Genomic DNA, 72,089 nt, shown 5'->3' with positions numbered 1-72,089 from the left:
TTCCCTAATGACTAATTATGCTGAACATCTTTTCGTGTTTATATGCTCTCTGTATATCCTCTCCATTGAGATGTCTATTAATAGCTCTTTTCATCTTCATTGAAGTGTATTGGTATACAAAAAATCCAAATGTAATAGTGCACATAATTTGGTGAGTTTAGACAAATGTATACACTCCTATTGCCATCACCACAATGCAGGTAAGAAATATACCTGTCACTTTGAAAAGTTTCCATTGTGCCCCTTTGTTGATGTGATCTTTTTTCTATTTTTTCCTTCCTTCCTTCCTTCCTTCCTTCCCTCTTTTCTTCCTTTCTTTCTCCTCTTTTCTCTTCCATTGTTTTCTCTTTCTTTTGTAGTAAGAACACAACATGAGATCTACCTTCTTAATATATTTTTAAATATGCAGTAATTTATTGTTAACTATAGGTACTTTGTACAGCAGATCTCTGTAACTTCATTGTCTTATATAACTGTAACAGTATGCCCACTGAGCAACAACTGTCCATATTCCCCTTTCCATATCCTCCATTAATCTTAACCATCATTTATTATATACTTCTGTACATTTGACTAGTTAAGATACCTACATTGTAGTGTTCGTCCTATGACTGACTTATCTTACTTAACATAATGTCATCCATGTTCATCCATATTATCATAAACAGCAGGATTACTCTCTTTTTAAGGGCTAAATAATATTCAGTTGTATGTATATACATTTTCTTTATCTGTTCATCTTTTGGATATTTATTTGGTTTCCACATCTTGGATATTGTGACTTTTGGTGCATTGAACATGGAAATGCAGGAATCTCTTTGAAATCCTGATTTCAGTTCTTTGGATGCATAACCAAAATTGAGATTGTTGGATCATATAGTAGTTCCAGTTTTAATTTTTGGGAGAACTTAAATATCGTTGTCCAAAAGAGCTATATCATTTTACATTCCTAGTAACAGTATAGTATAGAAGGATTTCTATTTACCCACAAACTTGTCAAGCTATTTTTAATAATACCTAACCTAATAAGTATGAGATGATGTCTCATTGCAATTTAATTTGCATTTTTCTGATTGGCCATAATAATCTTTCACGTATCTGCTGGCCATTTGTATGTCTTCTTTGGAGAAATTAAAAATCTTTTGTTCACTTTGACCAGTTTGTTTTCTTATTATTGAGTTGTATGAGTTCCGTATACATTTTGGAAATTAATGGCTTGTCAATTATGTGGCTTACAAATGTTTTCTTTCATTCAGTTGGGAGATTGGTTGTCTTCTCACTCTGTTGTTTCTTCTGCTGTGCAGAAGTCTTTTAGTTTGATGCAATCCAACTTGTCCATTTTTGCTTTTGTTGATTTCTTTTTAATGTCATATCCAAAAAATTTGTTGCCCAAACCTGTGTCATATAGCTTTTTTCCTATGTTTTCTTTTAGTAGATTTATGGATTCAGGTCTTATTTTTAAGTTTTTAATTCTTTGAGTTGATTTTTGTGTATGGTGTGAGACAAGGGTGCAATTTCATTCTCTACATGTGGATATCTCTTTTTCTCAGCACCATTTGTGGTAGAGATTATCCTTTCCCATTGTATATTATTGGTACCCTTGTTGAAGATAGTTGACTCTAAATGTGTGAATTTATTTGCCGGGGGGACCTAAAGCTTTTCCTCTAAGATCTGGTAACCACTCTCACTTCTGCTATTTAATATAGTATTGGAAATCTTAACCAGGGCAATTAGATGAGAAGTAGAAATGAAAGACACCAAATTATTAAAAAAAGAAGTAAAATTATCTATTTGCAAATGACATGATAATATATGTAAAAAACCTTGAAGACTCAACTAAAACAAAACGAAAATAAAACAAAACAAAGCAAGACACCATTTCAGAACAAATTCATTAAAATGAACAATGTTGGATAAAGCCGAATATCCTTCTTTAAAAAAAAATCCTTCTGTTTTTCTAGACCATAGAGAGATCTTAGGGAGAAAACATTAAATTTTTAACCACTTAGCAATAGGTTCACTGCACGTGCCATACCTATATGAAGTTAGTAAGATTCCTCTCTATTTAGTTCTTTGAGAATTTTGTTAGTTGGATTTTGTTAAATTTGTTAAATATCAATTTTAGTCAATGATATAATTTTTTTTTCTTTAGCCTTTTGTGGTTGGTTACATTGATTTTCTTTATCTTTTTATTTTTAAGGTTGGGGTTAGGGGAGGGGATGAGGGAGAGGGAGACAGAGAATCTTAGGCAGGCTCCATGCCCAGCATGAAGCTCCAAGCCCAGCATGAAGTCCATCTCACAGCCTTGAGATCACCACCTGAGCCAAAATCAAGAGTTGGACACTTAACCAACTGAGCCACCCAGGCACCCCACATTGATAAATTTTCTAATGTTGAACCTGCTTGCAATCCTGGACTAAATTCCACTTGTCATCACATATAAATTATATTTATACATTATTGGATTTGATTTACTATTTTTAAATGAATTTTTCATAGAAGTTCATTAGTAATATTCATCTGGAGTTTTCTTTTTTTGTATTGGCTTCTCTCTTTTTGGTAATAGGGTAATAACAGCCTTAGAAAATGCAGTGGGCAGTATTTCTTTTTCTTTGTTGGGATGGGGGAAATACTGCATAAATCTTATGTTAATCCTCCTTTAAATGTTTGATAGAATTCTGAAACTGAAATTTCTAGCCTAGAAGTTTCTTTCTGGGGGATCTTCATTTCTATATATTACCCACTTCTGGGTAATATATATATATATATATATTTTTTCTTTAATGATTTTGTGTGTGTGTGTGAGATTGAGCTCCATGCTAGGTGTAAAGCCTACGTAAGATTCTCTATCTCCCTCCCCCCCCCAAAATAATAACAATAACAATAATAATAATAAATGTGTTTCATGTATTTTAAGATCTCCTATCTGAAGAATACAAAGAAACTACTTGAAAAATCATTACAAATAATAAATTAATTTTGTTTAGGATGAATATCATAATCACATATGCATATATTAATGATGTCTATGTAGCCAAGTAATATGATTCCATAAACAACAGTAGGAAGAAAAAGATAGATTACTAGAACAAAAATAATATACCTACATAGAAAAACCTAAAACACTTAGAACTGAAAAAATAATCTGGAAACAAATGGAGGAACATACTACTTTCCAGCATGTAAAATTCATTTTCTATATACTTTTTATAATGGAAGAGCATCCTCTAAAAATAATCTATGAAATTATAATTTGAATAAATTTTCCAGTAATATATTTCAAAACTTTATAAAATATTTTATAAACTTTATTTGAATGAACAAGTACAACTGGAGTCAAAATATTAAAAAAATGAAAAGAAACACACCCTGTCATTAAAATATATGAACAATTATATGCAGAATAGTGTTTAATTTATGCCACAACAGACAAATAAATATGAATAGTAAAATGCCAAAAACTTCAGGTGTTTATATGAATTTAGCACATGATAAAGATTCACCTAAAAACAGCTGGTTTCACATGCTGAAACCTCAATTTTGGATACATTTTTTAATCTTATCTTAAAAACATAGACTTTGTCATGAAGTGTTACTACTTTTCTTTTACCCAGATGTTACCACTTCTTAGATCTTTGTTTTATCATAGTTTTCCTTTGTTTTAGTATCCACTGTATCCAAACATTGCCCATATGAGAATATGATGTATATTTTAAGAATTATCAGTGATACAGTGGAGATAAAGAATGAGGTTAGGGAAGACAGTCAAGGAAGACTGAGACCACTTAAAAGAGAATCACATCTCTTGATGTTTGAATCAAGAAAAATTTAAGATAGCGCTAATCCCATACATACCTAAGGTTTTGTTGCTGAACTCTTTTCTTTTTTGGATTTTAGATAGTAAAACTTAACCTGAAAAATGATGAATGACAAAATATAATTGGTATTAAGAATAATATAAAACATTATTATAAGTATTATCAATTGACAGAAAAGTGGAAACATAGTACAAACCTGTGCAATGGTATCTAGGAGATTTGAAGTTGTACAATAAAAAATAATTGCATTTTTCTAATAAACTCTTCAAGTACTTTCAAAACTAAAAGATTATACATTCTGAATAAGTGAATTCATTGTTTGGAAGAGAAGTATTTAAATGTGAAAGGGCTTTAGATCTAGCTTTCTTTTGCCTCATCTACAAGTTTGCCTTTTCTAGGCAACGCAGTTGGTACTCTATGTCAACATAGGTATGTCAACTGAAATATTTACAGAGTTCTGTGTTTAAGTTATAAAAAGGTGTCTGTGTAAATTCAAATCTGGCTACTAGAATGAAAAAGGAATAATACAAATCTATTCAATAATGATGAAACAGCATAATTTCCTGTCAGGAAAACAAATTATGTTCTATCTTAGCTGGCATTTGTTGTATACTTTACTGATGTTTTCTTATTTAAATCATTTTCTTCTTGACTATTTTGAATCATTTAACGAGTTCCAGAATTTCATTAGTTACTAAAGCTGAACAGAAAAAATTGTCATTAGTAAATATTGCTTTCAAACATCTTTAACATATTTCCCAACCTCCTAAGAATTAAAAAAAAAAAAAAGGAAAAAAAAAAAACTATGGTTTACTTTAAAAATGAAGCTCTTAAGTAATGTGCTGTAAACATGGGGAATAATAATGATTGTGGCTGGAAAACAATAGTGATAGATATGTTTTAAGAGTTAGTGTATCAAATGACTGGGTTTTGTAATTCTGATACCATTCAAAATAGAACCTTTACTGAGGCAAACAAAACAAAACAAAGCAGAAAGACAGAAAGGAGAGAAAAGAAAAGGAGAGAAGTGAGGACAGGGAAGGGGAGGGAAAGAGAAGGGAGGAAAAGGGAGGGAAAGGGAGGGGAGAAGGGGGAGGGGAGGAGGAAGAAGAAAAAGAAAAAAATGCTTAGCTATTGTACACTGAAGATGTTAAGGGAATTGATCCTCCAAATTGCTCAAGGAAATACTTGAGCAAATTGCTTAAGCTCTCTAAATTTACTTTATCCTTTAAAACTCAGTACAATACATATGGCATTTCTTATAAATAAAAATATAGAATTTATATATAAAAATATAAATGCTATTAATTATGCTTTTTGTATTGCTCCTCACCACTTTTTGTGAATGTACTTATTAATCTATGATGTTTACCTAATGAGGCTTTTAACTTCTTTATAAAAATGTATTTTACTTTCACTTTTCTTCAAAATTTAAATTTTTTACTATATTATTATAGTTAACTTTCTTGGGAGCATGTATTAAATAAATTAATTTTTTCTTCTTAAAGGTCACTATTAACCTCTATTATTATCCTTAAATCCATCCCTTTTCTTTCTAGATTTTATCCAACTCTTCTATGGGTACTATTCTAATTAATTAAAAAAAATTTTCTTGTGTGTGTTTCTTCCCTTCCCACCTGGCCTTCCTTCCTTACCTCCATTGCTCGCTTTCTCACCCACTTTCCCAATTTTTCTCTTCTCTCTTTCCATCTCTCTGTTTTTCTCTTTGTTTCTCTCCTTCTTTGCCAAAAGCCTTGAAGTAGTTTTTCACATGCCTGTATTTTCTGATTTTCATAGCTTCATATTTTCTACTTTAATAATTTAACTATATTTTAATATTTAGCTTTCTTGTTTCTTTTACATATCATTTTCTAATATTCTTTGTTTCTTCTAATGTCCTTTTCCAGAAACCTTCTTTTCTCAATATGGAAAGACATATTTTATAATCTCAAATTCTGAATTTTTAGATGAAATTATTTCTAAATCCTAGAATTTATTAGAGATGAATACTCTGCAACCAAAAGACTTTATACCAGAGCCAGAGTAATGTTTCCCGATACTAAATATTTTAATTGAAGCCTTGTAAAATAAAACTTAGCTACTATTTAAATCTAGTATTTATTGCCAGTCCTTCTAACACTCATCACAAAGAATCCAAGTACATAAACTCCATTAGTAAGATAAGTAAAAATTCAGTTTATAATAGTAATAAAACATAAACTGTATAAGGCATTTAATGAATCTACAAATTGTCAGATTCATTTTTTTTTTCCTGAGGGTAAAGATTGATATATGATACATGTTTGGGAAAACTGAAAATAATAAACTTTTCTAAATAAAATGAAAATATTATTTTCTGTCTTTGAAAGAAAAAATTAAGATGGTTTATCTGAAGTCAAATTTGTAAGGACTACAAAGTCCAGACTATATATGTAGTAAAGTAAAAGAAATAACAATGAAAACTTCTCTTAACTCCTTGAGAGATACGTGGATGCACTTTGTGATTGTCTTTATACTCCCAGAAAGAACCCTGGGTTCATTGGGGAAATACATGGTGATGGTTCCAAGTGTCAGAAGGCCTGTAATCTTGCACTGTAAAATAAAAAAGTTACTCTGACTTCATTGTCGGCTACGTTTTAAAGAAGACACACTAAGGTAGAGAAAGGTAATCTCTCCGTCAAAGAAAATATTGTCATTTTATCCTTAAACATGGCGTTATTCTTGCTCTTCACAAATAGGCAATAATGACTCGTTACCAAGTATGTTCTTAAATAGGCAGCCACAACAATGATGTGGAATAAAAGTCACAATTAGCTTTGCCAGGAGTGAACATTTTAAGGAAAGGGATTGGTGGAAAGAGCCAGGGAGGAAGCGCATTGCTATTAGCTGCACGATGATGATGTCTGGCAAAACTTCCAGGGACTCCCAAACAAACATGAATGACATTTTCGGGAGCTGGGAGCTGGGATTCTGTATGAAGTAGAGGCCAAAAAAGGGAGAACTTAGGGTTATACACACATTAATAGTTATTTAGCTACTTAACAATGCTTGAGGTATGCATTTCATTCCATCAACCCATGAAACACAGCACACACCATCTGCAGTGATGTGCGGATGGAGCTAGAATGTATTATGCTAAGTGAAGTCAGTCAGTCAGAGAAAGACAAATACCATACAATTTCACTCATATGTGAAATTTAGGAACAAAACAAATGAACATAAGGGAGGGAGAAAAAAAAGAGAGAGATGCAAACCGTTTGAGCCTATTAACTATAGAGCACAAACTGAGAGTTGCTGGAGCGTAGGTGGATGGAGGGATGAGTTAAATAGGTGATGGGATTATGGAGGATATTTGTTCTTCGTGAGCAGTAGGTATTCTACTCCTGAAACCCATATTACACCATATGTTAACTAACTAGAATTAAAATAAAAACTTAAATAAAAACCACAACACACATAGGCATGCAAGCACATGCACACACACACACACACACACACACACACAAATGAACATGCAGAAATAATCAAGCTCCTTTAGGATAAGAGACATAGAAAGTAGAAACAAATTTGAATTTTGATTTTATGTGGCATGCTCTTTCATATCTTTAAAAATATTTGGTATATCACTATAAAATTACCTTTATTATGAAAAGTATTGATAACAGGGTTTATAGAGTAAACAATAGAACAAAAATCATATTTGAATTCCCTGACTTTTTCTGAATGCTATTGGTAGACTTTTTGAAAAATAAAGTATATTAAAATTATCACCCTTATAGGGAAATATCATGTTTCAGAATTATTTTAAAAAATCAAGAATTAAGTTATAATATTTTGAACCTTTAACTCTATCCATTCATGACTAAGTCAAATGTTAAATTAATTAAAGACAATTAATGAAGTACTAGAAATTTCACTAACTACAATGAAGTATAGAGAAAAATGTAATCAGTGAAAAGGTTGTATACTCTATACATTTTTTAAATTTTAATAATACAATTGAAAAGATATGTTAATTGTAGTTTCTCCAGCTGGCATTTCTTAGGTAACCAATATCTCCAAAAGATAATTAAAATTATATTTCCTTATGACTATTTTAGCACATTTCATATATCATTGCTCCATTACTATTGTAAGAATGATTAAAAGTTTTTTAAAAATATTAACTATATTTAGTTAATAACCAGTTGACTAAAGAAATGATTGACTGTAGGGGCACCTAGGTGGCTCAGTGGATTAAAGCCTCTGCCTTCAGCTCAGGTCATGATCCCAGGGTCCTGGGATCGAGCCCCGCATCGGGCTCTCTGCTCAGTGGGGAGCCTGCTTTCCCCTCTCTCTCTCGGCCTCCCTCCCCACCTACTTGTGATCTCTATCTGTCAAATAAATAAATAAAATCTTAAAAAAAAAGAAATGATTAAATGTAGGCATATATGCATATATATATATATATATACATATATATATATATATATATATATATACACAATTGTATTATTTTAACATCTTATAGTAGAAATTCTGTGCATGGAGATAAATTTTTTACTGTTCTAAAAGAGAATGGGATATGGCAGACAAAGAAAGGAGAATGGAAGTCATCAATAGGAATGAAAGAGACTGATAAGGACTGAAGGAGACTTGAGGAAGGGTTATTTTTGGTACAGTCTCCAATGCTCTCTTTTGCAATTGCCATTAACAAAAAGCCTTAAATTATTTATGGTGATTTTTTTCTGGAATAGTTATGATTTTAACTTGAACATATGTATCTGCTCACATGTGTGATCTCATGTTAGACTGGCATAGTTTTACAAGAAGCACTACAGGTAAAATGGAAGCAGAAACTGCAAAGAAAAAGATATTACAAGGATAAGAGCCTCTCTATCAATTAGATTTCAACTTTTTTCAACATTTGTAGAGATCTTTAGAAGTGCTTTACATTTCTGAAGTTTATAGAACTGTAGAATTCAAACCAAAGATAGGGAGGGCTATCAAAAATGTGTATTACTTTAAAAATTGGCTGAAATAAATGGTAAAGAATACTAATTAAATAAATTATCCCATACATGGGTGCCTGGGTATCTCAGTGGGTTAAGCCTCTGCTTTTGGCTCAGGTCATGATCCCAGGGTCTTGTAATCGAGTCCTGCATCGGGCTCTCTGCTCAGCGGGGAGCCTGCTTTCCCCTCTCTCTCTCTGCCGGCCTCTCTACCTACTTATGATCTCTCTCTCACTCTGTCAAATAAATAAATAAATAAAAATCTTAAAAAAAAATATTATCCCATACAATAAAGTTTACCCACTTTGTATAGAGAGATTTTTTCAAATCTCTCTTCATAATATAGTATGAGGTCAACATAGATGCTGGTTTGTATATGTTTGTCTCCTTTTATGTTGTGAACTATGCATCAACCTTGAGCAAATTATTTGACTTTTAAAAAAATATTTATTTATTTATTTATTTATTTGAGAGAGAGGCAGTGAGAAAGAGCATGAGTGAGGAGAAGGTCAGAGGGAGAAGCAGACTCCCCATAGAGCTAGGCGCCTGATGCGGGACTCGATTCCGGGACTCTGGGATCATGACCTGAGCCGAAGGCAGTCATCCAACTGAGCCACCCAGGCGTCCCTATTTGACATTTCTTAACCCTAGTTTCCTTATCCGTAAAATGTGATTAACAACCACACCTCAGGGAATCCTTTAAGAATTTAACTTTATAATGCATGTAAATACATAGAAAATGACAAGCATACACTAAACATCATCTAACAGATGACCTTGTTGTCATTATTACTATAGAATTGATCAATTTGGTTGTTCTTACTTCCCATTAGAGCATCCAGAATAATCTTACTTCTCTTATACCTTATTTCAGATACTTTAGAAAGGATTGTGTTCATTCTGTTCAAGGGAAAACATGAAAGTGTTGTCAAAGAAAATTACAAAGATAATTATCTGGATGAATAATATATACATAATGAATTTGTATTGAGGACATAATATTGATTATATCAGTGATACAAAATGTTAGGAATCCTGCTAAATATTATGGAAGTTATGAAGGTAAGCATTTTTTTTTTTAAATTTTGATGTTGATGTTTCTCATTAAAGAGGATGTAATAGCTTTCATCACTAAAAATAGTACAATTCGCATTCAGGAAGGAAGAAATTGCTCCTAGCTGAGGGACTGAGTAGAACAATGGAGGATGCAGCATTTGAGTTAGCATTTAGAAGTGTATGATTTTTACAGGTGGAGATATTCTAGGACACATTATTCTGAATAGGGAAAAGGGGCCAGGTGAAAATGTGGTGTTAGGACTATTTATTCATTCTCTTAACTAATATTTATTGCCAGTCTACTAAATACTAGGTACTATGCACGATGATAGGAATAAAATGTGAGTATAATATCAACCAAGATATTAAGTCTAAGACAGGTATTTAAGTGGAGATCTGAAAGATGAGTTAATAGAGGGAAAAAACATGGAAATGGGTGTCACAGTAGAAACATAAGAACAAGGTTACCATTGTGATTGAAGAACTAAAGGAAGCCAGGATATCATGGGTCTGGAAATCAGGAGGGATGTGTTGATGGGTGACTAAAAATCTGGAAGTAGTCAAACTGCACAGCATCTTGAAAGCAAGCAATGCCAGGGGCCTGATCTTGATGACAAGGGTAGTATAAAATCATTGAGGATGTCCAAAGAGGCAGGGCTTCATATGATTGCATCTCTGTCTGAAAATTTTGCTGTGAGTACGATGGAAAATGAACTGGAAAAAAGAATACTCAGGACAGGCAACCAGTTAGTGACCATTATAATATTCTAGTTGTGAACACCTAGTGGAAGGCATACTTGAAAAATACAAATTTATTTTTATTGAAAAATAGTTGACATACAATGTCATATTAACTTCAGGTATACAATGTAATGGTTCAATAGTTCTATATATTATGCTATGCTCACCATAAGTACAGTCACCATCTTGCCTTCATCAAACATTATTATATCATTGACTATATTCCATATGTTGTACTTTTCATCCCCATGATTTATTTATTTTATTTTATAACTTGAAGTTTGTACCTTTTAATCCCTCTCACCTAGTTCACCCATTTCTGCATCCTCTGGGAACCACTAGTTTGTTCTCCATATTTAAGTCTGTTTTGTTTTGGTTTGGTTTGGTTTGGTTGTTTTCTCATTGTTTTTTTTTAAGATTCTATACACAAATGAAATTATATGGTATTTGTCTTTTCCTGTCTAAATTCTTTCACTTAGCAAAATGCTCTTTAGGTACATCCATGTTGCTGGAAATGGCAAGATTTTGTTCCTTTTTTATAGCTGAATAATATTCTGTTAAATATATCACACATCTTCTTTATGCATTTATCTGTTGATGAATATTTCTGTTGCTCCTATAATGTGGCTATTATAAATAATGCTGTATTAAACATAGAGGTGTGTATATCTTTTCAAATTATTGTTTACTTTTTTTTTTTTGTATAAATATCCAGTCGTGAAACTACTGCTACTAGATTGTATAATATTTCCGTTTTTAATTCTTGGAAGAACCTCCCTACTGTTTTCCACAATGGCTGCACCAATTTACATTTCTACAACAGTACACAGGGGTTCTCTTCCCCTCACATCCTCAGTAACACTTATTTCTTGTCTTTTTGATTCTAGCCATTCTGACAGGTTGTATCTTATTGTGGTTTTGATGAAGTCAGTTTTAATAAAACAAATTTTATCTTGAATAAAATATAATACTCAGTTGAGAATACAAATTTAAAGCCAAAATATTGTGGGAACAATAAAAACTAAAATTTTGAATATAATATGATGGTGATAAAGCCAAAAGATACTGAACAAAGTGTAATATAAAAAAGGATTCTGAGAAAAAAAATATTTCTCTAATCTAGCTTCTTTACAAAAAGGATTTGCAAGGAGACCAACTGGAAATCAGTTGGTCAATTCTAGAGCACTAGAATATAGATATAAGTTGATTGGAAGTAAAAGAAAATATAAGTTAAAACAATTTAAAATTCAAAGTAGATGAAAATAGAAAAATTATTCCATAGGATAATATATACCACCTTTAGAATATTTTTAAAATTAAGACAACTTTTTGCCCAGTTTTATTTTATTTTCAGTGTTCCAAAATTCATTGTTTATGCACCACACCCAGTGCTCCATGCAATGTGTGCCCTCCATAATACCCACCACCAAGCTCACTCAACCCCCAACCCCCCTCCCCTCCATAATCCGCAGTTTATTTCTCAGAGTCCACAGTCTCTCATGGTTTGTTTCCCCCTCTCGATTTCCCCCATCTCACTTCTCCTCCATCTCCCAATGTCCTCCGTGTTAATCCTTATGCTCCACAAGTAAGTGAAACCATATAATAATTGACTCTCTCTGCTTGACTTATTTCACTCAGCATAATCTCTTCCAGTCCCGTCATGTTGATATAAATGTTGGGTATTCATCCTTTTAAGATAACTTTTTAAAGCAGAGTTCACAGCAAAATTGAGAAGATACACAGATTTCCCATGCATTCTCTGCCCCCCACACATACATAGTATCTCCTGTTACACAGTATCCCTCCACCACAGCATTCATTTATTATGAGCAATGACCTTACATTGACAGATCATAATGAACTGAAGTCCATACATTATATTACAGTTCACTCTAGGTGTTGTATAGTCTATGGGTTTGGGCAAATGGATAATGATATTTATCAATCACTATGGTATCGTGCAGATTATTTTTACAGACCTAAAAATTGTCTGTGCTCCTCCTTTTACTCTCTCCCTGCCCTGCCAACCCCTGTATACCATTTATCTTTTTACTGTCCCCATAGTTTTGTTTTTTCCAAACTGACATATAATTGGAGTCACAACACAATATAGCCTTTTCACTTAGGGATATGCATTCAATTTCCCTTTGTTTATTTTCATGCCTTAATACTAATTTCTTTTTAGCACAGAATAATATTCCAGTGTCTGGATGTACCACAGTTTACTTATTCATCCACCTACTGAAGGACATCTTGGTTGCCTCCAAGTTTTAACATTTATAAATAAAACTGCTGTAACATCCATGTACAGGTTTTTTTTTGTGTGGAAATAAGTTTTTAACTCTTTGGTAAATATCGGGGACTGTGATTTCTGGACCATATGGTAAGAGTATGTTTAATTTTGTAAGAAACTGACAAATAAATAAAAACACTGAAATAGGGATTTTTTAAAAAACTGTGTTAGTTAAATATACATTTGTGTATTTCCAAGCATGTGCCATATGTCAGACATGTTGCTAAAGAAAAAGACACTCAGTTGCAGAAAGAAGTAAGCATGCAGGCGGTTTATTTGGGTGTGCTTTTGGGATCATCACCTTTGAAAGGGAAAGAAAGGGAACAGGTCTAGATAAAGGGAATAGTTAGGCCATGATGAGGTCCAGCAATATATACATCTGTCATCACGGGAAACTTTGAAGGCAGAATGGCCCTTCATTGTTGTCTCAAATTTGGGTGGAAGGTCAGGTCTTTGTTCCCTTGCATTAACCAGTCATTAGATGCAAGGGTAGCTAGAGAAATCTTTTCAGCTGAGTTCCTAGAGTTCCTAGAGAGGTGTGACAGTAAAGGGTTATTGCCAGCAGCACTTCCAACAATAGGCAGAATAATTCCCTCAGTCTTGAAGGAGGATCTGGGTGACATAACACAATGTAATACACTGCATATCATTCTTAAGAAAACAAATGTAGAGAAAAGTTAATATCCTCTCCCACAGTCATTCTCTACCTTTTTTTTTCCCCCTAATAGAACCTCAATTTAGTGGAAATTACTCTAGCCGTTATTTATGTCAGGGAAGACGTTTGTATCCCCAGATCCCAGACTCAGAGAAAAAATTATGGTTAATACAAACAACTCTTTTCCACTGGGTTTCTGGGAAAGAATTAAATCCTAATACCCTGAGACATTCATTTTGTGTAATAAAGTAGCTTCTCTCCCATGCATCTGAAATGGTGCTGACCATGTACTGTCCTTGAAAAAATTGAGAATATAGTGTTTTATAGAGCTTTATTCTATCCTGTAAACCTAAACCATCCATGTGGTTTCATTAGCCTTTGTATGGTGGGCATTCTGAAATAGTTCTGTGAAAAGTGAGGGGGCATGATTCTTAGGGGACTTCTTGGAAGGCTTTTCTTAGGGTTAAAGGGCAAGTCAAGACAGGGATATTTTCATACTTATATCTGTACACTAGGATATGAAGATAAATTACCTAAATATTGTATCTCCATGAATAAAACTGAGAAAATGCTAAGAATGACAGAGAAAAGATGTAGAACACAGGTCCTTGAGGACTGCACTTTGGAATTAAGCAAAACCCGGATTCTCCCTATCAATACCCATCAGCATATGTTAAATTAAGGAGGAAAAACGTATATTATTTAAACACATTTTAAAACCCACCCAGAGGTTAAAAACATCTTAATTGTCACAATAAGTAAGAACTTACATATTTATGACTAATCCTGAATTCTGTACACTTTCCATTATATGTTTTGTCTCCTAAATGCATCTGATGCCAACATATATCTGATAGTGTTTTACAAAACAAAATATATTTTTATGAAGCAAACAGATGTGCTATTTTTGCAACAGTTTCTACTTTCATGTATCCTCGGAAGCCAGATAAGGTTTTTGAGGCCCTTAAACATATTCCTCCCCCATCAATGGGTCTGGGTACATTACTCAGCCATCAGAGGCCTCAGCTTAAAATACTTTTCCTGTTACTCTTAGGACTCTATTCTTTGCTACTTGGGTCCCAGCACCTATCCTCTACCACACACACACACTTCTTTTTTAATTTTAATTTTATTTTTTTTATTTTTAGCAGCAAATGTCATGTGTGCTGTTCTTTTTGAGAGGTATATAGATTATAGAAAGCAAGGATTTAGAAAGAGTGGATGATAGAGAAATGGGTTATTGCTGCTTGTATTCAGATTTAACCATGTGTTAAATTGAGAACTCTGTTCACATACTACTATTACTTCAAATATAAATTAAGAAAACAAACTAGTTTTAGGCTGGAGATAAAGTGTGATAAAATTTAATGAATATTGAAGTGTTAATTCACCATTTTTTCTGAGCTCTTATGTGTCTTTGAGGCACAATGTCCTAATTCACCAAATGAAAGCTGTGGATTTCATGATTTCTAATGCTTTTCTAAATCCAAATTCTGTCAGTTCTCTTCCTATTGCATGAAAATATTAATGACATGACAGTCAATTTTTTCTTATATGTGAAACCTCTTTAAAATTCTATATTTTTGATATTTGAATAGAAAAAGAAACAACAGGTTGATTTGTGAGCCTTTTATGGAGTATGAGCAAGAAGAACATTCTGAAATACTTTTAAGAATCACCGTAGTTAAGAAAATAAAGATCCCTAGAAACTGCATCTTAAAGTGTTTTTATATTTTAATAGAGACACTTTTATAGTTGGAATCATACAGTCATGATTTTAGGAAAAAAATAAATTCAGCTCCCATATATTAGTTATTTCATTTAAATTATATTATAAAATAAAACAAAGAATGAAAATTCTTTAATTGGAATACCAACTAAAAACTTATTTCATTTCTTGAGAAGTGAGTAGTTAAAAAGTGAATGAATTCAGGGAGAAATCTAAGAGCTATTATAAATAAAGGGTCATATGTTATATTTGATAAACTTTGCTGTTTCTTATCATTCTAGGATTAATATTATTGAGCATTGCATTGAGTCAAGAGATCTTCTGTCATATTTTCTATTACTGTTCTAATGCTATATTAAAACTATATAACTCATGATTATTTTCCTTTCTTCTTGGAAATAATGAAATAGACAAATAGAGGCTGTTAAAATAAAACTCTCTAAGAATTTTTTCTAAGATTTCTGAGCCCAAATTTTAAAGGTAGATTTGTATATAAATTGTATATAAAGTTAGATTGTATATAACCTCAAAACAAAAAACAAACATTTCTAGCCACGTTTTTATGTACTATTTCTACTTATAGAATGGAAAGTTGGTACTTCAACCCATGTTAAACATATGATAAACATATGATTGCTTATAACTAGTGCCAATAGACCATCCGCTAAGAACGGAGTCAAAATAGATTACTTATACAGAAGGCATTCCTGCTTCTTTGAAACAAATGCATTTATGGCTAATACCTTAGGTATCTACTTCCCCAAAAAAGGAACAGTTGTCATTAAAACAGTCTCATGCACATATGTCGCGGCCAGCATGATGAATTGGCCAGGGATACCATGAGAGCTAAGAGGATGGTGAAAATAAAGTAAGAGACAAAGAGATGGGGGCAGGAGGGACACTGAAGATGATGTCCAACAGTGCCAAATTTATTCCACATCTTACAGTCATTTATGAGGCAGACCAGAATAGGAGGAGCATTACATCAGTACATTGTCAGATGACCACAAGTTTCTATAACAAGTTTACATTTACTACAAGCAAACCTAGTGATACTAGGTAGTTTCAGCTGAAGCCATTAGCAAGACAATCAACCAGGGAGTGGGTTATGGGAGGTACAGGAACAATAAGGACCAACTAAGAATTCATGACCCTGACCACATATTTCCCTTCTGTAGGAGAAGTGTGTGGGAAGTCAGTAGGCAAGCGCACGACACATAGCACAGACCCTTTCCCAGTGTTACTCAACTTTCCTGTCCTTAACCTTGTCAAGGTGTCCGGACTTTGAAGGAGACACAAGTCAGGGCCTGTTTTGGCCCTAGACTCCAACCGTGCTGTGGCCTCCAATACACACAGTTTTTAGATATCCTTCACCCCAGGGAAAATAAGAATGGACTATGGGCCTGGAATACTTTTCTTAAAGAGGCCACATAGCCTGTGCTGGGTTTATCACCATGTATGAGAACAACTTTCCCTGGTTTGTGATCAATGACGGTTCCTTTATTCTGCTTAAGCATTTGTGTCGATGGTTGTCAGGCAAATCCCCAACTTTTAGCACTTCAGACTCTAAGGGAGAGGAAAGTGTCCTGCTCCTTCAACAGGAAATTCATGTTTAGGATTATTTCACTATGTTGCTGCCAGGCAGGGTCACCCACTAGTCGTAAGATAGCAACAGAAACTATTAGAGCTGACCTTTCTTTGTGTGACCAAAAGTGTTGTCAATCTGGTGCTTGGCTGTGCTGTGTTTTCTTTGGCAACTCTTATACTAAGATGCAGTGGGCAGAAGTCTTCGGGCTTCTGTTCCTAATGGCTGGCATGATGACCTTTGCTATCTTCTATGTAATTGGAAGTCTTTCCTTGTCATTGGTGACCATCCATGGTGCTCTGCTCAGCAGCAGTCATGCTCAGACACAGCCAAAAGAAAAGAAGTAAAAATAAAAATATAATAATATGAGGGCAGAAAACAAGGTGATAATGGGTAGTGCCATCTGTTAAGCACTGAACTCGGTTTGGGCTCAAGTCATTATCTTTGGATCATGAGATTGAGCCCCATGATGGGCTCAGTGCTCAGTGCACAGTGTGCTTAAGACTTTCTCTCCCTCTCTCTCTGCCCTTCCCCCTGACTCTCTCCCCAAAATAAATAAATTAATTAAAAAGAAAAGAAAAGAAAACAATGTGGTAAATATAAAAGTTGTGCGATATTGTTTTTAATGCAAACTCAGTAGTGGGGCTAAATTAGCCCTAGACAAAAGATTATTTGCTGAAATAATATTAAAAGCAAGCCTCAAAATAATAAAATATGTCCAAGTAACTTAACTGCATACTGAATAAAGCACATTAATATTTAAGATTTTATACAAGAAAACCCAATCCACAAATGTAAAATTCACATGTGACATTTATTAAAAAATTGTAATGCATTTTAAAAAGCAAGAAAATATGACCTATTACCAAGAAGATTTCAGTCAATAGAAGTAAGTAAAAGAATATACAAGTATTTCTGTTAGTGTTTTTCATTTCTAGCATTTCTTTTTGGTACCTTCTTAGAATTTCCATCTCTTTTCATACATTGCCATCTATTCTTGCATGTGATTCACTTTCCTTTACAGCCCTTAGCATATCAATTATAATTGTTTTAAATTGCTGGTCTGATCATTCCAGCATCCTTACCATATCTGCACCTGGCTTTGATATTTGTTCTCTCTCCTTAAACTGTGTTTTTGCCTCTTAAGTAAGTCTTGTAATTTTTTTTTTCCTTGATAGGCAGACATTAGGTAAAACCCCTGTAAGAAAGACTTTTGTGATGTGGTGGTAAGGTATTAGGGAAGAGCAATCTTTCTGTAGTTCTGTGATTAGATTTTAGTCTTTCGAGCCTATGCCTTTGGACTATGAACTTTACTTGTGCTTCTCAGACTCCCTTCCCTGAAGTCAGAGAGAGGACTAAAGTGGGCTGCAGTTGGATTTATCTCTTCCTCCATGTGGAAGGCTAGAGCCAGCTGAAGTTGGGTATTTCCCTTCCTCCAAATCACTTAGGTTCTGACAAAATCCAGACAGATTCAGCTCTGCTTAGTTTCTCCTGAAGGCAGACCTTGTTAAAAAGAACAGAGATGTTCTATTTAAAAAGTGGTTCCTTTTCCCTCCTCCCTGCTAGAAGCACGAGGGGATTTTCCTCAGATATTTACTGCCAGGGCCTGGTAGATCTCCTAGAGGTAAAATTTATAAAAGTGTGAAGGTCCCCATATGCTGATTCCCTCTGAAGTTGTTAACTCTCAGATTTGTCCACACTGAGTCCAGCAATGGATCAACTAACTACATTTTAGGTTTCCCTATCCCAACACTGATGTCTATAGCGGTTTCAGCTCATGGTAAATTGCAGTTCTCTGTATTTGCCATCTGTCTCTCCATTTGGTGGAGGCAGTGGTTTACCGTGTAACCTCACCTTTCATGAATTTAAGAGTTGTTGACTTTTCAGATTATTTCATTTTTTGTTTTGTTTTGTTTTGTTTCATTTTTTTTTAGTTGTTGTTAGGACAGAGTGGTAACTTCCAAGCTTCTTACATGCCAGATAAGAAACTACAAAATTTTATTTTGTTTAATGAATAAGTATATCCAGTAAGCCCTTACCTTGTTTTAGAAAGCCTATAATGGAAAACTGTCAGAAAACTAATACTCCTCACATTCGGTCTTCCAAACAGAGTAATTATCTTTTAATTATTTGGCGCTGTGTAAACTGATTTAATTATGATGTTTAAACATTAATTTCCTAACTTACAGATGATGGAAAAAAACTACTGGCAGCCAATATGGAAAGTTGAGACTATGGGTTCTTTGCATGACTCCCTAATGTATCCCTCCTTGCATAGACAGATATGTCTCATTAAGGCTTATTACAGTAAATGGCCATTGATCTTCCTTGATTCTATTACATTTTTATTCATTATCATCCTTCATTCTAATAGAAATGCATTAAACATGATAAATATCAGAATTTTAGGAAATTCTTTGAAAGTTGGCAAATATAGGTTTAAACTCAATAGCTGGTACCTAAATGGCAGATGAGTGAATTTCACTGGCATTGGATATTGCAAATGGGTGAATTTCACTGGGAAACTACAATGGCAAATGGTTATTTATCTATATTTTAATATAAAGTAGATAAAAAAACATAAAGTCCATGAAGGAGATATAGGGAAAGAATATCCCTGGCCTAGGAAGTTATTGAGTAGGGAAGAGTGAATTAAGAGGACACTGAATTTGGCATAAAATCATATTTGCTTGAGACATCCACCCAGAATTTTCAAAGCATTGTAGAAAGTGGGAGAAAGTATCTTTCTTAGTATGTAATTGAGTAGAGTTTACTACAAGTATATTGTTAAGCAAACAATCTGCTCTGAGCGAGAAACATTTCCAAGTTCTGACAACTAACTGCCAATTGAAACAAAGTAAGCAGGTCTCCAAGTGACCAACAGCAGGAAACAGATATTTGACAATATATGCAGTCAAATTACTCAGGTTAACTGAAGATATGGCAGTCCCTACTCTTGTTTTTCTGAGACATCTAATGATAAAACATGACTGGTCACATTTCAATCTTTCCTACATGTATTAGAAGGGAAATATTTCTGAATAGGTACATCTTCACAGAATTCCTTAGACCTCCATAGATTCAAATGTGAAAGCAAGTTTGAGAAGTACTGGAAAGAGCTGAGACCTTTATTTCATGATCAAATACATTATCATCATGATTCTGGTTTTTGGGTTGGTTTTTTGTTTGTTTCCACTTGGATTTTTTGATTTGGTAAAATGAAACCTAATATTGTTACTTCCCTAGGGTATGAATTCCTGGAGAAATATTGTAATGAGTTGGTTAAAAACGGAAATTTTAGAGTTACCAATTTCTGGATTTAATCCGTACTTTTTGTTTTGTTTTGTTTTCTGGTTTTGTTGTTTTGTAAGTAACCCTTCTGAAACAATGGTGCATGAGGAAATTAAAAGATGCATATGGAGGTGGAAGATAGCAGACTCCTTGAGTTATTTTAGTTATTTACTATATATAGTAGTTAAAATTTGGTTTGTTATGTTGGTAGCAACAGTTGAAGTTATAGGGATTGTGAGAGTATGGGGATATAGGACTTTGATGACATTTGTGACAAGGGGTATTTTGGTAGCTGTAGGCATTAGCAAGTTGAACTTTAAGTGGGGTTCAATGGATAGGAAACATGATGTGAAACATTAATCTTAAAGTTGTATTCTTTGGCCCCTATAAGTCACTGAGATGTATTCAGGGGGTCTGTAAGGCCCAAACTATTTTATAACAGTTTTTAGATAATAATACTAAGGCATTCTTTTCCTTTTTTTTTTCTTCATGTGTTAATTTTTGCATGCATACAAAAGCAGTGGTCGGCAAAATTATCAACAACTCAGCACAAATAAAAACACCTCTGCCATTGTGTAATAGTCATTATATTTTAAACTGTCACCTACTCATTGGAAACCAAAAGTTTCTCCAAGAATGTTTTGATGAAGCAGTAAAATAATTAGCTTTCTAACATTTTGAACTTAATATATTTTAAAAAAATATTCTCTGTAACACATTGAGAATATAGAAAAATCTCTTCTGTGCACTGTAATAAAATGATTGTCTTGGGGAAAAAACACTTGTGTGATTGATTTGTCAGCTGACCTAGCTACTTATTTTATGGAATGCCACTTTCACTTAAAAGAACAACTGATCGACTAATGATGGTATTCAGATTTGGGCACTGGCAGAGATATTCTGAAAAACAAACAAACAAACAAACAAACAAAGCTTGAAATAAGCCTGTCACTGCAAGGGGGAAAAATCTGTACTTTTGGCATCAGTGACAAAATTTGAACTTTTAAGGAAAATAAGAATTTTGAATAGCACATCCAAATAGATTTTCAATACTTAAAAAACCTTTCTAGTGAGATGGGTAGTGAAATTAATAAATGCGATTGTTTTAGATATTGTACCATGTGATTTGGCAATATGTGAAAGAGGTTCAATATCAGTGATTCAGTGTTTTCCAAAGGACCAATTACAAAATGAGCATGGGTGTGATATCCTCACAAAGTACAAGATAGAGCAATGGATTTTAAAGTAACTGAATATGAAAAAATTTTAATGTGATTTCAGGATTCAACTTGCAGCTATCCTTGAAGAAACTACCGTTTTTTTTTTGTTTGTTTGTTTTTTTGTCTTTGAGTTTTGGTGTACTATCAAAGTAGGATAGTTGTAATCACTTCAAGGGAAGAATAAAATAGTCCTTATTTTTCAAATTTCCTTATCTGTGAGAAGTCATATTTTCTTACTATTCTTCCATCAAAACAAAAATATGATGGAATATGGATGTATGTTCTGAGAATTATACTGAATTTTTAAAAAAGCCAGTAACAAAAAATTTTACAGATGTATGATTCTATTTACATAAAGTTCTTAAAATGACAGTTTTAGGTTTGGGTGGCAAACCAGCTTACTGGTGGCCAGTAGCTAAAAAGTAGTAGGACGGGAGGGAAGAATGTGTGGTTATTAAAAAGATAGTGGGAGAGATCTCTTCGGTGATGAAAATATTGTATTTCGCATTTTGCAAATACAGATTCTGCAGTATTGTAGTTTGGCAATATCCTGGTGGTGGTATTTTATTATAGTTTTGCAATATGTTAAATTGGTGAAAATTGAGCAAAGAATGCCTGAAAGCTCTATGTGTTATTTTTTTTAGAACTGCATGTTAATTTACACTTACCTCAAACTAAAAACTCAATAGAAGTTATGGACAATGTTCATTGCTTATATATAAAATAAAGGTGGTGTTTACAACAGAAATTAGAAACCAAATCTCCAACACCTGGGAAATAGACTAAATCATATTTATAAATTGCTCTTATTAATAGTATTTTACCTATAGGTAAATTAATTTTTTATTAAGTTTTAAATTTTAATTCCAATAATTAACATACAGTGGTATGTTAGTTTAAGGTGTATCATATAGTGATTCAACAATTCTACACATCATTACTCAGTGCTCTTAACCCACTGAGTCACCCAGGTGCCGCTGGATAGACTATTATTGACTGCAGATTTTTCCCATTCAGCACTTTGAAAAGATCATGCCACTCTCTCCTGATTTCCCAAGTTTTCTGTTGAGAAATCTCCAGCTAGCCTTATGGGTTTTCTCTTGTAATTTAAGGACTTCCTTTATCTTGTTGCTTTTAAGATTTTTGTCTTTATCATTATGTTCTGTAAATTTCATTACAATATATCCTGGTGCTGACCTGCTTTTGTTGATTTTGATGGGAGTTTGCTGTGCCTCCTGGATCTGGATGTCTGTTACTTTCTACAGTATAGGGTAGTTTTCTGCTATTATTTCCCCAAATGAATTTTCTGGCTCTTTTTCTCTTTCTTCTTTTTCTTGGAATTCTATAACACAAATGTTATTATATTTGATGGAGTCACTGAGCTCTTTAAGTCTATACTCTTGTTAGATAATTCTTTCCTGCTTTTGTTCAGTTTCTTTATTTTGATAATTTTGTGTTGTAGGTCACTAATTTGTTCCTCTGCTTCTTCAAGCCTGCTGTTCATTGCATCAAACTTATTTCCAGTCTCCTTTATTGCATTTCTCATCTCTCATCTGATTCTTCCTGATGTCTTCCATTCTTTTCTCAAGCCCAATGAGTATCCTTATGATTTTTGCTTTAAATTCTCCATTAGGCATGTAAATTATATCTGTTTTGCTTTGATCTCTGTGGCATTATATTGTTTTCTCATCTGGGATAAATTCCTCTGTCTTGGCATTTTATGCAGTTTACAGTCCTCCACCATACCAGCTATCCTATCAAAGGGTGCTTATTTTTTTTTAATTCTAATGAAGTCATCATGATTATATAACATGATAATGTATGGGAAAGCTGGGTAAAGGGAATATAGATTTTTTCTTTCATTACAGTTCTACATATTTAAAATTATTTCAAAGTGAAAATTTAAAGTCAACTAAATAAAACTAAATAATCAAAAAGTAAAAATTATAAAAAATGAAAATTGAATTTAGTAAAATAACAATGGTTGAAAAATAGATCAATTTAGCTGTACATAGGAGGGAGGAAAGGAAGTGTTAAGACAAAATCTAGCAATGAGAAAGTAATATATGTAAAAAAAGAAATTCTGAAAATTAAAATCACTGTGAGGTACTTTCACTCCAAAAATAGAAATTTAAAATAAAACCACAAACTATAATTTATGAACATTTATGAACTCTCCACCAACTAAAGTTACCCAGATACATGTAAAATGTTGCCTTTTTTTTCTTCTAATGATGAAAAAAATCTCAATATGATATATTGGATAATTTTCTAATTATGGTAATATGTAAAGGCCATAAGACCACATTGACTAAGTATTAAATTTTAACTTTGATCTTGATTTTCAGAAATTACATTAAAAAGTATAACAAAATAAAAGCAAAACAAAAAAATCCACAAAAATTATTCTAACTCATTCTAACATAACAGCTAATACATGAAATTTAGGGAAATTTATATTTAAATCAAGAATAATTCAGAGAACTTTTGATAAAGTCAAAAGCATTATTATCAATATTCAAGAAATTTTATAAATATATTTATATAATTATATAAACATGAGTAGAAAGCAATGCAATTGTAGGTTTCCATATTGAAAATAAAGAAGAATCAGCCACATTTTAAATATATACTATATACTTGTGTTTATGGCCAGATTTATCGAAACACATCTTTGGTAATCAGAGCCTTCTTTTTCTATTTAGCTAAAAGGTCATTCAAACATGTATTGGTTGTTAGTGTTCCTTTCTTTCTCCAGTAACCACAAATTTATGAATATGATTCATATCTATAATTCAGAATATTTTGGGGATGCCTGGGTGGCTCAGTCAATTAAGCATCTGATTCTTGGTTTGGGCATAGGTCATGATCTCCTGGTCATGGGATAGAGCCCTGTGTCCAGCTCCCCACACAGAGTAGGGTCAGTTTCAGAGTCTCTCTCCCTTTATTTACCCCTATTCTCCTTCCCCCACTCATCTATATGTGTGTGCACTCTCTCTCTCTAAGATAAATAAATAAAATATTTTTAAAAAATATTTTCCACTGTTAGTTATGGTAATTCAGGAATGGGCACACAGATCAAGGTAAAAAAAAAACAGAAAATTTCCTGGACTTCATTTGCCAGATATTTTGCCCTTTGGAATTCTCTTAGTGTAAATAAATCCAGTCCAGAGATATATTTGAAAGGAAAAAAAAAAAAAAAAAGGAGAAAGGAGAGAATGGAAGAGAAGAGTTTTCAAATAAAATTGTCATCATAATAAATAGCAAAAACAGATTTCAAATAGACAATTCTTCATTGACAGATTTACTGTTTTCTCTATAGACCTAGGTCTCTATAGACCTAGAATTACCATACTGGCATGTGACTTCAGATACACATATTAATTTCTAGTACCTCTATGAAGGTAACTGAGCCAAACACTTGTTTTGAAAGAGAGCTTATTGCCCCCCTTATAATTTTTTTTCCATTTTATTTTATTTTATTTTATTTCTTTTCAGTGTTCCAGCACTCATTGTTTATGCACCACACCCAGTGCTCCATGCAATACATGTCCTACATAATACCCACCACCAGACTCACCCAAAATCCTACTCCCCTCCCCTCTAAAACTCTGAGTGTGTTTCTCTTTTGGGACTTCATCAAGATCAAAAGCTTCTCCACAGCAAAGGAAACAGTCAACAAAACAAAGGCAACCCTCGGAATGGGAGAAGATATTTGGAAATGACAGTACAGACAAAGGGCTGATATCCAAGATCTATAAAGAACTCCTCAAGCTCAACACACACAAAACAGAGAGTCACATCAAAAAATGGGCAGAAGACATGAACAGACACTTCTCTGAAGAAGACATAAAAATGGCTAGCAGACACATGATGAAAAAATGTTCCTCATCATTGGCCATCAGGGAGATTCAAATCAAAACCACATTGTGATATCACCTTACGCCAGTTAGAATGACCAAAATTAACAGGACAGTAAACAACAAGTGTTAGAGAGGATGTGGAGAAAGGGGTACCCTCTTACACTGTGGAAATGCAAGTTGGTGCAGCCACTTTGGAAAACAGTGTGAAGATTCCTTAAGAAGTTAAAAATAGAGCTTCCTTATGACCCTGCAATTGCACTACTGGGTATTTACCCCAAAGATACAGATGTAGTATAAAGAAGGGCCATCTGTACCCCAGTGTTCATAGCAGCAATGGCCACAGTCACCAAACTATGGAAAGAACCAAGATGTCCTTCAACAGATGAATGGATAAAGAAATATGGTCCATATATACAATGGAGTATTATGCCTCCATCAGAAAAGATGAATACCGAACTTTTGTATCAACATGGATGGGACTGGAGGAGAATATGCTGAGTGAAATAAGTCAAGCAGAGAAAGCCAGGTATCATATGGTTTCACTTACTTATAAGGACTAACAAGGAGGAGATTGGGAGATGGAGTGGAGTGGTGAGTTGGGGGAAATTGGAGGGAGAGACATGCCCCAATATATTTTTTAAAATACTAATATCAGACACAGTTTATATTTTTCTTTAGTGAATTTAAATAATTTTGGAGAACTTAAACACATTTCGATATTCTGGTAAAACATTTTAATGAATAAGGAAATATATTCATTTGAAAAAATATGAAAATTTAACTATCAAACATCTTTTATTTAGTCTCCTAGAAATCCTTTCTAATATGGTAGTTCTTTAATGAAATTATTGAAGAATATAAAATGTATTTCTTAAATTGAAAATGCAAACTAATATGGAAAAAATGACTTTTAAAATAAAATCTTCTCCAAATGCCCTTCATAGGGCTGCACTGCATTTTTATTTGGCTTTTATGTCAATCTTCTCAACTTGAAGCTGTCACTATCACAGCTGCATATGTATTTTAGTGGATTTAGTAGAAAACAGCATGCAGAAAGCAGCATAAATTTAAGGGACGGGAATACTACAACTAAATGTTGAATTATGTTTAAGCCATTTCCTATATGGCAGTTATGTAGCACTTTCTCCACTGTCAAAGAACTTTATGATTATTGTAAATATTTAGTTCCTTTCCATGAGGCCAAAATATTTAGTGCTCTTCATCTTAAACAGCTCTTAAGGAAACTTTAATATAGACTAGATAAAAGGATGCCACAAGGTCATCTCATGAATGTAGGAGTAGAGGAGTGTTTAATAAGATTATAGGAACATATACTGACAGAAAAATTAAACGACTTTGGTTAGAGTTCAACAAGGAATATACATCCTTTACTATATAAAATAATTTTAGTTATAATAGATAAGTGAATTATTTGTGTGTATATGTATATTTTTCCTTGTGCATAACTATGTAAGCTGTTCTAAGCAAAAGGTGTCTTTATTGAAAAATAAATGCCTTTTATTGAGGATGCCTTTGGTAATTTGTAAAAGCATCATTTGAACTGACTTAAGGTCCATCTCAACTGGCAATTTTAAAGCATATCTTTTTCTCCTGTTATGGAATATAACTATTAAATATTTGGGGCACCTGGGTGGCTCAGTGGGTTAAAGCCTCTGCCTTCAGCTCAGGTCATGATCCCAGGGTCCTGGGATTGAGCCCCGCATTGGGCTCTCTGCTTGGCAGGGAGCCTGCTTCCCTTCCTCTCTCTCTCTCTGCATGCCTCTCTGCCTACTTGTGATCTCTGTCTATAAAAAACAAAAAACAAAAGACTTTAAATATTAGATGAATACTCTGGTCCACATTCCAGGACATATACGCTTTAAGTCCAGTTATTTCCCAAAACTGGCCATGTCATATCACCTCTACCACTGTGATTTATGACTAAATAATATGGTATCTCTTTGAAAAACACCCCCTTTAATTTTAGTAAAGAATGAAACCCCAATCTTTGTTTTATGTACAGTGGCAAATTGAGTTTAAAAGCAGAAAATCTTTGGGTACAAATTGACCCATTAGCAAAAGAGCTAACCCAGACAGAAATACATATACTACCCTGGATTTCCTTCTCTAGGATTCCAGTGTCCTCACAGATTTGTGGGAGTCTCTTCAGATATGTGGGAGTCTGGAGAGTGTGCCCTGAAATAAAGCCCTCACAAACAATACATTTTTGACCTCCAGATCTCATATGCATATTTGTCATAATCCCCACACCCTCAACCATCACTACTATAGTAAAATAAAAATATCAAGCCATGCTACTTTTTTATTATTTAATACCATTATAATTAGCATACAATGTTGTATTAGTTTGAGGTGTGCAACATAGTGATTCAACAATGCCATGCATTACTCATTACTCACCACAATAAGGGTAGTTACCATTTGTCACCACACATGTTATTACAATACTATTCTTACTACATTATTACAATATTATTAACTATATTTGCTATGTTGTACTTTTCCTTTCCATGACTTACTTATTTTATAACCAGAAGTTTGGACTTCATTTCTTTTTTAAATTTTGTGTTGCGAGATTACAGATGCACAGAAACCTGCAGTGCCATGTATTGGGAGTCCCCTTCGCCCTTCACTCAACCTCCCCTAATGTTAATATCTTGCATGCCTATAGTAGAATATAAAAATTGGCTTGGAACAACCCAAATAGATTACTAGATTTTACAAGTTATATGTGCACTATTTGTGTGTGTGTGTGTGTGTGTTTTCCTGTGTCTGTGTGTTTGTGCATAGCTCTATGCAATATTATTACATCTATAACTTCATGTTAGCACTATACTCATCACAATACTGTACATTTACGACCAGATGCTACAGTTTTTAAGTAGCTAATATATCTGAGGTACTCTGTTAAGCCTTTTTTGTGCATTACTTAATTTACAAATCACAAGAAGTAAATCATATTTTTCTATTACTAATGGGGAAACATGTCTCAAGATGTTTACTTATTCAAAATCATAAAACTAGTAATAAAAGTTGAAGAAGTCAGAGCTTTTTATTAACTCCCAAACTTGTGCAAAGCATTTCATAGCTCACATCCAAGCAGCAGGCGCTTCTGTTTCTCCAGACAGCCAATATTTTGGCAGCTGGGGAGCGGGGAGTGAGGACAACAATCATGGAGAATGATCTTGATCCCCTCTCCTCCTAATGTAAAAGACTAAATTTTCTCCTTTGCTTTTCAAACCTCTCTCCTCATTTGAATCATCTGCAGGACTGGAGGGTGAAAAAGAGAGAAGAGGGATATGTGGTAAATGTATTATACATGTAACATACTATACATATTATATGTGTGTATATATATGATATATGCATATACAAATATGTGAATGTACCCACAGACATATTCATATGCATGCGTGTATATGTTAAGGACACTGAATGCATTCATATTATTGGTAATATTTTAAAAAATGTTTTCTCTTTAAGAGCAAGACTGAAAAGTCATCAGTCGTATTTATATATTTAAGAAGAATAGAACAAACATTGACATATAGTTGGGTAAGTTGGATAACTTTTCTTGTTCTTTTTTTTTCCAGTTTATTTAAATTTTTTAAAAAATTGCCTATTTCTCTGACCCCCCACCTCTGGAAACCATCAACCATGCTGTCTGCATGTTTGAGCTTGCGTATTTCATGGACTTTCTATTCTGTCCCTTTGTTCTGTGTGTCTGCACTGAACATGAATATCATACTGCTTTAATTACTATAGCTTTGTAATATAGTTTGAAATCAGGCAGACTGATGCCTTCAACTTTGTTCTTTTTCAAGATTGCATTGATTATTTGAGGTCTTTTAAGATTTTACACAAATTTTAGAACTGACAGTTTGTTCTTTTTGCCATAAAAAATGTCATTGGAGTTTTAATAAGGATTGCATTGAAATCTGTAGACTGCTTTGCATAGTGTGAACATTTCAATAATATCAATTCTTCCAACCCATGAACATAGAATATATTTCCATTTTTCTGTGTCTTCTTCCATATTTTTCCATTAATATCTTCTAGTTTTCATTATATGCAGGTGTGTCACCTCCTTGGTTAAATTTATTCCTAAGTATTTTATTGTTTTAGATGCAATTGCAGATGGGATTGTTTTCTTAATTTCTCTGACTGATAGTTTATTACTCGGGTATAGAAATGCAACAGATTTTCATGTATCAATTTTATGTCCAGCAAATTTACTGAATTCCTCTATTATATTTTAATTATCTGAAGGAGTATTTAGGGTTATCTATATATAATTTCATGCCATCTGCAAACAGTGACAGTTTTACATACCCCCTTTCAGTTTGGTGTCTTTACTTTTTTCTTGCTTAATTACTGACTGACTGACTTACATACAGAGCCCAGCCCCCTTCCTTCAAAGTGAGAAAATTTTATAATGTAATGACATTTCTTTATATTCTCTCAAATCAGGTCTAGGCTAGAAGGCACCTAAAAACATACTTGTGCAAAGTTTCCCTGGTTCTCTATTCTGTTTTCCCATAGACAACTCTCTTAATCAATTATATGTGTTAAATTCTTGTCTCAGATGTTGTTTCTAGTTAAACTTGTGTCCCAAGGCATAAACTGTGTTCCATCCATCTTATTTATGCTCCTTCTTTTGATTTACTTTATATTTCTCTCACTTTTTGAATTTAGAATTTCAAAACCACAATGAGATATCACCTTATACCTGTCAGAATGGCTAGAATCTTAAAACATAACAAAATGTATTCATGAGGATATAGGGAAAAAAAACCAGAATCTTCCTGCACTGTTGGGGGGAATGTAACTTGGTATAGCCACTATAAAAACCAATTTGGACTTTCCTCAAAAAATTAAAAATTGAAATGCCATATGATCAAGTAATGCCACTATTGAGTATTTACCCAAAGAAAACTAAAACATTAACTTGAAAAGATATGTTCACCCAGATGTTTATTGTGGCACTATTTACCATAGCCAAGATGTGAAAGCAGCCCAAGTGTCCCTTGATAAATGAATGGATAAAAAGGAATATTACTCAGCCATGAAAAGGATGAGGTCTTGCCATTTCCAGCCACATGGGCATTATGCTAAATTAAATACATCAGGGAAAGACAAATACCATGTGTTTTCACTTTTATGTGGGATTTAAAAAACAAAATAAATTATCAAAACGCAGAAATAGATCTGTAAATACCCAGAACAAACTGAATATGGCCAGAGAAGAGGATGGTAGGAAGATGAACAAAATGAGTGAAGGGGAGTGGGAGATACAGTGTTCCAGTTGTGGAATGAATAAATCATAAGAATGAAAGGTACGGCATAAGAAATATAGTCCATTTTATTACAATAGCATTGCATGGTGACACATGCTAGTTACACTTGTAATCCTAGCATAACATGCAGAGTTATGAGTCACTAAGTTGTATACCTGAAACTAAAGTAACATCCTGTATTAACTATACTAAAACAAAGAGGAATTTACTTGTATTATATTGTTTCTGTTACATGCTGTACATTTTTCTCTAATTGGATATAGAATAGTTCTATGATTTTTTTCCTAAATTCTGCTTTTGCTTTTTACCTCTTCAATCAAAATTATTAAATATTTTTAAATTTCCCTATAGGTGAGTTTTTATTATTAGTGTTATTATTATTAGTTTATTAGTGTTATTATTATTAGTTTTATTATTTTGTGCTTATTTGTTCTTGTTATATGAGACTTATTCACTCTGGTTCACCACTTTATGTGAATGTTTAATGTACACTTGAGAAAAGATGTATTTGTTAATATTGGAATGTTAACAAGTATCCATAAAATCTACCTTATAGATTATGTAATTTACATATTATATATACTTTTTAATCTTATTATTAGATGTGTCAGGAATTTGTATGGGTGTGTTAAATATCATCTATCATTAGTGTGAAACTGAATTTTTTTCCCTGAATCTACTTCAGTTTCTGCTCTGTAAAAGTTGTTACAGTTTCATCTGGTGAATATTTAAAACGGTGTCATTAACACTGCAAATTGTCACAATTCTGAATGCTTTATGATTTAAAACTGTGTCTTGTCTATTAGCACAAAAGCATGTCTTCTTCCTTATTTTTCCCCATTTGATTCACATGTCAATATTAATCTGATAATAGCATATTTAAGTTACTCCATATTTGTTGGTCACAACACTACAACAGTCTCATTGCTTTGTAACATTTATTATGTGTTATACTGTATTTAATCTATTTTTCTGTCTAAATTTTCCCTTCCTTTTTATTGTGTAAATGTTACACCTAGTGAAATTTGTATTTTTGTTTCAATAATTATCTTTTTTTTTTTTTTTTAAAGATTTATTTATTTATTTATTTGACAGAGAGAAATCACAAGTAGGCAGAGAGGCAGGCAGAGAGAGAGAGAGGAGGAAGCAGGCTCCCTGCTGAGCAGAGAGCCCGATGCGGGACTCGATCCCAGGACCCTGAGATCATGACCTGAGCCGAAGGCAGCGGCCTAACCACTGAGCCACCCAGGCGCCCTCAATAATTATCTTTTAACTAATATTATTTAGAATCTTTTCCCTTATATATATTTTTATTCTTATATGTTTTTAATTATGTTTTTTGGTCCCATAGAGTATATACACAACAATCATTGATTAAATTTGTCCTACTTTTCCATTTTTCTTTTCCCTTAGTTGCATTATTTACACTTAGTGAAAAATATAGAATTTACACATTATTTTTATACCTTTGTTCCTACCTGAATTTTTTATCTAATTCAAATATATATGCTCACTAGTACTCATATTTTTTTAATTTTTTATTTTTTATAAACATATATTTTTATCCCCAGGGGTACAGGTCTGTGAATCACCAGGTTTGCGCACTTTACAGCTTATCTAAAGATAGTACTCATTTTTTTAACCAGTATTTCTAATCATCTCTTTCTTGGATAATTTCATCCCCTAGTAGATTCCAGAGGGAAGATTTGTAAGTACCATAATTTATGGACACTTTATTTCTTACGCTAACATTGACACACAAAGAGCAGCTTGACTGGATATTAAATCTTAGGCAGATACTTTTTTTTCTCCTCAAGTTTGTTGAAAAGATTCTTTTGCTTTGCTATTTATGTAGTCTCCAGAATTTCAAAGCCACCTGCTTCTCTTAGCATTGCAAGTTACCTGTTATTTTTGTCTAAAAGCCCTGGGCATTATTTATACATCATTAAAACTTTTTTTTTAAAGATTTTATTTATTTATTTGACAGAGAGAGAGATAACACAAGTAGGCAGAGAGGCAGGAAGAGAGAGAGGAGGAAGCAGGCTCCCTGCTGAGCAGAGAGCCAGATGCAGGGCTCGATCCCAGGAACCTGGGATCATGACCTGAGCCGAAGGCAGTCTTTAACCCACTGAGCCACCCAGGTGCCCCTATTTATACATCTTTAAAGTCTAATAATTTGACTAGTATATAATTTGGAGTGACTATTCTGGTCTGGTCATTCTTTGGTCAAAATATCTGCCTTTTAAGTTTTTTTCTTTTTAAACAGCTTTATTGAGATATATTATTGACATGTAACATATGTAAGTTGAAAGTGTACACCATGATGATTTGATGCATGTATATATTGTGAAGTGATTACTACCATAGGGTTTGTTATAATATCTCCCTTCTCTCACATAATTATCGTGTGTGTATGTGTGTGTGGGGGGGGGTGTTTGGGTGTGGGTGTGTGGTGATAAAATTTATTCTCTCAGGGTACCTGGGTGGCTCAGTCAGTTAGCATCTGCCTTCAGCTCAGGTAGTGATCCTGAGTAATGGAATCAAGCCCTGTGTCAGGTTCCAGGCTCAGTGGAAAGCCTGCTTCTCTCTCTCCCTCTGCCTGTATCTCTGCCTACTTGTTCTCTCTCTCTGTCAAAACAAATAAATAAAATCTTAAAAAAAAAAAAAGAACTATTCTTTCAACAACTTCCAAGTATATAATATAGAACTACTAATTATCACCACAATGTAAATTAAATCTCCAGAAATTATTTATCTTATAGCTCGAAGTGTGTATCCTTTGATCAGCATCACCCCATTTCCACCACTTTCTAGCCCCTGGTAACAACCATTTTCCCTCTATTTTTATGAATTCAGTTTTTTTTTAGATTACACATAGAAGTGAGAACATATAGTATGTGTCTTTCTTTCTGAAATATTTCACTTAACATAATGATCTCAAGATCCATAAATGTTGGGCCACCTGGGTGGCTCAGTGGGTTAAAGCCTCTGCCTTCGGCTCACATCATGGTCCCAGGGTCCTGGGATCGAGCCCCGCATCGGGCTCTCCACTCAGCGGGGAGCCTACTTACTCCTCTCTCTCTGCCTGCCTCTCTGCCTGCTTGTGATCTCTGTCAAATAAATAAATAAGTATTTTTTAAATAAAATCCATAAATGTTGTCACAAAAGAAAGGATTCCCCCTTTTAATGTCTGAATGGTATTCGAGTATATATGTACACCACCTTTTCTTTATCCATTAATCTTTATCCATACCAGGGGGTACGTGAGTTGCTTCCATATCCTGGCTATTGTGAGTAATGCTGCAGTTAACATAAGGGTTCAGATATCTCTTTGAGGTAGTGATATCATTATATATATATATATATATATATATATATATATCCAGAAATGGGAGATATCCAGATATCTCTTTGAGGTAGTGATATCATTATATACGTATATATATATATATATCCAGAAATGGGATTGCTGAGGCTATATTGGCAGAGGATAGAAGCAGTAGAAGGAGGGTGCATAGGCCAAAGCCTTTATTGGTGTTTCCTGGAAAAGGCACTGTAGAACCGTGTAAACACTTAATGATTGGGTAGTTTGAATGCTTTCAGCAGGTTTTAGGTGATAGGGTTGATCTCTAGTTGCCTGGTACCTAGCCCTGGGAAGATAAAGGCTGAAAAATATTGCCTCCTGGGGTACACTGGTCAGATGGAGAAGGTATGACGTTGAATTTGTTAGTTTACATATCAAAGATATATTCCATGCAGAGCCATTTGCTATCTCTAAGCTAGTCCAGGAAAAAGCAATCTCTCCTGAGCTAAGAACTTTTTTTTTTTAAGATGTCAAAACAAACACAGAAAATTTTATATGCACATATACACACAGAGAATACAGACATTACAAGAATTCTGGATGTTATTTTCAACAAGATGTGAAGCCATTTTGAAATTTTTGAGAGAGAAATTACATAATCCTCATGTTTTTTAAAGAATCAGTCTGCTGGCTGAGAATAGGATGCTAAGTGCAGGAGCAGAGACTTTTGAGAAAATTATTGCCATGATCAGTGAAATGTAATAAAAGCTTAGTCAGGGGTGTTGGTAAAGGCAATAATGGTGAGAACTGGTATAATTTTTTCATGCCTTGGATGTGGTATGTGAAAGAAAAAGAGACCTAAGTGGTATCTTTAAAATTTGGCCCAAATACTTGGCAGTGTAAATTTGCCTTTTACTAAAATAGGAAAGAAAAAACAAAAAGTGAAAAACAAATAGTTGAGGATGGTATGTCAAGATTTCAGTAATTGGTGAGCAAGTAAGGAAGCATTTGTAATATGAGCTCAGCTTTCATCAAGAGATCATGAATGAGGATATGTGTTTGAAAAATATATGTGATAGGCATTCCAAAACAGGAGCTTGGATGAGATCACCAAAACACATTTTATTGAGAGCGGTGGCAGGATGGTTCAGTTAGTTAAGGATTGGATTCTTGATTTCAGCTGGGCTATAATCTCAGGGTCTTGACATCAAGCTTTACACTCTGCACTGGGTGTGGAGCCTGCTTAAGATTCCCCCTCTCTTTGCCCCTTCCCATCCCGCTCCTATATGTGTGTGCATGGTCCCTTTCTCTTTTGCTCTATCTTGGTCTCTGTCTAGTGGGGGAAAAAAAAAAGACATGTACTGAGAGACATGGGGAAAATTTTCAGGACTGATTCTTGAGGCCCTCTGAAATTCCATTTTCACAAGAGGAAAGGTAGAAAAGAAAGCTAAGAAAGAACATTCAGTAAGAGTTAAGACAAAGAAAACATTTCAAATAAAGGAGACGATGTGTGAGAAACTATGTCGAATAAGTCAAGTGAGATAAGCCCTGGGAATAACCATTGGGTTTCCAGAATAAAGGTCATTGGTGTTTTATACAAGAGTGGTTTTCATGGACTATTACAAATAAGACCTTCCTGAAATGGGATACTAGCAAAATTGAGGAGAGGAATTAGATGGAAGTAAAATACCTAAAACATTTTAGGTATTTCTTTTGAGAAAATTTGGTTTTTCAAGGATAATAAATAAATGGAGCATTAGCTTAATGGAAATGTGGAATCAAGAGGGTTTTTGTTGTTGTTGTTGCTGCTGTTTTATTTTAGTTATGTGTTGTTTAAGAAGAATAGAATTTCATCATATTTGTTTAATGGTGAGAATAAAGGAGAGGGAAAATAAATAAAGGAGAGGGAAAAATTATTCAAGAAACAGAGAATAGAAAAATGCTGGCGTGCAAATGTGGAAGGGTTGGCCTAATATAGAGAACATAATAGGAGAAAGCAGAGTGTATGAGCAAATGTGCACATAGCTGCCTTGCTGTTGGATTATGGTTTATGGAAATTATATTCTAATACTTTCTATTTTCTCAGTATATACGAGACCAAATTATTAACTAAAAATGAGGATGTTAGAGGCATTATTGTAGCTTTGAGTGGAGAAGCTATAATAATCAATAATTGTGTAAGACAGTAAGAAGTCTTATGAGATTGGAAAACCCAATAGCCATTTAAGTGTGCTGGTCCTGAATTTAAAATATGATCAATCAGCAATGGCTATTTGGTTTTTAGTCACATACAACCCCTCTCAAATAAGCTCCTTATGAGGAAAAGAACAGAAAAATGAGGGTCAGAAAATAGTAGTGAGTATTAATAGATTGTAGTACCCATGGAGACTGAAATTTATTTGTGCCAGGATTTGTAAGATGAAACAGAAATTGTGTAGTTTTAACTGATAGTAGAAATTATAGTTTTGATATTTTTAAAGTCAATGTGTATGAATAAGGGAGGAATGGAGGATGAAAGAATCACAGAAAAGAAGAGGCCATGTCTCGGTGAGGCCAGAATATTTTAAGTATAATGTACATACATTTTGCAGTTACTAGAGGTTTGAAAATGAGTAGCATTAGGAAAAGTGATGGCAAGACAAGAACCAAAATCTTTATGCGGTTAGGAGGATAATGGGAGAAGATTTTATAAGTGACTTGTAATAAGAAAGGCCAGTGGTTCAAATAGCCTAATTAATTAAGATTTTTTCCCCTAGAATCTATTGTAAATAGCAAGGGAAAATGGTCTAAAAAGAGGAGAGAAGACTTCATCAACCTGCTATCAATGACATTTGTGTTAGGATAGAGAACAAATTTTCAAAGGAGGATTCTTAAGGAAACACTGCCCTATGAAGTAATCACATTTCAGTAAAAGTGAGAAAATTATGACTGACTTAAATTCTTAGGGTATATTAAAAGCAATTATTAGATGGGTAGTTGGGAAGAGGTAAAAATTGGTGTTGGTCTTATACTCACGTTGTCATTGTGACTTCTCAACTGTGTGTATATATAAGAGTAGAGTCAATGTGTGTGTATGTGTATGTTGTTGTTTATGTGATTACGGACAATTAAATATTTATTGACTGAAAAGGTCTAATGAAAATACTTTTAAATAAAACTTTGGGAATAGGTGATATATATCTATGAAAAATTTAGAAAACATATCCATTTACTTTATACTTGTGGTAGAGTTAAAATTTACAGTTATTAAAGTGTGAAAATAATATAGCTCATTTATCTTATCTTCATTCTCTAGCATTCCCATTAACAATAATGCTGAAAGATAGTTAATTTTACCTCTTAAAATATGTGTATCAATGTTCCAGTCCCAGGTGGTTTGGAATAGCTGGCTTTGGACCATTGTTCTTCCAGAGGACAACCTAAGAATTAATGTACTTGAATTTAGAGAAAGCTTCCAAAGTATGGAAAATGCAGGGCTATATTCCGGAAGGAGAAGAGAAAGAGGTGATGTTTGCTGTCACTTTTTTCCCAGGGGGCCAGTTGGTCATCTAGGAGTCAAGTAGGTAGCTGAAAATGTGGATCTTACACCTGTGACAGGCTCCTGCTAGAGGAAAGTTATATTGGAAAAACTTCACAGCCCTTAAGGATACAATTAATTTTGCCTCAGTACATTTGGTGAATTCAGGCTCTGCATAGATGACTAAACACCAACAGTGAGTGATGTAACTTAAATAATACTAATTACTCTAAACAAAATTAAAACCTGGAAAAATGTGAAAACATTTTTTGTAGGCATGGGAGGTCAATTAAAGAAGAATGATGTGAAGGTTATGGTTCCTCAAAGAAGGAATATATATTACAGAAAATTCCACATTCAAACCAGGTTTTTCTCTAAGGCCATTTAGCAATGAACAGTCTAGACTCCAAGCAAAAAGTAGACTGTACCTGGGACAAGAGTCCTAGCAGAAGGCAGGTGGAATTTACACTTCCAATTTCACAGGAACTTGAGGGACAAAATCTTACAAAGGAGAAACCACAAAAGGCCAGCCCTGCTTGAAATGCTTGAAAATATGTGCTGTGGCCCTTGACATATTTAGTAGTTCCTAAGCTATAAGGGACACCAAGAAAAGAGAAAATAGTATTGGGATATCAAGAGATTTAGTAGAGAATTCAGCAACTGCATGGTATTAGGATAATAGAGTTTGGAAATCAAGGTCTGCCAAGAAGGTAGGGCCCAGTAAACACCCTAGGCTTTCAGTTACATACAATAAAGCCCTAAACTAGGCTAAAAGGAAATATATCACCAGAAACAGAATTTAAGATTGTTAACAAGTTTCATCTTTAATTTCACATAAAAGACCTTTAGTATGACATTATTTTCTGAAGCTTTAAAAAATTTTAACAAATGTAATATATTTCATCAATCAATCAATCAATAATACGACAAAGGCAACAAAATGGCAGAGTCGGTAGCTCCTAACTCTTGTTCCTCCACATAAACATGGAAAAACAAGTGAAAATTATCAAAAACAACTTTGTTAGAACTCTAGAAAAAGTCAAAGCTTTGTAGCACTAAGTAAACCCTGAATTTTTAAAAAGGCAATTAAAAATGTCCCTACATAAAGCTCCTGGATGACTCTGTTGCTTTAGCCTCTGACTTGATCTCAGGTAGTGGGATTGAACCCCACCCATGTCAGGCTCCGTTCTTAGCAGGGAGTCTTCTTGAGATTCTTCCTATTCCTTTCCTTCTGGTCCTCTCCCCCTGCTTTCTCTCAAATAAATAAATCAGTCTAAAACAAACAGACTCATATGGGGAAAATAAGAAACAGGGCAAAGGACCGTGGGAGAAGGGTGATAAAACAGAATGGGAATTCCACAGAGAGGGAGAAAAACCATGAAAGACTCTTAACTATAGGAAACAAATGGAGGGTTGCTGGAGGGGAAGTGGGTGTGGGGATGGCTGATGGAGTAATGGGCATTAAGGAGGGAACATGATGTGATGGGCATTGGGTATTATATGCAAGTGATAATTCATTGAACACTCCATCTGAAACTAATGATCTACTATAAATTGGATAATCAAATTTAAATTAAAAAACAATTAAATAAAAATGCTCCTGCCATTCAAGAAAATCTCTGTTAAAATTCTATTTGAATAAATGCTAAAGGAGTAGGGACTTCAATGACCACACATAATGTGGAATACATTTTTGAAAAAGTAGTTTCGAAAAAGTAAATAAACAAATAGATGATAGCAGCCTTCAAGAACCAAGAACTGCAAACCCTGGGGAAGAGGAAGAAATGGATTTCTATAGTTACTACATTAGAATATTCAAGTATTTGCTTTTCAACATAATATCACAAAGAATTTAAAGATATAAGTATGTATGTCCCATTTATAGGAAAAATATAAGTGAATAAAAACTACCCCCTAAGAAAAACAGGAATTATATTTACTAGACAATGATTTAAGTTAGTTACCTTAATTATGCTCTAAGAGCTGAAGGAAACCATGGAAGTCAAGGATATACTGCAAGAAAAAAAATTAAAATATGAGAAAAGAGAACTAATTTATAAAAAAAGAAACCAAATAAAATGTCTAGAGTTAAAACAAATGGAAAATAAAATTCATTAGAAGGGTTCATTGATTTTCAACTCTTCTAAAGAATTGAAGAAAACACTTTCTAACACATTCTATGAGGCCAACATTGTCCTGATACCAAAGCCAGATAAAGATATCACGTGAGAAAAATTATAGACCAATAATTATTTAGAGACCCCAAATTGCTAAAGAAATGTTGAGAAAGAAAAACAAAACTGGGGGTATCACGTTACCTGATTTCAAGCTTTACTACAAAGCTGTGATCACCAAGATAGCATGGTACTGACACAAAAACCGACACATAGGTCAGTGGAACATAGTAGAGACCCAGGTATGGACCCTCAACTCTGTGGTCAAATAATCTTTGACAAAGCAGGAAAAAATATACAGTGGAAAAAAGAAAGTCTCTTCAATAAATGGTGCTGGGGAAATTGGACAGCTATGTGTAGAAGAATGACTCTCAACCATTCTCTTACACCATACACAAAAATAAATGCAAAATAGATAAAAGACTTCAACATGAGGCAGGATCTATCAAAATCCTAGAGGAGAGCATAGGCAGTAATCTCTTTGACATTGGCCACAGCAACTTCTTTCAAGATATGTCTCCAAAGGCAAAGGAAACAAAAGCGAAAATGAACTTTTGGGACTTCATCAAGATCAAAAGCTTCTGCACAACAAAGGAAACAATCAGCAAAACAAAGAGGCAACCAAGGAATGGGAGAAGGTATTAGCAAATAACACTACAGACAAAGGGCTGATATCCAAGATCTATAAAGAACTCAAACTCAACACACACAAAACAGATAATCATGTCAAAAAATGGGGCGCCTAGGTGGCTCAGTGGGTTAAAGCCGCTGCCTTCAGCTCAGGTCATGGTCTCAGGGGTCTCAGGGTCCTGGGATCGAGCCTTGCTTCGGGCTCTCTGCTCAGCAGGGAGCCTGCTTCTCTCTCTCTCTCTCTGCCTGCCTCTCCATCTACTTGTGATCTCTCTCTGTCAAATAAATAAATGAAATCTTTAAAAAAAAAAAATGGGTAGAAGACATGAACAGATACTTCTCCGAAGAAGACAAAAAAATGGCTAACAGACACATGAAGGAAAAATATTCATCATCTTTAGCCATCAGGTAGATTTAAATCAAAAGCACATTGAGACACCTCCTTACACCAGTTAGAATGGGCAAAATCAACAAGACAGTAAACAATAAGTGTTTGAGAGGACGTGGAGAAGTGGGAACCCTCGTACACTGTTTGTGGGAATGCAAGTTGGTGCAGCCACTTTGGAAAACAGTGTGGAGATTCCTTAAGAAGTTAAAAATAAAGCTACCCTATGTCCCTGCAATTGCACTCCTGGGTATTTACCCCAAAGATACAGATGTAGTGAAAAGAAGGACCATCTATACCCTGATATTCAGCAGCAATGGCCACAGTCACTAGACTGTGGAAAGAACCAAGATGCCCTTCAAAAGATGAATGGTTAAAGAAATATGGTCCATATATACAATGGAGTATTAGGCCTCCATCAGAAAAGATGAATACCGAACTTTTGTATCAACATGGATGGGACTGGAGGAGATTATGCTGAGTGAAATAAGGCAAGCAGAGTCAGTTATCAGATGGTTTCACTTACTTTGGAGCACAAAGAATAACATGAGGACATTGGGAGATGGGAGAGGAGAAGTGAGTTCGGGGAAATTGGAAGGAGAGACAAAGCATGAGAGATTGTGGACTCTGAGAAACAAACTGAGGGTTTTGGAGGGGAGTGAGGTGTGGGGTTCAGTGAGCCTGGTGGTGGGTATTATGGAGGGCATGTATTGCATGGAGCACTGGGTGTGGTGCATAAACAATGAATTTTGAAACACTGAAAAAAATTAAATTAAATTAAAAAAAACCCGAAATACTAGCAATTAAATCCAGCAACACAGTAGAAGTGTTATATACAATAGTGAAATGAAATTTATCCTAGGAATGTAAAAGCTGTTTAACATAAAAAAATAGCTCAAAAAAACCCCATAAAGAATAACTCTATGTAATATATCACATTAATAGAATGAGTGGATGGGAGAGGGTGGTTGGGTTATGGACCTTGGAGAAGGTATGTGCTATAGTGAATGCTGTGAAGTGTGTAAACCTGGCCATTCACAGACCTGTACCCCTGGAACTAATAATACATTATATGTTAATAAAAAATTTGAAAAATAGAATTGATGAGGGAGCAGGAGGCTGGCTGAGGACAGAGCAAAAGCTGGCGCCTTGCATCCCCTCTTCACCCGCTCCCATCCATATGTGTAGCATTCCTCAGGCACCCCTGACCGCCATAAAACAATAAATAGTTAACTTGCAGGGATCGCAATCCTGCAGAACAGGAATCACCCTTGCTCTACAGATGTCCTGGAGACCTAAACAGGGAGGTTACCTTATCAATGGCACAAATTTCCAGAGGCAAATAACTCTCAGTTCCTGAAGCCTTAATGTCTCCCTCCCCACCATAAACTGGAGGAGGCTGAGGTAGAAGGGAATGTAAATGATGGCAGGATCATAACACCGCACCAAGAATCTCCCAACTATCTTGATGTTAGTGCCTGACCTAAAGACGACATTGATCAAGCCATAAGGGCAAGGCCTCCCACCGGCACCTTGTAGGCCCTCCCTAACATGTGAAAACTCTGTTGAAACCTCCCATCCCTTCACCATCCCCCCAACCGCAAGGTATATAACATGCCGACCCTCACAACCCGGGGCAGCAGCTCTTCCTGCCCACGGGTCCTGTCCCCGTGCTTTAATAAACCACCATTTTGCACCAAAGGTGTCTCAAGAATTCTTTCTTGGTCATCGGCTCTGTATCTCAGCCCACCGAACCTCACCTAAGTTCTAGAACTTTTTGTTCATGAGTGAACAAAAAGACATGCTCATCTTAACTGACACATAAAAGGTGTTTGACAAAATGTAATACCCTTCATGATAAAAAAATCTTTAAGAATACTAAGACTACTGGGGTGCCTGGTGGCTCAGTGGGTTAAAGCCTCTGCCTTTGGCTCAGGTCATGATCCCAGGATCCTGGGATCAAGCCCTGCATCAGGCTCTCTGCTCAGCAGGGAGCCTGCTTCTTCCTCTCTCTGCCTGCTTCTCTGCCTACTTGTGATCTCTGTCTGTCCAATAAATAAATAAATAAAATATTTAAAAAAAAAATACTAATACTAGAAGGAATGTTTTTCAACATGATGAGGGACAATTTATGAAAATCCCAACAGCAATGATGAAACCAACTCTACTCCACGAGTAAGAAAAATGTCAGGATGTTTTCTTTCACCATTGCTATTAAGATTGAATGGCAAGTTTTACCCAGCCAATTAGACAAGAATTAAATATTTAATATATTAAATTTATATTAAATTAATATATTAAATTAACCCAAATTGTAAAAGAAGTGGTAAATCTATCTCTATTCCTATATAACAACATTATATGATATATATGATATACACTCCATGATAATCCACAAAAAGCTATTAAAGCTAATAAATGAACTAATAAAGATAAACACACAAAAGTAAGATGTTCCTGCATATCAATGTAAATAACTCATAAAACTATAAGCCTAAAATCTATGCTTTTTTGTAAATAAACTATACCTCAATAAAATTTATTTTTTTAAAAGATTTATTTGAGAGAGTATGTGGATGAGCTTGGGGGTGAGGGAAGAAGAGAGAAAAGGAGAGGGAGAAAAGCTGACTCCCCTCTGAACAAGGATCTCCAGGTATGGGGCCTGGATCCCACAACCCTGAGATCATGACTTGAGCCAAAGTCAAGAGTTATATGCTCAACCAACTAAGCCAGCCAGACTCCCCATAATAAAATTTATCTTTAAAAATAGTTGAGATACAGCAGAAAAGATATTTAGTCATTTGCAAAGGATTAGGAGAAAATATGCAGAAAGAATTACAAAGAGAAAAAAAGATGAAATACATGAAAACCAAGCTTATGTGACAAGTTAGAAATAGTGGAAGTATCTTAATATAGGTGATAGAGTGCTGGGAGATGAAGGAATGGAATGGTAGCAAAACAATATTTCAGTAATGTCAGTCAAGGATTTTCCAGAACTGATAGGAAATATAAAATCACATATTCAAAAAGTTCTAAAAGTTGAAAGGAGGCAACATACTAGCATTGCCCCCAAAATTAGAAATTATATGTATGCTTGTTGTATTGCATTATACCTTACATTAACATATTTACCTCTTCCTGAATAATGTGATTTATATAAATTTATTTAAATTGTCACAACTTTTGAAATATTATCACATATTTACAACAAAACATTACTATACTACTATTGTCATTTAATTATATGTGACATTATAGTCATTGCTTTAAAAATTAACATATTCATATGTCTAACTGAAGTTTCATTTTTCCAGTGATATTCCTTCTTTCTGGCATTTCTGTGATTCCTTCAATGACCACTGATGATCTACTAATTTTATTGTATCTCTTATTGTGAATCTGCTCAAGAAAATTTCTTCTAACTTTTGTCTACTAGGACATATTGATCATAAAGGTAATAAATGAAAAAAAATATTTATGGTTTAGCCAAAAGACGTTACTATCTGAGAAAAAGGAATAAGGGAAAAATTCTATAAATAGAAAAACATGGTTAGAGATTCATCTTCCACCTAGATGTATTGATAATACATTAATATTCATGAGCCAAGTACTGTAATTTAAAAAAAAAGATTGTCAAATTAGGATATGCATGTATGTATATAAACATGTATAAAATTGTATAAACTTTAACATGATTGCATACTAGGGTATATACATTCTGTTCATAAAAAATAAGCTTTAGGGGCATCTGGGTGGCTCAGTGGGTTGAAGCCTCTGCCTTCAGCTCAGGTCATGATCCCAGGTTCTGGGATTGAGCTCTGCATCGGGCTCTCTGCTCAGCGGGGAGCTTGCTTCCTCCTCTCTCTCTCTGCCTGCCTCTCTGCCTGATTGTGATCTCTGTCTGTCAAATAAATAAGTAAAATCTTCAAAAAAAATTTTTTAAAAAGAGAAAAAGTTGATGTTAAGAAAATCACACATTTTAGGAAAACCACTATATGCAGAAACACATCTGATTAAAAAAAAACACTGTTCATTTCATGTTATAAAAACTGAATAAATTAAGAATAAATGGAAACATTCTAAATCTATTAAAGTTGTCTAAAAGTATAAAAGTAACATACATTAATACAAATTCAAGCCACCGACATGGGGAAAATATTTGCAAAACATTACACTGACAAAGAACTCAAAGTGCTAAAGAATTGATCAAATATTTTTTAAAGGAAACCACCAAAATGATCAATAAGTATTTTTAATGCCTCGATTTCATTATCTATTAGGGAAACGCAAATCAAGAACAAAATGAAATACCACTACACTCCTACTGGAATGGATATAATTAAAACGATTGAATGGACCAAGAAAGAATGTGAATGAACTCAAATACACATTGTTGTTAAAATTTTTAATTAGGGTAAACTTTTTAGAAAACTTTTGCAGTATCTACCAAGATTTTATTGTGTCTCCTATATACGTATATCTAATCTGATTTAGCAATTTCAGATCTCAGTGCATTTCTAACAGAAAGGAATTCTAATGTCCTTCAAAAAATGAATACAACAATGTTCATATCAGTTTTACTCTTAATAGCCAAGACTTTAAACAAAGATTTCCAATAAGAACAGAATAGGTACATAAATTAAGAAATTGTTAATCTACACAGCGGAATACACACTATAATGAAAATGTATGAAACACAATAAGGAGGATGAATCTCACAGATATAATATTGAGCAAAGTAAGCCATAAACAATAAAGTTTATTTATGCTCTATTATTCTGTTTATATGGAGATCAAAACCAGAAAGAATTATTCTATGGTGATAATAGGTTAGAATAGCAGTTAATATTTTGGGATTACAGACTGGGAACTGATGCTTCAGGATTGTTGATAATGCTATATACCATAATCTGAATAGAGACTTCATGGGAAAATACATACCTAAAAATATATTAATCAGCACACACTGTATGTGTTTGTTGTGTTGCATTTATTTCCAAAATTCTCTCCAGAGATCATGAATCAATTCTTATATAGCCATATTAGAAAGTACATGGGTCTTCGGAAAAGAAAATAAATTCTAAACAAAATGACAGAGCAGAAACATTTTATATCTATTATTCATTTGAGATATAACAGCTCTATTGCTTTTTCCTCACAATAAAAATCTTCAACAGCCCCATTGTTTATCTGCACATCTGTTTCAAAATAAAAATAAATGTATAAATAATCCACAGATGTGTAAGTGCCTTCTGGGATTTAAAAAAAACAAAGGTGTTAGGATAATAGCAGGTGTTATAGCTTAGTACTGAGGCATGGAAATAAATGAGTATAAACTGGAGGATTATTCTTCCCAGACAGTTTTTTTGTTTGCTTTATGACAAATAAGTCCCATCTGGCCCTTAAACCTGGGACTTCAGATCTTTGAAAAGCAATAACTTTATATCAAGAACTAACAGATAATACAGTTTACTCACTAATTGTGGAAACAATTCTGATAGTATTTTGGGCAAGGATAATGAATTTAACTACCTCAGGATCCCAGGGGTTATTTGAATAGGGTCTCTGAGTATTGTTGTGAATATATTGGAGGAAAGTGACCCAAACCAGTTGCTAGGTATATGTTAAAAATGGTACAATGAGATATTTTGTATCCAATTTCTTGACCCTGATTGTTGAAGTTTTCCTTCTCCACAGTTAGATTTTATTTTTATTTTACGGTTTTTATTTAAATAACCACAATTTCCTCTGTGTACATCATCACAAGGAAATCTGTTCACAAGCCACAATTTTAAAAACAACACTGTCAAGGACTTCTTTTTTTCTTCTATTTTGTATTTATATCTTTGCCCATTTTTCCTTTTATAGCACAGGTATATTAGCTGGTTAGCTCATTAACTCTCTATTCATGGAGCTATACTTATGAAAACTCTTCTATGAGCCAGCTATCTCATATCCCTTACTACATGTTCATGAATAAGGTGTATTAAATGAAATCAATAAAACAGTAAAAGGGAGACAAAGGATTTATGTTCTAATGGATGACTGTACCTTAAAGAAAGGCCTCTACTCATGCTCTTTTCTCACCTTGAAAGAAGACTTCTCAATTTTTCATGTATCTCCAAAACTTCTAAAAGATTTAGGTAGAAATGTGTGTTTCTACCTAAAGAAGATATTGTATCTTCTACCTACCTACAACATTTATATTTAGTTTCCTTCTATTATATCAAGAAAAAGACACTTTTATTACATACTAAAATTTTAAAATATATAAATTTCCTATTAGTCCTCTAATTTTTCATCCCCCAATCTCTCTCTTGCTAACACATTTCTCTCCATTTCTCATCTTCCGTATCTTCATCTATTAGTTGAAGGCATTTTTCTCACCTTGTGAATGGTACTTACAAAAACGTCTGTGGTGGCAGAACAAAGACCCACCATTGCTCCATAACCATGGCCCTTATGAGTTTTACCTTCTAACCCCAATGATTATCCCAGTATTGCCCCCAGTATGCTATTTTGTATATTCTTTGTAAATAACATAATGGAGAGTTAGGAAAGTTTTCCTTTTTCAAGAAAACAGTCTTTTGTATTACTACCCTTATGACAACTCAACAGAAATGATTTAGCTTATCACATACAAGATCTTGTTATCTCATTCCTAATGTAATTACTCATCTGAATGTCCAAGTATATCTATAGATAATGGATAATAGTCTGATATTTTGGTTCCACTCCACAGAAAACTAGGTAAAACATACATATGCATGTACTTAATATGCATATTAATGTGTGTATATATAGAAAGTACGTTTGTATATGTTTATTCATTTTATATGGATTATAACCAAACTTCTAGCTAATAATATGTTGAAGTACTATCCATCATTCTAAATAACTGCATACACACACACACATACACACAGAGTCACATATACACAAGTTTTTAAAAAATAATTTTTCGTTAGTATATTTCATATATTGATCTACACATAACTGCATAATATATGATAGGTCATTGTATCAGTATATTGATGGATCAAGGAAAGGAAAGGAATCAGTTTTCTTCCTCTCACCTTTATCTCTGGTTCACTTCATTTCATGCAACTCCTGTTAAAGGAATATTTCTAGAACTAACATTTATATTTAGTTTCCATCTGACTGCATCATTTATCCTCTGGTAGCAAATCTCAATATAATAAGTATTTTATTTTTTTCTCTAGATATGTTGAAAAGGAATTGTTCCTATAAAAATACTAGGTAGCTAAACTTTTTCAATGTTGATTAGCTAACTGTCGTCAAATTTCATGTGGATAGTAAATATGCAACTTGTAAACAGATTGCATGAAAAGTTCTGAAAACAGAAAACTAATGTCCAGAGATCTTACCCTACCAGATAGTAGACTATATTAAAAAATGCTTAAATTATATTAAAATATATTAAACTAAAGGCTGTTAATTCCAACTGGGTAACCATCTGGCAAAAACAAGAAATCTACATCTTTATGCAATGTTTTGAACACAATTTTTATTTTTTTTAGTACTTTTAGTATTTAGATATACATATATACATATATACATATGTATAACTTTATACATTTTAATATATTTATATAGCTTTATTTACATATAATATTCATTACTTTAACATTATTTCATAAATCCTAAATTAAAGATTAAACCAAAGTAATAAATTTTGACATACACACAAAGAAAAAATATATGCAAATAAAGCCAAAAGTACATACTATATTGGGAAAAATATGGACAATGTATATAGCAATCACTTTATCACTTTAATATAATAAACATTCTTACTACACAGTAAGAATTACAAAAATACATTGGGAAAAATGAAATAAACAAAATACACAAGCTTACAGTTTACAGATATTTCTAAAATGTTTCAAAAGTGATTAAAATATCCCCAAACTTTCTTCTGATAAAGGAAATTTAAATTAGAAGAACAATTCTCTATACAGAAATTATTTACAGGATTGACAAGGCTCTACAATTTTGACACAAATGTGTGTGATGGTGTACATAATCTGATACTGGCGCATACTGTTGATGGTTGTATATTTTGATGATACACAATCCAGAAGAATTATCAAATACTTATTAATATTTTAAACAGAAACAAATTTTTGATCCACTGATTCTCTAGTTCTAGGAAATTAATCTACAATAAGCTAGAATGCTGAGACCTGTTACATAAAGATAGACAAGCATTTTTTTAAGACCTGAAATTTGAGGGTGTCTGGGCGTCTCAGTCTATTAAGTATCGGCTCTCAGCTCAGGTCATGATCCCAGGGTCCTGGGATGGAGTCAACATTAAACTCCCTGCCCAGTGGGCAGTTGCTCCTCCTTCTTCCTCTGCCCCTCCCCTTCTCATTCTCTCTCTCTTTACTTCTCTCAAGTAAATAAAGTCTTTAAAAATAAGACCTGAGGGTGCCTGGGTGGCTCAGTGGGTTAAGCCGCTGCCTTCGGCTCAGGTCATGATCTCAGGGTCCTGGGATCGAGTCCCGCATCGGGTTCTCTGCTCAGCAGGGAGCCTGCTTCCCTCTCCCTCTCTCTCTGCCTGCCTCTCTGTCTACTTGTGATCTCTCTCTGTGAAATAAATAAAGTCTTTAAAAAAAAAAAAAGACCTGAAATTTAAAATAAAATATAATTAGTAGGGTATAGAGTAAATATGTACACATATAATGAAAACTCCACAGCTATGACAAAGAAGTGAAGATCTATAAGTGACAATATGGAAAACTTACACCTGATAATTTTATTATGTTCAGTTAGCCAACATATAGTATATCATTAGTTTTTGATGTAGTAGTCAACGATTCATTAGTTGCATATAACAGCCAGTGCTCCATGCAATATGTGCCCTCCTTAATACCCATCCCTGGGCTAACCCATCCCCTGACCGTCTCCTTTCTGAAACCCTCAGTTTACACCTTATTTTTAATTAAATATAGTCAGATAAATATATTTATCTGATATTTTGGTTCCACTCCACAGAAAACTAGGTAAAACATACATATGCATGTACTTAATATGCATATTAATGTGTGTATATAGAGAAAGTATGTTTGTATATGTTTATTCATTTTCTATGGATTATAACCAAACTTCTAGCTAATAATATGTTGAAGTACTATCCATCATTCTAAATAACTGCATACACACACATACACACAGAGTCATATAAACACAAGTTTTTAAAAAATAATTTTTCGTTAGTGTATATTTTTTTAAAAGTTTATTTATTTATTTGACAGACAGATTACAAGTAGGCAGAGAGGCAGTCAGAGAAAGGAGGAAGCAGGCTCCCTGCCAAGCAGAGAGCCCAATGCGGGGCTCAATCCCAGGACCCTGGGATCATGACCTGAGCTGAAGGCAGAGGCTTTAACCCACTGAGCCACCCAGGCGCCCCTGAAACTCTTTATAAGTAGTCCAAGTTGATGTATAGATGTATAAATGTTATTAATGCTACTTTCATCAGGCCCTAAGATTTAAAAAAAAAAAAAATGAAATTTCAAAGCCAGATCACTGCAGAATGGAAATTGTCTGAGAACCCACTTCCTGAACTCTCAGTTCCATTCATCACTTCAAGAATAAAAAGCCTGTAGTGAAGGGAAGGGGAAGAAATACATTGGAGATGGTTATTTCCTCATCATGTTTGCTAGGAGTCTCACATAGTGTGAAGAGTAAGTGTGCTAATTCTTCACCTCTGCTCTGATAAGAAAACTTCCAGAGATCTTTGAAATATATCCCTGTGATTGAGACACAGAGAGGATTGGTGCTGCATTTATACCTAAAAAAGTTCATCCTTGGAAACAAGATAGAAGGAAGTGCTATTGGCTTTCTTGCACTCATAGAGTTTTTCAAAGGAGGAGAAAGCCAAGCACGGAACTCATGGCTTTTTTCCTGTGATTTTTTTTTAGTCTTGCAGTTAATTTAATTTTTTCTTTTTCATTTTTTTTTTTTCTCGCCTTCGGGTAAAATTTTTTTTTAACTGTTACCTTTTTCTTTTTTAACGATTTTTTACTAGTTTATCTAATATATATATATATATATTTTTTACATTTTTCTTAGGTGTTTTCTTTCTTTAAAAATATTCTTTTCTTTTCTTTTTTTTTTTTTTCTTTTTTCTTTCTTCCTTTTTGAACCTCTTTTTATCCCCTTTCTCCCCACTCACGATTTTGGATCTCTTCTAATTTGGTTAAAGCATATTTTCCTGGGGTTGTTGCCACCCTTTTAGTATTTTACTTGCCCCTTCATTTACTCTTATCTGGACAAAATGACAAGACGGAAAAATTCAACACAAAAAAAAGAACAAGAGGCAGTACCGAAGGCTAGGGACCTAATCAATACAGACATCGGTAATATGTCAGATCTAGAGTTCAGAATGACAATTCTCAAGGTTCTAGCCGGGCTCGAAAAAGGCATGGAAGATATGAGAGAAACCCTCTCGAGAGATATAAAAGCCCTTTCTGGAGAAATAAAAGAACTAAAATCTAACCAAGTTGAAATCAAAAAAGCTATTAATAAGGTGCAATCAAAAATGGAGGCTCTAACTGCTAGGATAAATGAGGCAGAAGAAAGAATTAGTGATATAGAAGACCAAATGACAGAGAATAAAGAAGCTGAGCAAAAGAGGGACAAACAGCTACTGGACCACGAGGGGAGAATTCGAGAGATAAGTGACACCATAAGACGAAACAACATTAGAATAATTGGGATTCCAGAAGAAGAAGAAAGTGAGAGGGGAGCAGAAGGTATACTGGAGAGAATTATTGGGGAGAATTTCCCCAATATGGCAAAGGGAACGAGCATCAAAATTCAGGAGGTTCAGAGAATGCCCCTCAAAATCAATAAGAATAGGCCCACACCCCGTCACCTAATAGTAAAATTTACAAGTCTCAATGACAAAGAGAAAATCCTGAAAGCAGCCCGGGAAAAGAAGTCTGTAACATACAATGGTAAAAATATTAGATTGGCAGCTGACTTATCCACAGAGACCTGGCAGGCCAGAAAGAGCTGGCATGATATTTTCAGAGCACTAAACGAGAAAAACATGCAGCCAAGAATACTATATCCAGCTAGGCTATCATTGAAAATAGAAGGAGAGATTAAAAGCTTCCAGGACAAACAACAACTGAAAGAATTTGCAAATACCAAACCAGCTCTACAGGAAATATTGAAAGGGGTCCTCTAAGTAAAGAGAGAGCCTACAAGTGGTAGATCAGAAAGGAACAGAGACCTATACAGTAACAGTCACCTTACAGGCAATACAATGGCACTAAATTCATATCTCTCAATAGTTACCCTGAATGTGAATGGGCTAAATGCCCCTGTCAAAAGACACAGGGTATCAGAATGGATAAAAAAACAAAACCCATCTATATGTTGCCTCCAAGAAACACATTTTAAGCCCGAAGACACCTCCAGATTTAAAGTGAGGGGGTGGAAAAGAATTTACCATGCTAATGGACATCAGAAGAAAGCAGGAGTGGCAATCCTTATATCAGATCAATTAGATTTTAAGCCAAAGACTATAATAAGAGATGAGGAAGGACACTATATCATACTCAAAGGGTCTGTCCAACAAGAAGATTTAACAATTTTAAATATCTATGCCCCCAATGTGGGAGCAGCCAACTATATAAACCAATTAATAACAAAATCAAAGAAACACATCAACAATAATACAATAATAGTAGGGGACTTTAACACTCCCCTCACTGAAATGGACAGGTCATCCAAGCAAAAGATCAGCAAGGAAATAAAGGCCTTAAACGACACACTGGACCAGATGGACATCACAGATATATTCAGAATATTTCATCCCAAAGCAACAGAATACACATTATTCTCTAGTGCACATGGAACATTCTCCAGAATAGATCACATCCTCGGTCCTAAATCAGGACTCAACCGGTATCAAAAGATTGGGATCATTCCCTGCATATTTTCAGACCACAATGCTCTAAAGCTAGAACTCAACCACAAAAGGAAGTTTGGAAAGAACCCAAATACATGGAGACTAAAAAGAAGGAATAATTTTTTAAAAAAATATTTCTATTTCCCCAGTTCCTTTGCTTTGGTCCATGGGCAAGATGTATACTACAAAGGAGAAAGAACTGAGATTGGGAAATATTGAATCCTGTCAAATAGTCCATCTAAGTAAAAGTAGCAGTGCTGGCAGCAAAAAAGTTGAGAGAGAATGCTGAATTAGTCATAAGCAACAACCAGCAATAGAGTTAAATGGGGTAAAAGTAATCTCAGTTGGAGAGTCTTGCCATCAGGAATCTCTAGTGGTTCCATTCAAAAACTCAATGGTAAACATCTACCATGCCCAGGGAGTACAAGTTCAGCCCACAAAGAAAGGAACATCTGCAATTAAAATCTTAGCATTCCTCTAAACCTCATATCTTAGACCTGAAAGTATAAAATGACAACAAAAACAAAAAACAAAGACTCTCAAAGTAGGTGTAATGTAGGAATAGAGGAAAAATTTTTCTTTCTTTCCCCATGCTGACTTCCAGGCTGCAGCAGGCTTACACTGGAGAAGATGATGCAGTATTGAATCAACTTCAGACATTGATCGATATCTTGGACTGGATATTCTAATTAATTATTGAGTTTCTCTTTGCGACTCAACTTTTGTAACAGAAAGTGAAAACAGATCTGTTTCTTGAAAGTCCACATAAAATACATGAGAGTTACTTATGTTTTCTACTAAGATTATGTAGTTATGCCAACTGAATGATGAACAATGTAAATGGCTTATTCAATGTACAGACACATAATGTATGCCTGTGTGCACTTGTATACATATTCATAATAGAATGACAATATATGATTAAATATATTTATCTGTGAAAACTGAAGTTTAAAATAGTTGCGAAGAGGCTTATTGGCCTTTTAGTATTTTTTTGAGTTTAAAAATCCTTATTTCCATCAACTATTCTTTCCACAAATTTCAGGAAAGAATTATTCTAAATAAAACAGAACATATTAGCTCAATAAAACTTAATAAATTAAAATAATATCCTTTATTGATAACTCCATATATTAGTCTTTTCGCTATTATGCATCTCACTTGGATAATCACATTTATTTTATTTTTTATGGGATTCAAATTTCAGTGTTTATTTTTTTAATTTAATTTAATTTTTTTAGTGTTCCAAGATTCATTGTTCATGTATCATATCTAATGCTCCATGCAATATGTGCCCTCCTTAATACCCACCACCAGGTTCACCCATCCCCCTGCTTCCCTCCCCTCTAAAACCCTCAGTTTGTTTCTCAAAGTCCACAGTCCCTCCTGGTTCATCTCCTCCTCCAATTTCCCCCAATTTATTTTCCTTTCCTTCTCCTGATGTCCCCCATGTTATTCCTTATGTTCCACAAGTAAGTGAAATCATATGATAATTAACTTTTTCTGCTTGACATATTTCACTCAGCATAATCTCCTCCAGTCCATTCCATGTTGACACAAAAATTGGGTATTCATCCTTTCTGATGGATGAGTAATATTCCATTGTATAAATGGATCACATCTTCTTTATCCATTCGTGTCTGTTGACAGGCACCTTGGCTCTGTTCACAGTTTGGTGATAGTGGACATTGCTGACATTTAAATCAATGAGATCTTTTAACAACAACAGCAAAACATCACCCTAAAATAAATACATAAGTAGGGGCATCCAGCTTCCTCGGTTGATAGTGTATGCAACTCTTACTCGTGGGGTCATGAATTCAAGCACCAATCTGGGTATAGAGCTTACTTAATAATAATAACATAATAATAAATATATCACTATCAAGTAAAAAATTAAAAAATCAAGTAAAAAACCAAGTACAAAATTTAAAAAATACAAATATATTTTAAGTTTAATACAAAGCCCATACACTTTTTATTAACACCTACTTACTTTCTAAAAAATAACATGATATTTGAAAAAATAATCTTGTACTTCTCTATAATAAATGATTATTTAAATAAGAATTATTTCCCGGTAAATTGGACATGTCTTGTAGGAGTTAACTATAATTTATATGGATAAAATAATGGAAGACCACTATAACTATACAAATCCACTTAAATTTTAAAATTCAGAAATGAAAGACAACATACTTACAACATTATGGCAAGAAGTTACTATCTAGTCTGTTAATTTTCTTTAACTACTTATTTTTTCAATTTATGTTATAATCTTATAATTTTTCTAAATCTATAATTTTCTTTAAGAACTTAGATAATTGAATTGTGTCCATGTATCTACCTAGTTTTTCATATTGCTATCATTAGGAAGACAAGAACTTAGTAGATTTATTCATTACGCATGTATTTAGGAGATGAAAGAAAAGAGTAAAAATCTTTACTGCTTTTAGTTACTCACTACTAAAAGCTGAAGCATTTTTTCTAAGAGAGTACATGTGTAAATATTCAGTCCTTTATAAAAATCAACAAGATTTAAGAATATGCCTTGAAATTATCTCAAGTATATTGTTTTGTTATGATGTATCCCCAGCAAATGTGCGAAGATTGATAACTGATTCTAGGACATCTTATTTTAAAACTATAATGGCTTATAAAGTATTGTTTCAACAAGATGATTGAATAACCTCTAAACATTAGATCTTAAGGTTAATTATATTTTATTGCATTGTTACATTCAGTTAAAAAGCCAATCATTAGGTATATTTTGAGTCAAATCTGTATCCAGATGTAACCATAATGAGTTCAAATGTGTATTCACTAAAAAGTCATAAATGAAAGATTTTTCCTAGTATGTCTTTTTAAGGTAACATTTAAAATGTTTAAAATAGGTTTGAAGTTTGAATAATATAATACTAGAAAAACAAGTAAAAAGTGGTAAGAATCTAATTGTCCATAAGCATGAAAATTTTACCTACTTCAATGGACATTATCAAATTGAGACAAGTTATATTCAATTTAATGAATTTCTTGATGAACTACTAAATGAATTCTGCATATTTTTAAAAATTAACATTCATAGAGCCACTGGATATTTTCTCAGTAATAATGTTCAATTTCAAATAAAAAGGATACTATGCTTTTTAAAATTTTTTTATTTTTTATAAACATATATTTTTATCCCCAGGGGTACAGGTATGTGAATCACCAGGTTTACACACTTCACAGCACTCACCAAAGCACATAACCTCCCCAATGTCCATAATCCCACCCCCTTCTCCCAAACCCCCTCCCCCCAGCAACCCGGATACTATGCTTTTTAATTTTTAGTATTCCAAGAAAAAATTCTTAAAGAAGTGTTTAAAGTTAAGATATAATACATTGCTAAAATTATTACATTTGAATATATAGAACCTAACAAAATGATTTTTAATTTTTTAATACAGTAAGAGCAACTTAATATCTATTTTCTACAAATTTTTAAGTTAAAATATTGTACAAAATTCAATGTTATTAATGATATGCAATCTATTTTTTATCAGATCACTAGAACTTATTTATCTTGAATAACTAAAACTGTATCCTTGCAACAACTTTGTGTTTCACCCTCTCCCAACTCCCTGGCAACCACAACTCTCCTCTCTGTTTCTGTAAGTTTGACTATTTTAGATACTTTGTATAAATGGTTATGACCAATTAATCTTCAACAAGGGTTGAAGAATATATAATAAGAAAAGGATATTCTCTTCAACAAATGCTATTGGGAAAACTGGATATCCACATGCAAAAGAATGAAAGTGGACCCTTATTTTACACAATAAAACAAAAATCAATTCAAAATGGATTAAAGATTTAAATATAAGACTTGAAACTGATATTTGATGCTTAAACATAGAAAATAAAATCATTCAATGGTATATTAAATATTGGTAAAATACCTTATCAGAATTATATTTATTTGTATTTATTCTCTCTCTAGAGCCCCTACATTCACAAAGATGGTATGTATTAGGCACACACAAGCAGAAAATATTTATGGCTAATTTCCATAGGAATATACAGTAAAAAAAATTGTATTGCAAAGAATGGGAGAGGAAGAAACTAAAGTCTCTTAAGAACATTTAATATCATTTAATATCATAAAATAAACTGGTGCTTTTATTTGTCTTAATGGCAAGTCAGTAAGAATATTTTTTAAAAGCAGGATGATAACATAGTTAAAAAGTTGTTCCAAAATTTTAAGGTTAAGATACTCACAAGAAAATAGTGAGACAGCTGAAGCTGTCAAATCTTTTTGTAGACATCTTTATGATACACTTCCTGATGAGTAATCTAAATGCTTTTTGCTGGGAAGATAATCTCTTTGTGTAGAATGCTTTCAACAGAATGGACTTATGTGTCTGGATTTATTTTAAAAAAAACATGGACTCTAAGAACTTATGAGGAGAATATATTTGGAAAATACTATGGAACTTGTATAAATATCTGAGTTTAAAATGGTGATTTTTTTCCATGATTTAATGGCTCCTGTGTAAATAAGGTGACTACGCATCTCACTTACGGATCCCATCTGTTAACTTACACCAGAGTATACTGATGGCATGTCAGATGTCTGTTTAGAATGGCTAGTATTTAACTATAAAGACATAGATACTTCCAGAAATATTAAGAGTATGAGGCATGGAGAGGGAGGGGTAAAGTTTAACATTGGTATTTGGGGGAAATAGACTTAATTCGGAGAAAGTGGCTAACTGGGTAGATAAAAGGTATAAAACTGAAAGGGATATAAGTGAGTATTTGTATTTGTATTTCTTTACTCTTGCTAACAACTGGGTTAAAAAAGAAAGGTCAGGACCACAGTCCATATAAAATTCAATTCTGTCAGTCTTCATCAGATTCCATAAGGTAACAACTTATAAAATATTTGTTGATTGAGTAATATGCAAGTTTATAAAGATCACATTTCAGACACAAATACTCAGAATGTACCTGTTCGGATCCTTTGAGACTTACAAGCAAGGATGTGAGGTTTACTTCAAGTTGGATCTTTAACTCATCTCTGATACTTTAAAGCTCTCACAGTAATCACTAAATGTTGCTTTAATCATGTTTAGGTTTGGGAGAGGGACAAGCCCATAGTTCTAGACAGGTTAGGTAGCTGAGACAAGAACCCCTTCCATTGACATGGATGTTGAAAATTAACATTAGTGTTTTTTCTCTGAGGTTTAATATGAAATAATTTGGTCAAACTGTTTCTTGAGGAGTACCTGGGTGATTCAGTTGGTTAAGCATCTGCCTTTGGCTCAGGTCATGAACCCAGGTCCTGAGGTCAAGCCCCATGTTGGGCTTTCTGCTTTTTGTCCCTTTCCCTCTGCACTTCCCCCTGGCTTGTGCTCAATTGCTGTTTCTCTTGTTGTCTCTCTCTCTCACAAGTAAATAAAGAAATTCCAAAAAAAATAAAAAGAAGTTTCTCAAGGTTATAGTGAAAAATTCAAAGAGTTTATTTCACATACCTCATATTTTTTAATGTTCTATTTTTAGAGTTTGTTTTTCATATTGGAGTTAATGGAGCAAATATGACTTCCTGAGATAACCAGAAAGATATTACTACTGAACCATGATTAATAAGGCCACAACAAAAAAAAAGTCTACTATCTTTGTGTCACAGTAGAAGAAAGATAAAATTTTAAGTAAACATTTAAAAAAATATTTTAAAAAGCAATAATACTTGGCACTAAAAAATGAAAAACAAATGATGAATTAAATGTTTGAAAACAGATTTCAGTTGACAGTTCTTTTTGTTAAATATATTAACTGAAATAATTTAAGATATGTATTTGACTTGAGTGACTGCAAATAATTACATGATAAAATTAGAAGGGTCTTATTACTTAAATTATGATATCTTTCTTTCTTTTTTAAACATATTATAGCTTTTTAAAAAAAATTAAATTTATTTATTTGACAGATAGAGATCAAAAGTAGGCAGAGAGGCAGGCAGAGAGAGAGAGAAGAGGAAGCAGGCTCCTCGCTGAGCAGAGAATCCACTGCAGGGCTTGATCCCAAGACCCTGAGATCATGACCTGGGCTGAAGGCAGAGGCTTAACCCACTGAGCCACCCAGGTGCCCCCTTTCTTTCTTTCTTTCTTTCTTTCTTTCTTTCTTTCTTTCTTCCTTTCTAGTTTTATGTTAAGGGAAACCTGAAAAAGAATAATGCACAATTTTCATATGATTACAATAACATCAAAGCAATAAGAGCATATTTTATTTTATTTTATTTTTTTGAGCACATGATATTTTAAAGCGGATATACATTTTGTATAATTTTTAAGCAATGTATTCTGAAAAGGTTGAGGCTATATACATATCTGAGTTTAAAATGATGATGTTCCATGATTTTTTAAAAAAGATTTTATTTCTAAATAATCTTAACACCCAACATGGTGCTTGAATTTACAACCCTGAGATCAAGAGTACCCTGAGATCAAGAGTCACATGCCCTACCATCTAAGCCAGCCAGGCACCCTGATGTTTCATAATCTTCATGGTTCTGTAAATAAGATGATAACACATCTTACTTAGATGCAATCAGTTTCCTAATTATTTAGCAGTAATATATATTTTGTGTAAACCAAAACATTTAAATGGCTTAAAGCCCATTTATTAAAGTCCTGCTACTGATGATCTAAACTTGATAACCAACATGAAAATGGTAAAGCAGGTAGGACCCTGAGTTTATTTGCTGAATTTTATTAGTAATAAATTATTTATTTGATGAAAATTATTATACTCTGATTCTGGTTATAAGTGAATCCCCCTGCCTTAACCGCCAACCTTCCAAGCCCAAACTGGTGAAACCTGTGGATATGTTACTTTTCTTGCCCAAAGTGTCTTTAAGATGTAATTAGGGTCATAGACCTTAACATAGGAAGAGTATCCTAGATTATCTAGATAAATCCAATCTAATCTGGCTTGACCAATTCCAAGATTCCCATTTTTTTTCTTTTTCTTTTTAGGATTTTATTAATTTGAGAGCGCAGATGGGGGAGGGGCAGAGGGAGAGGGAAAAGCAGACTCCCCCTCATAGTTGAAGCATATAGCATGTAGCCTTTTCAGCTTGGCTTCTTTCACTTGGTCATATGTGTTTGAGGTTCCTCCATGTCTTTTCATGGATTGATAGCTTATTTATTTTCAACACTGAATATTATTATAGTCTGGATGTACCAGTTTATTTATCCATTCACTCACTGAAGGACATCTTGGTTGCCTCCAAGTTTTGACAGTTCTGAATAAAGCTAATATATCCATCCAAGTGAAAATTTTTTGTATATATAAATTCTCAACTCCTTTGGGTAAATACCAAAGAATGTACTTGCAGGATTGTTTGGAAGGAGTAGGTGTAACCAATTCTTGCAAAACTATACCTACTCTTCCCACAGAAGATTCCTATTTCTTTCTTCCGACAGAGATCACAAGTAGGCAGAGAGGCAGGTAGAGAGAGAGAGAGAGAGAGGGAAGCAGGCTCCTTGCTGAGCAGGGAGCTTTATGCAGGGCTCGATTCCAGGACCTTGAGATCCTGACCTGAGCCGAAGGCAGAGACTTAACCCACTGAGCCATCCAGGCGCCCCAAGATTCTCATTTCTATGCAAGATCATGCACTGATGCTTGTAACCACTATACAAATTCCATAAAACTTACATGATGTGGATGCTGTAGCAGTATGATAATCCAAGAGAACAACACCTTGTTGCATACTTACTTAAACATACCATATTAAAAAACCAATCAACATTTGATTTTTCATAAGCTCTTTGACTTCTCTGTCCAGGAAATAACATGCTAATGGGAGAATTTGAAAGAAAGGAGACCAACATGATTTACTAAAATTGATGAGGACATAGGAATATCTGATGAAGGAAAGTACTAGAATTTGAACAAGCAACAACTAAGGCAAACTGTGAAGAGTGGATTTGAGAGACAGTTGAGGGAGTGTGAGGGATGAAAGGAAGCAAGATTTGGGAGAGTTCTTGTGTTGAAGCCATTAAATATTTAGTGATATATAATTCAACTGATCCAAAGACTTCCTTTAGCTTAGAAATATAATCCTTTTTTTTGACATTTTTAATGAAAACATTTAAGTTAACTTTTAATTTTGCTTGGATGTATGGATCCATATTCTATATTTGATCAGTGCTGAGATAAGACATGGAACAGCTTAATTTTATCCCAGCTTCATATCAATATAAAATAGACTATATAGCCTACATATTTCTAGGAATCAGATTCTGAAAAACACAAAAGAAAAGCTTATTCTGTCTGATTGGGCTATATTAATGTCCATATGTATCAAATGTCTTATTTTTATTTTTCTCTTCCTTAAGAACAAATTATGTAGCAGTGGTCAAAGAAATTCAATTTGACAAGGATTAGGCAAGAGAAATATCAAAGGGGAAAGGCATTCAAGAAATCCCATTTCTATAGTTGAAAATTAATATTTAATTTTTTAAACTTCTACATTTTTCTTTAAAAAGAATTAGATATAATTTGCCTAAAACAGTCTAAGGTTCTGGTAACATGTCTATAATGGACAATTTCTAAAGTAAAATGAATGCGAAGACCATCTCTAATTCCTGTTTCTGTGAACACCACCATCCAACCACTTCTAATCTCTGCTAATGTCTTTCATATAATCACTGAAAAAAATTGTTTCTACTGAATGTAACTGAATTGATTTAAAGACATTTACCTTGATGTAGGAAAATGGGAAGTTGCCTTATCTGAAACACTTGGTTTATTACATAAAATGCTTCACATGCTTCTCAGCCTTTAACCAAGAATTATGAGCAGGCTGGGGAACAGATACATTGCTCTATAAATCTGGCTAGCATAGGAAAATGCCATGATCATACACTTTTGGGGAAAAAACAGAGGAGGACTTTTCTCAACCTCCTTGCTTGTCGCATAATTAGGGGATTCAGCACATAGACTGTGAAGAAGGTATAGGTTGATCCTCCTATTTGCCCTATGCCTGGTATAGAGCTAGCCCAGTAGTCACTGTCACTGCTGTTGATGCAGTCATTATTTTTTTTTCATATTTTTTTTAAGGATTTTATTTCTTTATTTGATAGACAAAGATCACAAGTAGGCAGAGAGGCAGGCAGAGAGAGAGAGAAGGAAGCAGGCTCCCTGCTGAGCAGAGAGCTCTGGGATCATGACCTGAGCCGAAGGCAGAGGCTTTAATCCACTGAGCCACCCAGGTGCCCTGATGCTGTCATCATTAATTACTATGTGTGCTACATGTTTGTTTGTGTTTTCTTCAAAAATACCACATCTAGAATATTCCTATCCCAAAGCAATCATCTCTTTAGATTAGATGATTATGTGAACTAAATATTTGTCCTTACTGCAAAATAATGAGGCTTTCTTACTAAATATACTGAATGTCCTTATTTAGACTTAATTAGCTCTGATGTTTCTCTAAAGGGATATATCAATTTCAAACAATCACAGAAAACATATTTCATGTAAATTAGTCCAGATGTAAGTCATGAAGCTGGATAGAGAAAAGAAAGATAAGGAATAAATGATTATGTTGTTCCTAAAAGAATGGGGTAAATATTTAAACTGGTTGTATAGGACAGCAAATGATACAATGGGAATTTATGTAAGGACCATCAATATATATGCCAAGTACTTTCACATAAAATATCATTTAATTTTTATAGCAATACTATGTACATTTTTTCATTTATATGTACAAGATTACTGAGTTTAAGTATATTAGGCAGCATGTCCTAGTATCTTAGTTCAGGCTGCTAAAACAAAGTGTCATAGATTGAATGGCTTATGAACAACAGAAATTTATTTATTTTAGTTCTGGAGACAGGAGGTCTGAGATAAAGGTGTCTGGATAATTGAATTTGGGTGAGGGACCTCTTCCAGATTGCAGACTGCCAACATCTTCAATCCTGACCTGGTGGAAGGAGTGAGGGAGATTTTCAGGGTCTCATTTAAGGGGACTAATCTCTTTCACCAAAGTGTAGCCCTCATGACCTAATCACCTACCAAACCCCAAACTCCTAATACCATCCCTGCGGTTTTAAGATCTCAGCAGATGAATTTGGGTGACATAAACATTCCAGGCCTTAGCACCAAGGTTTTAGGTAGTACATAACAACACAATAAGTGTAATTCAGTCTGTGTCTGATCTTAAATCTCATGTCCTATGTATTAATAGTATAATTTCTTATTTTTGAAAATAAACCCTGGAGAGAATAAGGCTTACAGATGGTTAATAATGGGGATATAAAGGAAAGTACAGATTTACAGTTCATATGGCAAAGTAGAGTTACATTAGTGACCAAAGAGAAATAATGGCTAAGAGGAAGGAATTGTCATTCCTAAGATTTTGATTTATTTTTATTTTTATTTTTTTAAGAGATGGGGAGAATGGGTGGGAATAGACAGAGAGAGAGGGTGAAAGAGAATCCTAAGCAGACCCCATGCCTAGCTGGGCACTCCATCTCACAACCCTGAGATCAGGACCTGAGCTGAAATCAAGAGTCTGACTCCCAACTGACTGAGCCATCCAGGTACCCTGTGATTTTGAACCTCAGTGTTTGGGAGGTTGTTGATCTAGTTAAGTAACTCTTAGAGGACTTTCCATTTGAGCACACTGAACTGAAGGAATTCAACTTCAATTGTTCTGCGTAGGAGTATGTTATATTTGTTACAATTAATTAACCCATACTGGTGGATGATATAAATGTTGATAGATTATCAACCAGAATCTATATTTCATTTCAGATTTCCTTAAGTTTTATCTATTTTTATTTTCTGCCCTAGTGTCTCACCTAGGAAGTCACTTTTTTTTTTTTTTTTTTTAGTTATCATGCTTCCATAGGTTCTTTTTGGCCATGACAGTTTCTCAGACTTACTTTGTTTTTGATGACTTAGGACCTGGTGAAAAGTTTCTTAAACATGACAATACATAAAAGAAAAAAATAAGAAATTGGATTTTATCAAAACTGAAGTTTTATGCTGTGAATTATTTTAAGAGGGTGGAAGTTGAGCTATGAACTTGGAGAAAATACTACCAAACCACATATCTGATAAAGGACTTACATATAGAATATATTCTCAAACTCAATAATGGAAAAAAATTAACCAAAAATTATAGAGATAAGAGACATTTCACTGAAGAAGATAGATGGATTGCAAATATACACATGGAAAGACATTTACCATCACTAAGTAATAGGCAATTTCAAATTAAAACCATAATAAATCAGTACACACTCATTAGAGCAGTTTTTAAAATAGTGATATAAATGCTGATGAGGATGGGAAGACACCACTCATACATTTCTGGTCAAAATGTAGAATGGTGCTACCACTTTGAAAAATAGTTTGGCAGTTTTGTGAGAAACCAAACATAGAATTGCCATACAATCCACCAATAACATTTCTTGATATTTATCCTGAGGCAACAAAGATTCATGTCCACACATAAACCTAATTGGATTATTTAGCAGCTTTATTTGTAATAGTCAATATTTGTAAACAACCAAAATATCCTTAACAGGTGAATAGTTAAATGTGGTATATTTGTGCAATAAAAAAGAATTGACTACTGATACACACAAAATCTCTGATAGGTATCATTAGGAATGCTGGTGTTGGGGAGGTGGGGAGTATAAATATAAAGGGGTAGTATGAAGATAGTATTGGTGATGATAGTACAGTTCTATATCCTGAGTGTAGTATAGCTTTCATAAATTTACACATATTATGAAATAATATAGGATTATATAAAATGTACCCATATCAACTTCCTGGTTTTGTTGTCATACTATAATTTTATAAGATTTATCCTTTGGGGGAAACTGTTTGCAGGTGAGAATAATTGATGAACCATGACACACAAACAATTATTCAAGCCAAGATTGGAGTATTGCAGCAAAACTAATATTAATTAACTAATTAATACTGATTAAAAAATTATGAGAAAGAGCAAACAATATTTCATTTTCCACTTAAGTGTTTTTGTTGTAGTTTTCAAAAAGCCTGGTAACTTATGTTTTCCTCTATTTTTAGTTACTCTGGACTCAGTTACATGTTTTTATTTTTACAGTTTTTGCTTCATTTCCATTGCCATTAATACATTAATATATCAGATGAATTAAAATCACACTGATATTGTAAATTAAATGAAGAAAATATTAAGCAAGAAATCTGAAGACATAAAGGACTTCCACATTGTTTAATATTAAACATAATGAGGAAGAGGATTTGATTAGAGCAGCTTTGATTCCACCTCCCTACAAATTAGGCTGAGATATAAAAAGAGCAATCTCATGCCCTGTTGAGATTGAGTCTATATTCAAACATTGTTTTAAAATAAAGAGAAAAATAATATCATAAGGTGAATACTTCTACTTGATGTCAAAAGATGATCTTTAGAATTAATCACCATTAATGTAGATTTTTATAAAAAGAATCATTTATTTTTATTTCTTTGTACTTTTCTGAACTCTGTTGTTCAAAATTCCATCCTGATGGAACAGTGGATATAATTATTTTATAAAAAGATTTCAATAGTAGTAGCATTGTCTAGTACTCACCAGCATGTCATTTACTATGATGATACTAAGCACTTAGAATAATGGTTCCTTTCATTTGGATAATTATTAGATCAGAATTTATAGGATTTTACAAATATCTTCTTTTGCCATTCTATTTTTATTATTTCCCAAATTTTGCTCCTTTTAAAGTAAATATACATAAATTTTTTAACTTCTGCTGGGTCACTATATTGTATCTTATATTTTGGAGAAACTTCTATATCCCAACTATATTATACATTCTTTCAGAACTGAATTAAATGTTATCATGGGGGAAGATACTCATTTGTCACCAATTAAAGGATTTTAATTTTAATTTAATAACCATGTTTTTATGGTAAGGCTACCAGACAGTACTCTCTGATAGCCATTTTAACCTTGTTATCTAACTACATATGTCCACTGAAAGGTAAAAGCCAGATTAATTGGAATTTTGAAGTGGAAATGTGAATAGATGCATTTAACAATCCTTACATATGTTTGTTTTTTGTTTGTTGTTTATTCTGCTTCCTTATCTTTGCCCCTTGAATCTTTATAGTGTTCTAATTAAGAGTAACCTTTCATTTCATTTCATAACCATGAGTGACTAAATGAAAAAAAAAAAAATGTTCTCTGATAGTGGTGTTTAGAGCACAGAGATTTGCTGGCTGTTGGCTGTTACTGTTTTTCTAGCAAATAAGTTCACCTTTGATGTATGTCATAGGTCCACATATTTAAAACCTCATAATTACAATCCGAGTTGTATTATAGCTCCAGCTATCTACTCTTCCCCAATTGGAATGACAAAGTAGTCTCTCAAGGCTCTTTTACTATCTACTACACGTGATAAATATTTCACTTTACTTACGGATGGCATAAAGTGCTCCCTAGGGTACTTGTTCTTTTGAAAAAGAGTTCAATATCTACCATGAAACTATACAAAATATTGGCTTATTAAAATATATCAAAGAATGCAGGGCTTCCATATGAGTCTATAAGGAAAAAAAATTTCTGTGCTGTAAGCTGACAAGATAACCCAAGTCATACTTGTTCAGATAGCATTATAATATATTTTAGCCTCCTTTTTTTAGTAATTCTTCTCCTGATCCCCTTTCAATATTAAAGCAAATGCTATATGTATGTAGCAAATAAGGTATATAATAATATAGAAAATATGAAATGTCATTCATTTTTTAGTTTTCCCACAACTATCTCATCTCCTCAAGCAAAAGTTGGATTCATTATTGTGAAAGTATATCCCATTTTTACATATTCAGTAGAATACAGATGATAGCTAAGACACTTTCTTAAACAGGAATATTTAACATTAGTTCACCTAGTACCATTGAAAAATGGAAAAGTAGGAAAGTAAAGACATAGACAACTTTAGCCTTGCATCTGTTGTGGGGCAGGGGGGCGGATCTTGAATAAGCAAGACTGTCCTGTTACTCCTTCAGAATAGCAGACCTCCACTTTACTTCAGTTCAGTACTCTGACAGTGAGTAGGTTTCCCATCCTTCCCACAGAGACCTAAAGGTTTTGCATCTACTCCTCGCTAAAAGGTGGTTGTCATGAATTGAACTGTGTCCCCCTAAAATTCAAATGTTGAAACTCTAACACCAAAGTGATGGTATTTGGAGATGGGACTTTTGGGAGGTAATTGATTTTTAATGAGATTGTGAGGGTGGAGTCCTCGTAATGGAACCAATGCCTTTATAAAAAGGGGCACCAGAGAGCACTTCTGTCTCCTTCTGTACCCTCCACTGCCCTCTAACTTCATCTCTGTCTCTTTCTGTCTCTCTCTCTCATCTCTTCTCTCCCTTCTCTTTTCTCTTCCTCTTTTCCATACATATATTCCTAGGAAAGGCTATATGAGCACTCCATAAAAAGGCAACTATCAGCATGCCTGAAAGAGCAGCCTCACCAGAACCCAACCATGTTAGCAACCTCATATTAGACTTCTAGTCTCCACAACGTGAATAATGAAGTTTCTGTGGTTTGAGCCACCCAGTTTATGGTATGTAGTTATGGCCCAAATAGATATAGACAGAAGGGCATGTTTGTGTGGGACCTAAGTGATTCTGATCAAGAGCACACAACTGGAGGAAAAACAAAAACAAAAGAAGAGTCTAGGTGCCATGATCACAATAAACATTTATAACAATACATTCTTAATGTAGAATGTTGGGCATAGGACATAAGATCAAAAGAAAGAGTTTTCATGTATAGCAGGACACAAGGTATAAAGAATTATAAATTTTATCTCACACCACAGAAGATCCTAATATCTGTCAGAGCCTTTAACATTATTAGGGAATGGACATCATCTAATAAAGACATAGCAGGTTACTAGAGAATGGCTGAATGAATAGCCCACTTCATTAGGGGCATAAACATTCCTTAAACTAGTTTATATTCATTCTGTCCTAGCAATGTTGTCACCCTTACTCTAAGTTTCCATACACATAAATATGCAACATTTCCATTTGTTCAGTTTCTAAGTTATGTCTGCAGGAATATATATACATCTTTTAAAATTTTTCATGACCTGAGAGTGCCTGGGTGGCTCAGTTGGTTAAGCATCTGCCTTGGCTCAGGTCATGGTCTCAGGGTCCTGGATTGAAGTTCTGCATCAGGCTTCCTGCTCAGCAGGGAGTCTTCTTCTCTGCCTCTCCCTCTGATTGTGTTCTCTCTCTCTGTCATATAAATAAATAAAATCTAAAAACAAAAACAAATCCTCATGATCCAATATTGTACTATCTTATTTATAATGGGACATGCAATCCCTACTTCCCTTCTATGTTTAGGCCAAATAACCATAGTTACACATAAACTCTCCTAACTCATTTCACAGGGATGTATTTCCCCTCTCAAATTGTGCAGTATTTATAATTATAAATTGTTTTACTTATCTGATATATTAATTTATAAGAATGCTTCTCTGTTATCTTTTAAAATGTGTTACTGGGGCTTCTGGGTGGCTTAGTCAGTTAAGTGTCTAACTCTTGGTTCCTGCTCAGGTCATGATCTCAGGGTCCTGGGCCTGAGATCTGCTTTCAGCTCCCAGCTTAGCAGGGGGTCTCTTTGTCTCACTCTCTCTCTGCCCTCCTCCCACTTGCACTCTCTTTCTCTCTCTCTCAAATAAACAAATAAATCTTTAAATAAAGTAAAATTTATTAACGTGTTGCTTATGTAAAATATCTTTGTGCTGAAGTAGATTATGATATCTTGGAGAACAGAGATTATTGCTCAGGTATCTTTGATTATCTCCAAGTTATCTTGCAAAATTTCTTGAACAGAAATATTCAATAATTACTTTTTATGAGGTTATTTATTTTTTGTTGTTATTGCTGAGTTATAGTTCTCTATTCTAGCTATTAGGGAACCACAGATTTTTGTAAAGTTTTAATTCTAGTATAGTTATCTTATAGTCATATTAGTATCAGGTGTATAACTTAGTGATTAAATAATTCTATACACTTCTTTTTGCTTATCATGATAAGTGTACTCTTAGTACCCTTCACGTATTTCCCTGATCCTCCCCCACCAGCCTCCCTTCTAGTAACCATCAGTTTGTTCCCTACAGTGAAAAGTTTGATTGTTGGTTTGTCTTATTTTTCTTTGTTTTGTCTCCTAAATTACATACTGGAGTGAAATCATATGCTATTTTTCTTTTTCTCACTGACTTATTTCATTACACTCTCTAGATATATATATGTGCTGCAATTTAATTTTTTCTGGAACCTCCACACTGTTTTCTGCAGTGACTACCCCAATTTGCATTCACACCAACAGTGCACAAGCTTTCCTTTTTCCAAACATCCTCACCAACGCTTGTTTCTTCCATTTTTTATTTTAGCCATTCTGAGAGTTGTGAGGTGATTTCTCATTGTGATTTCAAACTGCTTTCCCTGATGATTTGTGATGTTGAGCATATTTTGATGTGTCTATTGACCATCTATCCATACGTCTTCTTTGGGGAAATATCTTTTCATGTCTTCTGTCTTCATGTCTTCTGCCCCCTTTTAATTCTATTATTTGGGTTTTTTGTTTTGATTCATATAAGTTCTTTATATATTTTGGATACTAACCCTTTATCAGATATGTCATTTATAAATATCTTCTCCGATTCTTTTAGTTTTGTTGATTGTTTCCTTTGCTTTGCATAAGATTTTCATTTTGATGTAGTCCCAAGTTTATTTTGCTTTTGTTTCCCTTGTTTCAGGAGACATACCTAGAGAAATATTATTATGGCCAATGTTAGAGAAATTACTGCCTGTGCTTCCTTATAGGACTTTCTGTTTTCAGGTCTTATATTTAGGTCTTCAATCCATTTTGAATTTATTTTTGTGTATGGGATATGAAAGTGATCTAGTTTTATTCTTTTGCATCTATTTTTTGAAATAGTTTGTGAAAATATGTATAACTCTTATTTAAATGTTTGAGATTTAATGTTTGTTAGAATTCACCTGTGAAGCTGTCTCAAACGATTTTTGTTTCTCAGCAGTTTTTAGATTACTGATTCAATTTCATTGCTGGTAATCTGTGTGTTCAAATTTTCTATTTCTTCCTGATTTCATTTGGAAGGTTATATGTTTCTACAGATTTATCCATTTCTTCTAGGTTGTTCAAGTTGTTGGCATATAATTTTATAATCCTTTGTATTTCTATTCTGTCAGTTGTTATTTCTTCTCCTTCCTTTCTGAATTTGAGTCCTCTATTTTTTTTTTTTTTTTCTTTTAAATGAGTCTGGCTAACGTTTCATCAATTTTGTTGACCTTTTCAAACAACCAGCTCCTGGTTTCATTGAGCTGTTCTAGTTTTGTTTGTTTAGTTTCTATATCATTAATTTATGCCCTAATCTTTATTATTTCATTTATCCTACTGGTTTTATGTTTCCTTTGTTCTTAGTCTAGCCCCTTTTGGTATAAAGTTAGGTTGTTTATTTGGGATTTTACTTAATTTTTATTTTTACTTATTTATTTATTTTTGCTTCTTGAGGTAGGCCTGTATTGCTGTATAATTTCCACTTAGAACTGCTTTGGCTATATCCCAAACAATTTGTTGTGTTTTCATTTTCATGTGTTTCCATGTATTTTTTAATTTCCTCTTTGATTTCTTAATTGACCAAGTCATTGTTTAGTATCTTGTAATTTAACTTCCATGCATTGTGTTCTTTTTAGATTTTTTCAGTGGCTGATTTTTAGTTTTATGGCATTGTAGTAAAAAAAAGATGCATGGTATGACTTCTAATTTTTTAAATTTTTTGATATTTGTTTTGTGACCTCAGATGTTTATTCTGAAGAATGTTTCATGTGCTCTTGAAAAGAATATGTAATCTGCTGTTTTTGGATGGAATGCTCCAAATATATATGCTAGATCCTTCTGGTTCAGCGTGTCATTCAAAGCTATTGTCTCCTTGTTGATTTTCTGTTTGGCTAATTTATCCACTTATGTAAGTGGGGTGTTAAAGTCCTCTACTATTGTATTATTATTGATTACTTCCTTATATTTCTTATTAGCTATTTTATATATTTGAGTACTCTTATGTTGGTTGCATAAATATTTACAATTATTATATCTTTTCATTGGACCGTTCCCTTTGGTCCTTTTCTCTTGTTACAGTCTTTGTTTTAAAATCTCTCTTGTCTGATGTATGTATTGCTACCTTAGCTCTCTTTTTACTTTATATTTCTCCATCCCTTCATTATCAATCTGAATGTCTTTTTAGGTCTGAAATGAGACTCCCATAGGCAGGATGTAGATGGGCCTTGCTTTTTTTTTTTTTTTTTTTTAAATCCATTCCATCTTTTGATTGGAGCATTTATTCTATTTATTTTCAAACTAGTTATTGGTAAGTATGTATTTATTGCCATTTTGTTACTTGTTTTATTTTATGATTGTTTTAATAGTTCTTCTCTTTTCCTTTTTTCTCTTGCTCTCTCACAGTTTCCTGGCTTACTTAGTGATATACTTGGATTCCTTGCTCTTTATTTTCTGCATAGCTATTACTGGTTTTTGATTGTTGGTTACCATTAAGTTTGTACATACAATCTTATGCATAAAGTTGTCTATATTATTTGGTGGTCACTTAAATTTGAACTCATTCTTACTCCTCTCCTCACCATGTTTTAGGTAGATGGCCTCCTACTTTACATCCCTTGATTTTGTGAATCTCTTGACTGATTTTTATAAATGAACTTAATTTACTGCTTTTATGTTTCCTACTATTCTTACTTCCGCTTATGGTCTTTCCTGAAAGAGTCTTCCTTAACTTTTCTTGTAAGGCTGTAATAGTGGTGATAAATTCTTTTAACTTTTGTTTGGGAACTCTATCTCTGAATGATAGTCTTGCTAGATAGAGTATTCTTGGTTGCAGATTTGTTTATTGTTGTTGTTTTTCTTTCAGCACTTTCTATATATCATCCACTTTCTTCTGGCCTGCAAAGTTTTTGCTGACAAATCAACTGATAGCCTTTGGGACTTTCCCTTGTATGTAACTGTTTTCTTTTCTCTTGCTGCTTTTAAAATTCTCTTTATCACTATACTTTGCCATTTTATTTACTATGTGTCCTGGGGTGTGGACTACTTGGGTTGATTCTGTTGGTGGTCTCTATGGTTCCTTCCCCAGATTCAGGAAGATTTCAGCTATATTTCTTCAAATAAATTTTCTGCCCCAATTTTCTCGCCTCTTTCTAGGATCCCTATAATGCAAATATTGTTACACTTGATGGTGTTACTGAGTTAATTTATTATTCCTTTTTCTCTCTCCTATTGAGCTTTATTGCTTCTATTACTCTGTCCTCCAGATGCCTAATTCATTCTGCTGCTACTTCTAGTCTACCATTTATTCCATCTAGTGAATTTCTAATTTCAGTTATTGAGTTATTCATCTCTGATTGGTTCGTGTATGTGTGTGTGTGTGTGTTTGTGTGTGTGGTGTGTGTGTGTTCTATCTCTTTGTTAAAGT

This window comes from Mustela lutreola, chromosome 3 (assembly GCF_030435805.1).
Source record: "Mustela lutreola isolate mMusLut2 chromosome 3, mMusLut2.pri, whole genome shotgun sequence".
NCBI lineage: Eukaryota > Metazoa > Chordata > Mammalia > Carnivora > Mustelidae > Mustela > Mustela lutreola.
The sequence above is the reverse complement of the archived record's forward strand: the minus strand, read 5'-3'. Positions refer to the sequence as shown.